Raw genomic sequence first — 72089 nt, forward strand, 5'->3', positions numbered from 1 at the left:
AAGTATTGGGTGAACGAGTAGTTTTTGGAGTACTGCAAATCTGTGTCTTTATTGATGCTTTGCTGAACACTTGAGCGCGCTCGGTAGGGGTTGCAGATGCTTTTTTGCTGGTGGGGAGGGGGTGTCATCGCTTTGATGCTGTTTATATGTGGGGGGAGCTGGGAGGGGGCTTTGGGGTTTGAATATTTAACTGTCATTCATTCTTTGGGGCATTCTGTTTTTGTGGATGTTTGCGAAGAAAAGGAATTTCAGGATGCCACTGGTTATTGTGTACATTTCTCTGACATTGAATGTACCAATTGAAGTAGACGAACTTGTAGCACTGTTACAGATTGGCATGAATGATGTTGTAGGCTTCACTGAATCATGGCTGAAAGAAGATTATAGGATGCAAGGATACACATTGACTCAAAAGGACAGGCAGATGGGCGGATGGGGATGTGGTGGCTCTATTGGTAAATATTGAAATCAGGTGACCTAGGATTGGAAGGTTTAGAATCATTGTGGGTAAAACTAAGAAACTACTAGGGTGAAAAGACCTTGATGGGAGTTATATACAGACCTCTGAACAATAGTAAAGATGTGGTCTAAAAATTAGAATGGTAGATATAAAATGTATACGAAAAGAGTAAGTGGATGCTGCCCGACCTGCCGAGTTCATCCAGCTTGTTTGTACGTGTTGATTTGACCACAGCATCTGCAGTGTACTTTGTGTTTACCAAAGTTACAATAGTCCTGGGGGGATTTCAAAATGCAGGTAGATTGGAAATATCAGTTTGGTGCTGAATCCCAAGAGGGGGAATTGTAGAGTACCTACAAGGTGGCTTTTTAGAGCAGCTTATGGTTGATCCCGCTAGAGGATCAGCTATTCGGGATTGGGTGTTGTGCAATGAAGAGGAATTAATTAGAGAGCTTAAGGTAACATAACCTTTAGGGGAAGATATCATAAAATGATAGAGTTCACCCTGAAGTGTGGGGGAGAAGCTAAAGTCAAATCTATCAGAAGATGCAGGATAGATACATCCCTTGGAAGAAGTATTCTAAAGGTAGGATGACATTGCCGTGGCTGACAAATGAAGTCAAAACCAACATAAAAGCATGTGAGGGACTGGGCTGTAATCACCATTTTCTGTTGCCTTTTCTATTCCTGGGAGTTGGTGTTTCTATACCAAGCCATGATGCAATCAGTCAGGATGCTCTCTGCTGTGCATCTATCGAAGTTTACCAAAGCTTTTGGTGGCATACTGAATCTATGCATTCTTCTAAGAAAGAAGAGGTGCTATTGTGACAGCACTTATGTGCTTTTCCTGGGACACGCCCTCTGATATGGTAACACAAATGAATTTAAAGTTACTGACCCTGTCATGATCCCGATCATTAATTCCCTATCTTGCTCCTAATTTCTTTTGATTATGCCTTGATTCTGACCGTTAATTTCCTGAATGCTTCTAATTCGCTTTGATGACGGCACATCTGGTTTCCATCAAGAACTGCAGTATAAGAACTCTGGCGTCACAACCACTAGTTGCCAGTTCATTGGTCTTCTTCCTGTGAGATAACTACGTTCCCTGACCACTTAGAACCGTTTGTTCTAGGTTTAGTTCAGGTTTCAAGGTTTACCTGTGAGACTCTGTTTCTCTGAGTCAAGGCTCCATATCAGGGTTCGGTATCAAGATCCCTCCTGTTTGCTGTTCGGCGTTTACGCCCATGTAAACATCCAAACTCAATCTCCGTGCCTGTGTCCTGCACTTGGGTTTGCTTCCTTCGCTCATTGCAACAGAACAAACTGGCCACTATGGACCCAGCAGACATGAAGACCCTGCAACAAGCTGTCGCCAGCCAGGGCTCCCTACTGGGTCTGCACGACAAACTTCTCCGGGATTGTCGTGGAGAATCTCCATTCCCTGTCTGCTAACATAACGAAGATCGGTGACCAGGTGGACCATGTATCCACTAATCTTACTCCATCCTGTCCTGGAACTCAGTCAAACCAGTCCAGACAGTCTGTAGTGGCAACCTCCTACCCGTCAGCAACACCCCCGCCAAGAGAGCCGTACATACTGAATCAGAACACTACACTGGGAATTTGGAGAAGTGCCGGGCTTTCCTTCTGCAATGGTCCTTGGTGTTCGATCAGCAGTCATCCAGGTACACCAAGGACAAGTCAAAGGTAGCTTATATCATGGGGTTGTTGCAAGGAAGTGCCTTAGTGTGGGCTATGGCTGTTTGGGATAATCAGCTGGATATCTGCTCTTCATTCCCCACCTTTATCAAAGAAATGAGAAAGATTTTTGACCACCCTGTCCATGGTAAAGATGCTGCTAAGCGCCTTCTCATTTTCTGTCAGGGCTCACGCAGTGTCACCGAGAATTCTGTGGAGTTCCGGACGTTAGCGACCGACTCGGGGTGGAATGATGAGGCGCTCCAAGAGGTATTTCGGGATGGTCTCAGGGACAGGGTGAAAGACGAGTTGGCGACAAGAGACGCCACAGACAGCCTGGATTCTTTTATCTCTCTAGCCACCAGGTTGGACAATTGTCTCCGAGAATGCCATAGGGAGAGATCTGGTCGTCCACCACCATTGGCCACAACACGGCACTCGTTTCCGCCATCCACAAGAACAAGCCTCTCTGCTCCTCCTGCTCCAAGAGTGGCTCCCAGCCCGGCCATTTCCACCACCCCGGGAGAGGAACTCATGCAACTGGGACGGACCCGCCTCTCTCCCGCTGAGCGAGTCCGGAGATTGAGAGCGGGTGAGTGTCTATATTGCAGCCTGTCCGGCCACGTCCGAGCTACCTGTCCCCTTTGGCCAAAGAAGGAAGGCTCACCAGTAGAAAGGGGGATCCTGGTGAGCCAGACAACATTCCGTTCCCAGAACCCGGATGCAGATCCCGGCTACTTTATGTTACAACAAACAATCCCTGCCTCTGTCAGCTCTAGTGGACTCCGGTGCTGAGGACAATCTTCTGGATGAAGACATAGCTTCCTGGGCTGGAATTCCTCGGGAGCCGTTGAGTAGCCCTCTGGAAGCCTGGGCGCTGGACGGTAGACCGCTGGCTTGGGTCACACACTGCACACCACCCCTGTCTCTTATTCTCTCTGGGAACCATCGGGAACACGTACAATTTAACCTAATTTCCTCTCCTCAAGCTCCTATCATTCTTGGATACCCCTGGGTTAAGCCGTCATAATCCCCACATTGATTGGTCCATTGGGAAGATAGCCAAATGGAGTCCATTCTGTCGCTGCACTTGTCTTCATTTGGCCCTTTCCCCTGTGAAAGTCACCATGTCCTCGTCTGCCTCTGAAACCCCCGACCTATCCAAGGTTCCAGCAGAGTACCACGATCTGGGAGAGGTGTTCAGCAAACAACGGGCTCTTTCCCTGCCTCCACACCTCCCTTATTATTGTGCTATTGACCTTCTCCCCGGACCCCCCTCTACCCACCAGTCAGCTGTGTAACTTGACCCAGCCAGAAAGGGAAGCAATGGAGGCTTACTTAAATAAATCTCTCATTGCGGACATGACCCCTCTTGGTCACTTCGAATACCTGGTCATGCCATTCGGCCTCACCAGTGCTCCCGCCATTTTCCAAGCCCTGATAAATGATGTCCTTCAAGATGTTATTAACTGCTTTGTGTTTGTCTATTTGGATGACATCTTAATCTTCTCCAGCAATCTTCAGGAACACACCCATCATGTCCGTCAGGTCCTGCAGAGGCTTTGGGAGAACAAACTATTCATAAAAGCTGAGAAGTGCAAGTTTCATGTTCCTTCAGTCAGTTTCTTAGGGTACATCATCGAGAGCGGGCGAGTGAGAGCGGACCCCGAAAAGATCCGGGCGGTGGCGGAGTGGCCAACACCCACGGCATTCAAGCGACTCCAGCGATTTCTGGGGTTTGTAAACTTTTATCATCATTCCATCAGGGATTACAACCGGGTGGCAACGCCCCTTACTCGACTCACCTCTCCTAAGACCCCTTTCCGCTGGGATCCCGAAGCAGATGCTGCCTTCTCGGAGCTGAAGATGCGTTTCACCTCCGCTCCCATCCTGGTGCAACCAGACCCCTCTTGTCAATTCATTGTGGAGGTCGACGCCTCTGACTCTGGGGTGGGAGCGGTCCTCTCCCAACGTTCAGGCCCTGACCAAAAACTTCATCCCTGTGCCTTCTTTTCTCGCCGGCTGTCCCCCGCCGATCAAAATTACGACGTAGGGAACCGGGAGTTACTGGCGATTGAACTTGCTTTGGAGGAGTGGAGGCACTGACTGGAGGGAGCGGAACATCCGTTTATCGTCTGGACCGATCACAAGAACCTTGCATACATCCAAACCGCCAAATGCCTGAATTCCCAACAAGCCCGTTGGGCGTTATTTTTTGGCCGGTTCAGATTTACACTCACCTGTCATCTGGGGTCCAAGAACAGGAAGCCCAATGCTCTCTCCCGTCAATACATTTCCGAGGAGGGCCTTCCCAATCTCGAGACCATCTTTCCACCATTCTGTGTAGTGGCTGTTCTCACCTGGGAGATCGAGGCCATAGTCAAAGAGGCTCAATGGACTCAACCTGACCCAGGCAACGAACCCTCCAATTGCCTCTTTGTGCCTGACTCAGTATGGTCTCAGGTTCTCCAGTGGGGGCACACGTCTCCTTTCGCCTGCCATTCTGGAATCGATCGGACTCTATCTGTTCTGGTGGCCCTCCATGGATGCTGACACCTATTCCTTTGTCTCTGCCTGTTCTGTTTGAGGCTGTGGAAAAGCCTCCCATCGATCACCTGCTGGATTGCTTCATCCTCTACCTGTTCCTAGCCACCCTTGGTCTCACATGGCACAGGTTTTCATTACGGGACTACCCCCTTCACATGGGAACACTGCCGTACTCACCGTGGTCGACCGCTTCTCCAAAGCTGTGTATTTCGTAGCCCTTCCCAAACTCCCTACAGCTCGTGAAACAGCCAACCTTCTCGTCCATCACACTTTCCGCCTTCACGGGATTCCTTCAGACATTATTTCTCCCTGGGGTCCCCAATTCATCTCTCAGGTCTGGAGATCTATTTGTCAAGCCCTTGGAGCCTCAGTAAGTCTGTCGTCTGGCTTTCATCTGCAGACGAACGGGCAAACAGAGCGAGCTAACCCAGATTTGGAAGCAGCACTGTGCTGCATAACCGCTGACAACCCGTCTACCTGGAGTACCCATCTCGCTTGGGTAGAGTATGCCCACAACTCCCTGGTCAGCACTGCCACCAGAAGGTCTCCCTTTGAATGCTCCCTCAGTTACCAACCCCTCCTGTTCTCTGTTCATGAAGATGACATTGCTGTGCCTTCAGTTCAGGCCCATTTCCGCCGGTGCCGCAAGATCTGGAAAGACACACAAGCGGCCCTGCTCCGCTCAGCCGACCGCAACCGGAGGATTGCTGTTCGCCATCATATTCCTGCACCTGATTATCGGCCTGGGCAGAAGGTTTGGATCTCTTCTGAAGACATCCCCCTCAAGAATGAGCCCAAGAAACTCGCCCCCGCTTCCTGGGACCATTCAAGATTGAGAGTATTATCAACCCCTTGGCGATCAGACTCAAGCTGCCTAAATCTATGCACATCCATCCTTCATTCCATGTTTCCCAATTGAAGCCAGTATCTGTCCGCCCTATGTGCCCTCCTGCCGAACCCCCTCCACCCGCCCAGATCATTGACGACTACCCAGCGTACACTGTTTGGCGATTACCGGATGTGTGCTGCCAAAGCAGGGGCCTCCAATATATGGTCAATTGGGAGGAATACGGCCCGGAGAAATGTTCCTGGATTCCCAGCTCTTTCATCTTGGACCCTTCCCTCATCCGTGATTTCCATCGGGACAGTCCGGACAAGCCTGGTGAGTCGCCAGGTGGTTCCCGTTGGAGGGGGTGGGTATTGTCATGGCCCCGGTTGTTAATTCCGTATCTCGCTTCTAATTTCCTTTGATTGGGCCACAGTTCTGACCGTTAATTTCCCAATTGCTTCTAATTCGCTTTGATGACAGCACACCTGGTTTACATCAAGAACTGCAGTATAAGAACCCCTGGCGTCACAACCACTAGTCGCCAGTTTTTCCTGTCTTTTTCCTGTGAAATAACTATGTTCCTTGGCTGGTTAGAACTGTTTGTTCTAACTTTAGCTCCACTTTCAAGGTTTAACTATGAGACACCGTTTTACTGAGTCAAGGCTCCATATCAAGGTTCCATATCAGGGCTCATTGTCAAGATTCCTCCTGTTTGCTGTTGGGCGTTTACGCCCGTGTAAGCATCCAAACTCAATCTCTGTGCCTGTGTCCTGCACTTGAGCTCGCTTCCTTCGCTCATTGCAACAGACTCTTTCCATCTCCGATCCCCCAATGAGGACTGGCTGAGAACGTCAAAGCCTGGCACTGGTGTTACATGAGTGTTATTTGCCACCTCGTAGCCCAGGCCTAGCGACTGCCCTGGTATTGCTGTGTTTGGTTGTGGATGGCTTCATTATCTGAGGAGCTATGAATGAATGGCACTGGTGGTGGCCCTGCTGTCCTTCTGGTTTGCTGTGCATTTGCTGGTTCGTAGTACATCTGCTGGTTTGTGATGGATCTTCTGACTTCTGCTGTGCCTGCTGGTTTGTGATGGATCTTCTGACTTCCACTGTGCCTGCTGGTTTGTGATGGATCTTCTGACTTCTGCTGTGCCTGCTGGTTTGTGATGGATCTTCACGTTTAGAGACATAGAGTTATAAAGTACTACAGCACACAGGACATTCAGCCCATCTAGTTTGTGCTGACCTGTTATTCTACTTACTCCCATTGACCCACACCTGGACCATAGCCCTCCATACCCTTCGTGTCCATGTACTTATCCAAATTGCAATGTCTACATCTAACCCACACAATCACTTCTGCTGAAAGCTCATTTCACACTATCACGAACCTCTGAGTGAAGAAATTCCCTCTTATGTTCCCCTTATAACTCAGTGGAAAAAGTCTGCTTGCATTTACCCCATCTGTATCCCTAACAATTTTGTAGATCTCTAGCAGATCTCCCCTTATTCTCCTGTGCTCCAGGGATTAAAATGCTAACCTATTCAACCTTTCTCTCTAACTCAGGTCCTCAGTCCCAGCAATATCCAAAGTAAATTTTCTCTGTACTCTTTGATATATCACTGAAGACATGTACACATTTCTACAGATGCGCTGTGGAGAGCATTCTAACTGGCTGCTTCACTGTCTGGTGTTGGGGAGGGAGGGCTACTGCACAGGATTGAAATAAGCTACAGAAAATTGTGAACTCAGTCAGCTCCATCATGGGCACGAGCCTCCGTAGCATCCAGGACATCTTCAAAAGCGATGCCTCAAAAAAGCAGCATCAGTTAAGGGCCCCCACCACCCAGAGCATGCCCTCTTCTCATGGAGACTATCAGGGAGGAGGTACAGGAGCCTGAAGACAAACCCTCAATAATTTAGGAACAGCTTCTACCCCTCCACCATCAGATTTCTGAATGGACAATGAACCCAATGAACCTCAGATTGATATTCTCTTTCATACTGATTTGCCAGGTAGATTGCAGCTGGAATAATAAGACAGAAGATGGGGCAGTTGGTATACAAGTCTAAAGCTAGAAATCAACTGGAGCAGATGGACTACACCACAGGGCCCTGAAAGAGGTGGCTGAAGGGGTCGTGGGGGCATTAGTAAGTGAGCTTTCAAGAATGACTAGATACTGAAATGGTTCCAGAGGACTGCAAAATTGGAAAAGTCACTCCACTCTTTAAGAAGTGGAGGCAAAAAAGGAAATTATAGGCTAGTTAGCTTGACTTTAGTGGTTGGAAAAACTTTGGAGTCCATAATTAAGGAAGAAGTTTCGGGGTACTGGAAAGCACATGATAAAATAGACTGAAGTCAGCATGGCTTCCTTAAGGGGAAATCCTGCCTGACAAATCTGTTAGAGGAAGTAACAGGCTGGATAGACAAAGAAGCATCAGTGGATGTTGTTTACTTGAATTTTCAGAAGACCTTTGACATGGTGTTGTGTACAGGAAAGATGCCAGCGTGCATAAAAGATTGGTGAACAGGTAAGAGGCAAAAAGTGGGCATAAAGGGGAGCTTTAGTGATTGGCTGCCAGTGACTAGTGGTGTTCTACAGGGGTCAGTGTTGGTACTGCTTCTTTTCACATTATATGTCAATGATTTGGATGACAGAAATGATGGCATTGGGGCCAAGTTTGCAGATGATACGAAGATAGACAGAGGGGCAGATAGTGTTGAGAAAGCAGAGAATCTGAAGAAGGACTTGGACAGATTGAGAAAATGGGTGAAGAAGTGGTAGATGGAATATACACTTATATAGAAGGAATAAGGGTATAGACTATTTTCTAAACAGGAAAAAAATTCGATAATCAGAGGCACTGTGGAGAAAAGTTAGAGAACACAGAAGTTCCATATCCTCATTGATATAAACTTCCTGGTGTCAGCAATCTAACAAGGAAGTCTCTTTGCTAACTCAACATGCATGCCTCAGCTTTCAAAACCCAGAGCTGAAAATTGGCTGATCCAGCTTACTACATTATCACCCAGATCATTGACACAGATGAGAAATGACAACGGACCCAGCGCTGTTCCCTGCTGCACACCACTTGTCACAGGCAACCATCTACTCCCACTGTCTGGCTTCTCCCACAAAGCCAATGTTTAATCCAGCTTACTACCTTATACTGAATGCCAAGCAACAGAACCTTCTTGACCAAGCTCCCATGCAGGACCTTGTCAAATGCACCACTGCTTTGTGGTGTTTCTGCTAGATCTATAAGACTATAAGATTCGGCCCATCAAGTGTGCTCCATCATTCCAACATGGCTAATTTATTTTCCCTCTCAACCCCATTCTCCTGTCTTTTCCCCTTCGATGCTCTGAGTAATCAAGAACTTATCAACCCCTGCTTTAAATATACTCCATGACTTGTCCTCCACAGCCATCCATAGCAATGAATTCCACAGATTCACTACCCTCTGGCTAAAGAAATTCATCCTCATCTCTGTTCTAAAGAATACAGACAAGGAATAATGAGGATGTGCTTTCTGATCCTAGATTCCCCCACTGTAACAAACAACTTGTCCACAGCTGCTCTATCTGGGCCTTTCATCATTCGATAGGTTTCAATGAGATCCTCTTCATTCTTGTGGTCCCCAGCGAGTACAGGCACAGAGCCATCAAACACTTCTCATATGTTAACCCTTTCATTCCTAGAATCATTCTCGTGAATCCCCTCTGGACCCTCCTTAATGAACATTTTTTTTCTGAGATAAGGGGCCCAAAACTGCTTCCAGCACTCCAAGTGTGGTTTGACCAATGCCTTATCAAGCTTCAGCTTTACATCCTTGATTTTATATTCCAGTCCTCTGGGAATGACAATAGACAATACACAATAGACAATAGGTGCAGGAGTAGGCCATTCGGCCCTTTTGAGCCAGCACCGCCATTCACTGTGATCATGGCTGATCATACACAATCAGTACCCCGTTCCTGCCCTCTCCCCATATCCCTTGACTCTGCTATCTATAAGAGCTCTATCTAACTCTTTCTTGAAAGCATCCGGAGAATTGGTCTCCACTGCCTTCTGAGGCAGAGCATTCCACAGATCCACAACTCTCTGGGTGAAAAAGATTTTCCTGAACTCCGTTCTGAATGGCCTATCCCTTCTTCTTAAACTGTGGCCTCTGGTTCTGGACTCCCACAACATCGGGAACATGTTTCCTGCCTCTAGCATGTCCAATCCCTTAATAATCTTATATGTTTCAATCAGAACCCCTCTTATCCTTCTAAATTCTAGCGTATACAAGCCCAGTCGCTCCAATCTTTCAACATATGACAGTCCCGCCATGCTGGGAATTAGCCTCATGAACCCACACAGCATTTCCTCAATAGCAAGAATGTCCTTCCTCAAATTTGGAGACCAAACCTGCACACAATACTCCAGGTGTGGTCTCACCAGGGCCCTGCACAACTGCAGAAGGACCTCTTTGCTTCTATACTCAACTCCCCTTGTTATGAAGGCCAACATGCCATTAGCTTTCTTCACTGCCTGCTGTACCTGCATGCTTACTTTCATTGACTGATGAACAAGGACACCTAGATCTCTTTGTACTTCCCCTTTTCCTAACTTGACACCATTCAGATAGTAATCTGCCTTCCTGTTCTTGCCACCAAAGTGGATAACCTCACATTTATCCACATTAAACTGCATCTCCCCACTCACCCAACCTGTCCTAGCCACTCTACATTCTCATAACATCCTCCTCACATTTCACACTGCCACCCAGCTTTGTGTCATCTGCAAATTTTCTAATGTTACTTTTAATCCCTTTTTCATCATTCATGTATATTGTAAATAGCTGTGGTCCCAGCACCAAGCCTTGCGGTACCCCAGTAGATACTGCCTGCCATTCTGAAAGGGACCCGTTAATCCCTACTCTTTGTTTCCTGTCTGCCAACCAATTTTCTATCCATGTCAGTACCCTACCCCCAATACCATGTGCTCAAATTTTGCCCACTAATCACCTATGTGGGACCCTATCAAAGGCTTTCTGAAAGTCCAGGTACACTACATCCACTGGCTCTCCCTTGTCCATTTTCCTAGTTACATCCTCAAAAAACTCCAGAAGATTAGTCAAGCATGATTTCCCCTTCGTAACTCTATGCTGACTCAGACCGATCCTGTTACTGCTATCCAAATGTGCCGTTATTTCATCTTTTATAATTGACTCCAGCATCTGCCCCACCACTGATGTCAGGCTAACTGGTCTATAATTCCCTGTTTTCACTCTCCCTCCTTTCTTAAAAAGTAACATTAGTTACCCTCCACTCCACAGGAACTGAACATGAATCTATAGAACACTGGAAAATGATTAGCAATGCGTCCATGATTTCTAGAGCCACCTCCTTAAATACCCTGGGATGCAGACCATCAGGCCCTGGGGATTTATCAGCCTTCAGTCCCATCAGTCTATCCAACACCATTTTCTGCCTAATGTGAATTTCCTTCAGTTCCTCTGTTACCCTAGGTCCTCTGGCCACTATTACATCTGGGAGATTGTTTGTGTCTTCCCTAGTGAAGACAGATCCAAAGTACCTAGTCAACTCATCTGCGATTTCCTTGTTCCCCATAATAAATTCACCCGTTTCTGTCTTCAAGGGCCCAACTTTGGTCTGAACTAATTTTTTCCTCTTCACATACCTAAAGAATCTTTTACTATCCTCCTTTATATTCTTGGCTAGCTTACCTTTGTACCTCATCTTTTCTCCCCGTATTGCCTTTTTAGTAATCTTCTGTTGCTCTTTAAAAGTTTCCCAATCCTCTGGCCTCCCGCTCATCTTTGCTATGTTATACTTCTCCTTTATTTTTATACTGTCCTTGACTTCCCTTGTCATCTACAGTCGCCCCTTACTCCCCTTAGAATCTTTCTTCCTCTTTGGAATGAAATGATCCTGCACCTTCTGTATTATTCCCAGAAATACCTGCCATTGTTGTTCCACTGTCATCCCTGCTAGGGTATCTTTCCAGTCAACTTTGGCTAGCTCCTCCCTCATGGCTCCATTTGTTCAACTGTAATACTGACACTTCTGATTTTCCCTTCTCCCTCTCAAATTGTAGATTAAAATTTATCATATTATGATCACTACCTCTTAATGGCTCCTTTACCTCGAGTTCCCTTATCAAATCCGGTTCATTACACAACACTAAATCCAGAATTGCCTTCTCCCTGGTAGGCTCCAGTACAAGCTGCTCCAATAATCCATCTCGGAGGCACTCCACAAACTACCTTTCTTGGGGTCCAGTACCAACCTGATTTTCCCAGTCTACCTGCACGTTGAAATCTTCCATAACAACCGTTATGAATGAATGTTAACATTGCATTTGCCTTCCTTACCACCAACTCAACCTGCAAGTTTACCTTCCTGGAATCCTGCATGAAGACTTCTAAGTCCCCTTGTATCTCTGATATCTGATTTTGTCCCCACTCAGAAATAATCTGTACCTTTGTTCCTTCTACCAAAGTGCGTGACCATGCAGTTCCCTACATAATATGTCATCTGCCATTTTTTTTTGTCCAAACTCCAAACCTGTCCAAGTCCTTCTGCAAACTCTTTGGTTCCTGAACACTATTTGCCCCTCCACCTATCTTCACATCATCCACAAATCTGGCCACAAAGCTACCAGGTTTGTCATTCAAATCATTGACATATAACTGTGAAATTAAAGGGTCTCTACATTGCTTTCTGCTAAACATCATTAGATGTCAATGGCCAACCAGGTAAGACATTTATTTACTCTCTTTGCCTCCTGCCAGTTGGCCAATCCATGCTAGTATCTTTCCTGTAAGATCATAGGCTTTTTCTCAGTCCACAAACATCGGAGGTTTGTGCCACTTACCAGTAAATACCGAGTCACACCAAATCATGGAATCCGCCTGTGGTTTAGAATTCTATGCAACCTGCATGAGTCAATTTTTGTGCAACTGTTCACATCACATTTTGCAACATCCTTCCCATTTCACAAGCTTTATTTGCTAGCGGATTTGGACTGAAGAGACCTCACTTCGCAGGTGTACACATTACCAGGAACTGTGGAGGGCTCCTGATCAGCCGCCCTGCTTGTGGTTTGCACATTGGATGGTCTAGGCAATCATTACAGTAGCTGATACACAGGGCACAAAGCACCAGGTGATGTTTGAAAAGGTATGTAAACTTTAATCGATGATTGAATTATGTTGAACCCGTATTTATGATAAAGGAAAAGTGATAGTGCCTGGATCATCCTCTCTGCTTGTGTGCACATTGGATGACCTAGAAAATCACCGTAATCTCATAGAAGCACAAAAGATACTGCAGATGCTGGAAATCCAGAGCAACACACGCACACACACCCACAAAGTGCTGGAGGAGCTCAGCAGGTCAGGTAGCATTTATGGAGGGGAATAAACAGTCAGCGTTTTGAGCCGCAACCCTTCATCAGGACTGGCAAGGAAGTGGGGAGAGACCTGGGAAAGTGGGAGGAGGGGAAGGAGATCAAGCTGACAGTTGCATGGTGAGACCAGGTGAGGTAGCAGGTGGGATAATGTGAGAGGCAGGGAAGGGATAGATGGAAAAGACAAAGGGCTGAAGAAAGAATATGAGAAAGGACAGTGGACCATGTGAGAAATGGAAAGAGGGGGTGCATCAGAGGGAGGTGATGGGCAGGTGAGGAGAAGTGAATGGGTAAGAGGGGAACCAGAATGAGGAATGGAAAAAGAAAGGAGGGGGAGGGGTGGAATTGCAGTGTAGAGAAACTGATGTTCATGCCATCAGGTTGGAGGCTATCCAGACAGTGATTTCATTCCTATTTCAGAATCACAGTCAGAATTATTATCACTGACTTAGATGATGTGGAATTTGTTATTTTCTGGCAGCAGTACAGGGCAAAGAACAGCGCAGTGTCTGTCCCAGGGCAACTTCTGTCTCCACAATCACCACCAGCCCACCTGTTCTTCCATTGCTGAATCTGACCTCTCCGCTTGAGTCAGAGAGTCAGAATCAGGTCTGTTGTCACTCACTGAAGATAATTTGAAATTTGTAGTTTTGCAGAAAAGTAACTTGCAAAGATACAAAATCCCTATCAATTACAAATCAAATAAGTAGTGCAGAAAGAAGGAATAATGAGGTTGTTTTCAAGGATTGACAGACTATTGAGAAATCTGATGGCAGAGGGAAAGAAGCTGTTCCCGAATCATTGAGTGTGAGTCCACCTCCTTGCTGATGGTGGTAAGAAGAAGAGGGCATGTCCTGGGTGGCGAGAGTCCTTAATGATGGATGCTGCCTTCTTGAGGCACAGCCTCTTGAAAGTGTGCTTGATGCTAGGGAGGTGAGTGCCCACGATGGAGCTGGCCGAGTCTAGGGCCCTGTGCAACCTCTTTCAATCCTGTGGTGGCCCCTCAGATCTCACAACATATGGGGCATCATGGTAGTGTAGCGGGTAATGCTATGTGATTATAGCTTGGGGTGTTCCGGAGTTTGGAGTTCAATTCCGGTGCTGTCCTGTAAGGATTCTCTGTATATCCTCCCCTTGGAATGTGTGAATTTTCCTCAGGTAAGACATGGGAGCATATTAAGGCCATTTGGCCCATCAAGTCTGCTCCACTATTCCATCATGGCTGATTTATTATTCCTCTCAACCCCATTCTCTTGACTTCTCCCTATAGCCTTTGATACCCTTACTAATCAAGAACCTATCAACCTCTGCTTTAAATATGCCCATTGTCTTGGCCTCCACAGCTGTCTGGGGCAATGAATTCCAAAGATTTACCACCTTTTGGCTAAAGAAATTCCTCCCATTCTCTGTTCTAGAGGGAGGTCCTTATATTCTGAGGCTGTGTTCTACAACACCCCCACTATAGCAAACACCTTCTTCATGTCTACTCTATCTAGTCCTTCCAGTATTTCCAAAATAGGTACCGGTATATAGAGCAGCCAGGGCACCTTGAGTGGCGACTCGCATGGCAGCAGAACTCTCAATTGCTGCTTAAAACTGATGGAAACAAAGCCCATTGTGGATGTACTCTTCACTGGGCTCCACGTAGGAAACATGGCTGCAGGTCAGGGGTACAAGTGTGTTTAAGGAAACAGGGTTTTAGACTCCCAGTACTGACTATCTTGCAGGCAAATGTGCAGTGTCTGGTGAATAAAATTGATATTCTCAGAGCTAGGGTGCTGAATCGGAGAGACATTAGGACTGTTTATGTCATTTGGTTTACGGAATCCTGGTTAACCCCTTCCGTACTGGATGCAGCAATGCAGATCGACAGGGTTACTATACACCGTCAGGATAGATCTGTAGAGTCTCTCAAAAGCAGAGGTGGAGGAGTATGCCTCATGATCAACTCTTCTTGGTGCACAGATATATCAGTGCTGTCCCAATTCTGCTCACCAGGCCTGGCATATCTCACAGCTGAGTGCCATCCATTTTACCTACCATGAGAGATTTCCACAATCATTTTGGTAGCGGTATATATTCCACCTCAGTCCAATGTCAATCAGGCCTTAGATAATCTGAGCAATGGGATCATCATGCATGAACTGCACATCCTAACGCCTTCACCATCATTTTGGAAGATTTTAACCAGGCCAGTCTGAAAATCAGTAAACAATTACCATCAACAGATCACTTGCAATACCAGAGGAAACAACAGACTGGATCACTCTTACAAGCCCATCAAGAATGCCTACCGTGCTTTGCCACACCCTCACTTCGGGAAGTCTGATCACCTGGCTGTACTTCTACTCCCTGAGTATAGGCAGAGACTGCAGACTGCAGCACCAGCAGTGAGGGCCAAGAAGGTTTGGACAAGGGAAGCACAGGAGCACCTACAGGACTGCTTTGAATCGGTGGATTGGACTGTATTCAGGGATTCATCTTCGAATCTAGATGAGTATGCTACAGTTGTTACCGACTTCATTAAAACCCATGTGGATTAGTGTGTGCCTACAAAGACTTGCTGTACACTCCTAAACATTTCTTAATGCATGCATGCATTTCTAAATGACAATAAATGAGGACTGAATGTCCTCAATCTAATCTAATCTAAAAGCTGTGGATGAACCAGGAGGTACATCGTCTGCTGAAGGCCAGATCTGTGGCATTCAAGTCTGGCGAGCCAGATCTATACCAGAAAACCAGTTATAACTTGCGGAGGGCTACTTCAAGGCAAAAAGACAATTTCGAATGAGATTGGAGGTGACATCTGATGTACGACAACTCTGACAGGGTTTGCAAGGCATTACTTCTACAAAGCGAAGCTCAATAGCATGAATGGCAGCAATACTTCACTACCAGATGAACTCAATGGCTTCTATGCCCGCTTTGAAAGGGAGAATATAACTGTGCCGTAAAGACCCCTGTGGCACCCAGTGATACTGTAATCTCTGTCTTGGAGGCTGATGTTAGCCTGTCTCTGAAGAGGATGAACCTTCACAAGGCGGAAGGACCCAACGGAGTACCTGGTTAAGGCTCTGAAAACTTGCGCCTAACTAACTGGTGGGAATATTCAAGGACATTTTCAATCTCTCACTACTACTGGTGAAAGTTCCCTTTCGCTTCAAAAAGGCAACAATTATACCAGTACCTTAGAAGAATAATGTGAACTGCCTTAATGACTGCAGTATTGTCCGGTAGCACTTACATCTTAGAGTGATGAAATGCTTTGAGAGGTTGGTCATGACTAGACCAAATTCCACAACCCCCACAGGAAGGACCTGGACCCACTGGAATTTGCCTATCGCCACAATAGGTCAACAGCAGACGCAATCTCAATGGCTCTTCACATGGCCTTAGACCACCTGGACAACACAAACACCTACGTCAGGATGCTGCTTATCGACTATAGCTCAGCATTTAATACCATCATTCCCACAATCCTGATTGAGAAGTTACCAAACCTGGGCCTCTGTACCTCCCTCTGCAATTGGATCCTCAACTTCCTAACCGAAAGACCACAATCTGTGTAGATTGGTGATAATGTCTCCTCCTCGCTGACAATGAACACTGGTGCACCTCAAGAGTGTGTGCTTAGCCCACTGCTCTACTCTCTATATGCCCTTGACTGTGTGGCTAGGCATAGCTCAAGTACCATCTATAAATTGGCTGATATACAACCATTGTTGGTAGAATCTCAGTTGGTGATGAGAGGACGTACAGGAACAAGATATACCAACTAGTGAAGTGGTGTTGCAGCAACAAACTTGCACTCAATGTCAGTAAGACGAAAGAGCTGATTGTGGGCTTCAGGAAGGGTAAGACGAAGGAACACAAACCAATCCTCATTGAGGGATCAGAAGTGGAAAGAGTTGATGCAGTTATAAAGAAGGCAAGACAGTGGCTATACTTCATTAGGAGTTTGAAGAGATTTGGTATTTCAACAAAAACGTTCAAAAACTACTATAGATGAATTGTGGGGAGCATTCTGACAGGCTGCATCACAGGACCAAAAGAAGCTGCAGAGGGTTGTAAATTTAGTCAGCTCCATCTTGGGTACTAGTCTGCAAAATTAGTACCCAGCTTTGAGGAATACTAACCACACTTTAAGGAGCAGTGTCTGAGAAAGGCAGCATCCATTATTAAGGACCTCCAGCACCCAGGACATGCCCTTTCCTCACTGTTACCATCAGGTAGGAGGTACAGAAGCCTGAAGGCACACACTCAGCGATTCAGGAACAGCTTCTTCCCCTCTGCCATCCGATTCCTAAATGGACATTGAACTCATGAAAACTACCTCACATTTTTAATATATATATTTTCTGTTTTTGCACGATTTCTAATCCATTCAATATACATATAGTGTAATTGATTTTTTTTCCTATATTATGTATTGCATTGAACTGCTGCTGCTAAGTTAACACATTTCATGACGCATGCCGGTGATAATAAACCTGATCCTGAATCTGTCCCTGAATCTTTGAACCTGAACTGGGCTTTGCACTTTCTTCTGAAACCGAACTTGGATAAACAGGCATAAAATGTTGGAGGAACTCAGTAGGTCAAACTGTGATCATAAATCAGTCATAATGAAATGGTGAAGCAGACTCGATGGGCTGAATGGTCTAATTCTGCTCCTATGTCTAATGGTCTAACATTCCAAGTGTGGTCTAACCAGCATTTTATGGAGCTGCAACATTACCTCATGGCTCCCAAACTCAGTTCTCTGATTAGCAAAGGTCAACACACCTTCCCAACACTCTATCAATTTACAACTTTGAGGGATTTATAAATGATCTATACATTGAACTATTTAAAGTTCCACTGCCTATTTGTAACATTTTCTGTTTTATTTCATATTATATATTTTTTTTTAATCGATCTCCATATATTTATATATATACACAATGATCCCTTCATTCTTGTACCTGATGAAGTGGCCACTGGGTTTACGTTCGTGGTCTTCTGCTGCTGCTGTAGCTCATCCGCTCCAAGGTTCAACATGTTGTGCATTTGGAAATGCTCTTCTGCACACCATTGCAGTAACTCGTGCTTAATTTGAGTTACTGTTGCCTCCCTGAATGAGGCTGGCCATTCTCCTCTGACCTCTGTCATTATCGAGGCATTTTTGCCCACGGACTCACTGCTCACTGGAAGTTCTTTAGCTTTTGTCTCCATTCTCTGTACACTCCAGAGACTGCTGTGCATGAGAATCACAGTGGATCAGCAGTTTCTGAGATTCTCAAACAACCCCATTGGGCTTCATCAATCATTACACAGTCAATATCACTCGGATCTCATTTCTTTTCCATTCTGATGCTAGGCCTGCAGAAGAGCTGAACCTGCAAGCTTTTATGCATTGAGTTGTTGCCACAAGATTGGCTGAGTAGGGCAGTACGTTGCTGTAGTGGTTAGCACAACACTTTACAGTACCAGCGACCTGGGTTCAATTCCCGCCATTGCCTGTAAGGAGTTTGTACATTCTCCCCGTGACCGCATGGGTTTCCTCCCTCAGTCCAAAGATGTCCTGGTTGGTAAGTTAATTGGTCATTATAAATTTATCCATGATTAGGCTTGGATTGAATGAGGGGATTACCGGGTGGCATGGTTCAAAGGAACGGAAGGGCCTATTCTGCACTGTATCTCAATAAATAAATGTTTGAAGTATTAAGCAGGTGTACAGGTGTACCTAATAAAATGGCCACTGAGTGTGTATTTTCTCTTCTACCTTTTGTTTCAGAAAATGGCTGCCATTAAAATAAATCTTGATGACATCAATATCTATGATCTTTTTGGAAACTCTACCATCCCTGAATACTACAATCCTGATCCAGGATCGTCACCCTGTCCACAGATAATTATCAGTAGTTCTCTAAATGTTGTCTTGGCCATTGTCTACAGCCTGGTGTGTTTCCTCGCCGTGACAGGGAACCTGGTGGTGATGATTGTCATTCTTCACAATTGGCACTCTACATCCTCCACAGACGTCTACCTGTTCCATCTGGCCACGGCTGACCTGCTCTTTGCCATCTCTCTGCCCTTCTGGGCAGTGGATGCCACATATGGGTGGGTGTTTGGAGATGCCATGTGTAAGGTTGTCAGCATTCTCCAGGAAGTGAACTTTTACAGTGGCATCCTGTTGCTGGCCTGCATCAGTGTTGACCGTTACCTCGCCATCGTCCACTCTGCCCAGTACCACAGACAGAAGCGGCCATTCCTGATCAAACTGGTCTGTGCTGTCGTGTGGGTGCTGGCTGTTCTCCTGTCTTTACCCATCCTCCACAAGGGCAAGTTAGTCTACTATGAAAGAGTCCTGTGTTATGAGTTACTGGAGGGTGAATCCATTGCAATCTGGAAAAACAGCACCAGGTTCTTGCGTCACATCATTGGGTTTCTCATCCCACTGGATGTCATGGTCTTCTGCTACAGCATCACCATCCACAGACTGTGTCAGACAAAGGGTTTCCAGAAGCAGAAAGCCATGAAGGTCATTATCGCCGTGGTCCTCGCCTTCCTTGTTTGCTGGCTGCCCCACAATATCACCGTGTTTGTTGACACTCTGATGAGAAGCAAGCTCATCGCCGAGACTTGTGACAGGCGTAAACACATCACCATTGGTCTGAATGTGACCCAGTGTTTGGGATCCCTACACAGTTGTGTGAACCCAATCTTGTATGGCTTTATTGGGATAAAATTTCGGAAGAACCTGGTCAGACTCCTGGCTAATAAAGGACTTGTGAATCCAAGTGATGAATTTCAGTTTCAGAGGTCTTTCCAGTCCTCAGTCACTGGAACAACATCAACCACTATTTAAATGCAGTGTGAGAGGTTCTGCCATCTTTCAATGTGAGGTTGGATGCATAATAAAGGACTGCTACTACTATTGATCAAACTCTATCCTATTCTGCCTGGGGAAAGTCACTTCTAGCTCCATCAAGTTATAATTAAAGATTAAAGATTAGTTGTAATTGTCACGTATACATCAGAAAATACAGATTAATCTGTCCTGTTCTGCCAAGGAAATAGGACATAGAGTATGGACCACAGCCTGTAGTGGGCTGTAATGCTCTATGTTCTATGTAGCTTCTATGACCATCAATAAAAATCTCAATGAGCAGAGGTCCCTGAACAGATCTACACAGAACACCACTGGTCACTGATGTCCGCGTCGAATACACTTCATTGATTATCATCCCTGCCTTCAATATGCAAAGCAATTCTGTATCCACACATCCTGGTTTTCCAAGATCCCATGCATCCTGACTTTCTGAACGAGCCTACCATGGGGAACCTTACCAAATGGCTTACTAAAATCCATATACACCACATCCACTGCTCCACCTTCATCAATGTGTTTTGTCATATCCTCTAATAATCCAGTCAGACTCGTGAGGCAAAACTTACCACTCACAAAACCATGCTGACTATCCCTAATCAGACTATGCTTCTCCAAATGCTCATAAACTCCATCTTTAAGACTGCTCCCCAATAATTTGCCCACCACCCTAGTAAGTCTCACTGGTTTCTAATTCCCAGTATTATCCCGACTTCCTTTCTAGAATAACATTTCCCACCCTTCAATCATCTATTACTACTCCAATGGGTAGTGAGGACACAATGATCATCACCAGGGGCATAGCAATCTCTTCCCTCACTTCCCGTAGTAATCTGGGGTGTATTCTGACTTTCTGAAAGAGTCTCCCATGGTTAATAGATAAAATCACTTGTGAAAAGTGATTTCAAATTGCTTCCAGATAATATCAGGTGAAGAGAGAATATCAAGAGAAACAAATTTTGAACATAACCGCAAGTGCCCAAGACTGTAAATAAAACCAGAAAATGCTGTGAATTCTCAACAGATCAGTTGGGATCTGTGGAGAGACGAAGCTGATGAAATGACATTGACCTGAATTTCTACCTACTTTTTCCTCCAAAGATGCCAATTTTTATTTTTGAATAAATGCTATTGCTTCTCTGGACTGACGTGTTTACAAAATAAACTGGCTTTGTTTTCCCATGTGATATGTTTGTACATTGGAGATCTTTATTAAATAAAATTGCACTTATGATGATAACTGGCTGAAATATGGGAGTCTTAGAGCATAACACTGTAAGGCATAGGATTAGGGTTAGGCCATTCCATCCATTGAGTCTGCACTGTTACTCGATTGTGGCTGATTTATTAATCCTCTCAACCCCATTCTCCTGTCTTTCCACAAACATTTGATGCCCTTACTAATCAAGAACCTCTGCCTTAAATATACCCAATGATTTCCATCTGTGCAAAAAATTCCTCTGGCTAAAGAAATTTCTTCTCATCTCTGTTCTAGGCGGATGTCTTTGCATTCTCAGGTTAGACTGCTCAGCTATAGGAAACAACCTCTCCAGATCCACTCTGTCTAGACCTTTCATAACCACATGGCCTTTGCCATAGTCACACACTCAAAGATGAAGGATAAACTTTTTTTGCTAGATATACATTTAAATGTACTAAGCGTTTGCTGTGGCGTGTTGGTCAGGGCACAATACACACTGTAACCTGCAAGGGGTGTAACACCTGTCCGTACATCCCCTCTCTCACCACCATCCCGTGCCCTCAAGAGCCTTTCCAGGTGAGGTTAGCATTCACATGTAAAACATGATATAGAGCACTACAGTGCAAGACAGGCTTTTCAGCCCATAATGTTGTGCCAACATTTTATCCTACTCCAAGATCAATCTAACCCTTCCCTCCTACATAGCTCCCATTTTTCTATCATCCATGTGTCTATCAAAGAGTCCCTTAATGTCCCTCATGTATCTGCCTCTCCTGCCACCCCGGGCACACACTCACCCCACTCTCTGTATACCTTCCTTCCTATTTGCTGTAACTGAAGGTATAGAAACATGAGGAGGCAAGGTGGTGTAACGCCGTCACAGTGCCAGCAACTCGGCTTCAATTCTGCCGCCTTCAGTAAGTAGTTGGCACGTTCTCCCCGTGACCGTGTGGGTGCCCTGCTTTTCTCCCACGTTCCAAGAACGTATGGGTCAGTAGGTTAATCGGTCATGTTGGTGTAATTTGGCAGCACGGACTTGTTGGTTTGGAAAGGCCTGTTGCCTTGCTGTATCTCAAATTAGCTAAGACAAATGGAGCAATACAACCTACCCAAATAGCCATGCTGACCACAGTGCCCATCCGGATTGTCCCAATTCCCTGAGTTCAGCTATAGCCAAGACCCACCCCTCCACCCAAGAAGCACTTAGATGTATCTGTCCAAGGGCTTCATAAGTGATACTATTGTACCTGCCTTGGACAATTCTGCAGGCAGCTTGTCCATATCCTCACCACCCTCTGTCTGAAAAAGTTGCTGGGGTGTTAACTTTGAAGCGCACTCAATGTCCACATTCTATGAACAAATAATAATTTTAACCATATAACCATATAACAATTACAGCATGGAAACAGGCTATCTCGGCCCTTCTAGTCCGTGCTGAACACTTACTCTCACCTAGTCCCATCTACCTGCACTCAGCCCATAACCCTCCATTCCTTTCCTGTCCATATACCTATCCAATTTTTTTTAAATGACAAAATTGAACCTGCCTCTATCACTTCTACTGGAAGCTTGTTCCACACAGCTACCACTCTCTGAGTAAAAAAGTTCCCTCTCATGTTACCCCTAAACTTTTGCCCCTTAACTCTCAACTCATGTCCTCTTGTTTGAATCTCCCCTACTCTCAATGGAAAAAGCCTATCCACGTCAACTCTATCTATCTCCCTCATAATTTTAAGTACCTCTATCAAGTCCCCCCTCAACCTTCTACGCTCCAAAGAATAAAGACCTAATTTGTTCAACCTTTCTCTGTAACTTAGGTGCTGAAACCCAGGTAACATTCTAGTAAATCTCCTCTGTACTCTCTCTATTTTGTTGATGTCTTTCCTATAATTCGGTGACCAGAACTGTACACAATACTCCAAATTTGGCCTCACAAATGCCTTGTACAATTTTAACATTACATCTCAACTCCTATACTCAATGCTCTGATTTATAAAGGCCAACATACCAAAAGATTTCTTCACCACCCTATTCCACCTTCAGGGAACTATGCACCATTATTCCTAGATCACTCTGTTCTATTGCATTCTTCAATGCCCTACCATTTACCATGTATGTCCTATTTTGATTAGTCTCACCAAAATGTAGCACCTCACACTTATCAGCATTAAACTCCATCTGCCATCGTTCAGCCCACTCTTCTAACTGGCCTAAATCTCTCTGCAAGCTTTGAAAACCTACTTCATTATCCACAATGCCACCTATCTTAGTATCATCTGCATACTTACTAATCCAATTTACCACCACATCATCCAGATCATTAATGTATATGACAAACAACATTGGACCCAGTACAGATCCCTGAGGCACACCACTAGTCACCGGCCTCCAATCTGACAAACAGTTATCCACCACTACTCTCTGGCATCTCCCATCCAGCCACTGTTGAATCCATTTCACTACTTCAATATTAATACCTAACGATTGAACCTTCCTAACTAACCTTCCGTGCGGAACCTTGTCAAAGCCCTTACTGAAGTCCATATAGACAACATCCACTGCTTTACCCTCGTCAACTTTCTTCGTAACCTCTTCAAAAAATTCAATAAGATTTGTCAAACATGACCTTCCACGCACCAATCCATGTTGACTGTTCTTAATCAGACCTTGTCTATCCAGATAATTATATATACCATCTCTAAGAATACTTTCCATTAATTTACCCGCCACTGACGTCAAACTGACAGGCCTATAATTGCTAGGTTTATTCTTAGAACCCTTTTTAAACAATGGAACCACATGAGCAATACACCAATCCTCCGGCACCATCCCCATTTCTAATGACATTTGAAATATTTCTGTCAGAGCCCCTGCTATTTATCCACTAACTTCCCTCAAGGTCCTAGGGAATATCCTGTCAGGATCCGGAGACTTATCCAATTTTATATTCTTTAAAAGCTCTAGTACTTCCTCTTCTTTAATCCTCATAGTTTCCATAACTACTCTACTTGCTTCCTTTACCTTACACAATTTAATATCCTTCTCCTTAGTGAATACGGAAGAAAAGAAATTGTTCAAAATCTCCCCTATCTCTTTTGGCTCCACACATAGCTGTCCACTCTGATTCTCTAAAGGACCAATTTTATCCCTCACTATCCTTTTGCTATTAATATAACTGTAGAAACCCTTTGGATTTATTTTCACCTTACTTGCCAAAGCAACCTCATATCTTCTTATAGCTTTTCTAATTTCTTTCTTAAGATTCTTTTTACATTCGTTATATTCCTCGAGCACCTCATTTTCTCCATGCTGCCTATATTTATTGTAGATCTCTCTCTTTTTCCGAACCAAGTTTCCAATATCCCTTGAAAACCATGGCTCTCTCAAACTTTTAACCTTTCCTTTCAACCTAACAGGAACATAAAGATTCTGTACCCTCAAAATTTCACCTTTAAATGACCTCCATTTCTCTATTACATCCTTCCCATAAAACAAATTGTCCCAAACCACTCCTTCTAATTCCTTTCTCATCTCCTCAAAGTTAGCTTTTCTCCAATCAAAAATCTCAACCCTGGGTCCAGTCCTACCCTTCTCCATAATTATATTGAAACTAATGGTATTGTGATTACTGGACCCGAAGTGTTCCCCAACATATACCTCCGTCACCTGACCTATCTCATTCCCTAACAGGAGATCCAACACGGCCCCTTCTCTAGTTGGTACCTCTATGTATTGCTGCAAAAAACTATCCTGCACAAATTTTACAAACTCCAAACCATCCAGCCCTTTTGCAGAATGGGCTTCCCAGTCAATCTCCCACAATCACAACCTTGTGCTTACTACAAATATCTGCTATCCCCTTACAAATTTGCTCCTCCAATTCTCGTTCCCCATTAGGTGGTCTATAATACACCCCTATAAGTGTTACTACACCTTTCCCATTCCTCAATTCCATCCAAATAGCCTCCCTAGACGAGCCCTCTAATCTATCCTGCCAAAGCACTGCTGTAATATTTTCTCGGTCAAGCAATGCAACACCTCCCCCTCTTGCCCATCTGATTCTATCACACCTGAAGCAATGAAATCCAGGAATATCTAGTTGCCAATCACACCCCTCCTGCAACCATGTTTCACTAATAGCTACAACATCATATTTCCAGGTATCAATCCATGCTCTAAGCTCATCCACCTTTCTTACAATGCTGCTAGTAGATGCATTTAAGAAACTCCCCACCTCTTCCTTTCTGATTATGCCTAACGGTGCAAATGACTTTATTATCTTTTTTTTCCTTCTCCCCTACATCTTCAGTCTGAGCGCTCCCGTTCTCTGTCACCTGCCTATCCTCCTTCACACACTGTCTACTAGCTTTCTCTATTTGTGAACTAACCTCCTCTCCCCTAGTCTCTTCAAATTGATTCCCACTCCCAACCATCCTACAAACATTTGTAGTTTAAAGTCTTCCCAGTAGCCTTAGCAAATCTCGCCGCCAGGATATTTGTCCCCCTAGGATTCAAGTGCAAACTGTCCTTTTTGTGCAGGTCACACCTGCCCCAAAAGAGGTCCCAATGATCCAGAAACTTGAATCCCTGCCCCCTGCTCCAATCCCTCAGCCACGCATTTATCCTCCACCTCATTCCATTCCTACTCTCACTGTCGCGTGGCACAGGCAGTAATCCCGAGATTCTTCTCAACTGCCTTCCTAACTCCCTATATTCTCCTTTCAGGACCTCTTCCCTTTTTCTACCTATGTCATTGGTACCTATATGTACCATGACCTCTGGCTCCTCACCCTCCCACTTCAGGATATCTTGGACACGATCAGAAACATCTCAGACCCTGGCACCAGGGAGGCAAACTACCATCCAGGTCTCCTGATTGCATCCACAGTATCGCCCAACTATAGAGTCCCCTATCACTACTGCCTTCCTCTTCCTTTCCCTACCCTTCTGAGCTACAGGGCCAGACTCTGTGCCAGAGGCACGGCCACTGTCGCTTCCCCCAGGTAGGCTGTCCCTCCCCAACAGTACTCAAACAGGAATACTTATTGTCAAGGGGTACAGCCACTGGGGTACTCTCTAGTACCTGACTCTTCCCTTTCCCCCTCCTAACCGTGACCCACTTGTCTGCCTCCCATGGCCCTGGTGTGACCACCTGCCTGTAACTCTATCAACTCCTCACTCTCCCTGACCAGACGAAGGTCATCGAGCTGGAGCTCCAGTTCCCTAACACAGTCCCTTAGGAGCTGCAGCTCGGCGCACCTGGTGCAGATGTGGACGTCCAGGAGGCTAGGAGACTCCAGGATCTCCCACATCCGACACCGAGAACAACAAGCTGCCCTCACACTCATACCTCCCCTTTCCTCAAATAACAGGCAAAATTGAAAACTAAACCCACCCTGCCTCGCCCATTGAGCCCAAGCCCAATTTTGGATATAATTGCCTTTGCATCTTTTACCTCAGTGCCACTTTACCACATTACTCACTTCCCCAGTGCTTAATGTTTCCCATACAAAAAAAAAAGCTATGTCTGATCAAAATCAGATGTCTGCAAGTCCGGACCGATTGGCTGGAGCCCCAAGTCTGTGAATTTCCGTGCGTCCGCTGGGGAAGTCGAAGGCCCTTTGTCTGCGGGACCGATTCTGAGTCGGCTGAGGGTGGAGGAGGAGGAAGGAGGTGGCCTGTCCTGGTGTTCAAGGACTCTGCATGGTGAGGGGTGGGTGGGAGAAATGGGACTTGCATTGCTGTTGTTTTATTGCTTATTGTGTTCTGTCGAGCATTTTGGGCATGTCATGTTGGCACCGGAATGTGTGGTGACACTTGGGGTTTGCCCTCAGCATAATCTTAGATTGCGTTGGTTGTTACCACAAGTGACACATTTCACAGTGTGTTTTGATGTAGATGTGATAAATAAACTTGAATCTCGAATCTTGCAGTGGGTCTGAAAATCAATGACCACACAGTCTTTTGGAGGAAGTCTTCTTTCTCAGTGTTATCCCTGTGGTTTTTGAAATTTGTTATTTTAAGAGCTCCAAGTATGACGACACACCCTCATGTGTGTTAGTTACAAGATAGGTCTCAGAGGACTTGCAATAATATTCTCCAAACAGTACTTCTTTTTCCAAGGTTGTGGCTTGTACTTAACATAAGTTCATTAGGAGTGGTTTTGGGGATAGAGAGGGAGGTTAGAGGTTAGATTAGAGTTTAGGGACAGTGATATGTGAGGAGTAAGAGGGCATGCCTCCGCTCCAGGCTCGAAGGCCATGCGAGCAGAAGGAACAAGGATCAGTCCACTGGTGTGACTGGAGTTCATCTCAAATTCGGGGGAAAGCTTGAGAAGATTGGACGTGTTTCCTTTGGAGTTGAGAAGAATCAGGGCCGAAGCTTGGAGGCCTGTCCTAAAGTTGGAGAATTGTCCATGCATGTAGGAGTGAGGAAAGGGGCTTGCTTCGCTGCTGTTGTTTTGTTGCTTGTCGTGTTCTGTGCTGTTCTGCTGAACACTTTGGGCCGGAATGTGGCCCAGCACATCCTTGGGTTTGCTGGTTATTAATGCAGATGACACATCTCACTGTAGGTTTTGATGTACACGAGTAAAATAAATACATCTGAACCTGACGAGTCTCAACTCACTAAGTTGGTCTCTGGAAAGAAATACATTTAAAAATGTTATTCTTATTTTAGTTTGCACATTCAGCATGGGACAGGCCTTTCCTGCCCAATGAGCCCACACTGGCCAGTAATCCACCTATTTAACCCTAGCCTCATCACAAGACAATTTACAATGACCAATTATCCTACCAACTGGTATATGCATGGAACATGATAGAAAACTGGAGCACCGGCTGGAAACCAACACGCACACAGGAAGAACGTACAAACCTCTTACAGACAGCTCCGGAACTGAATTCCAAACTCCAATGTCCCATGTCCCGAGCTATAATATCACACTTACCGCTATGCTGTTGCGGATGATTGGATGTATTATCTCTGGAGCTGAGAAGAATCAGTGATGATCTGAACGATCAAGGATCAATTTTATTCACCATATTGATTTGCATGTGTTAGGAATTTCCTGTGGTGTGTTGGTCAGGGTGTAACATGCAGCAAAAAAAACCACCATTCAACAGTTAAAAAGAATAAATAATTATATAAAGAACTATATGTAAATATAAAACCTAATTAATTTAGAGGTTAGAAAGGGGATATGGAATAAAATGTGCATAAATACATGAATACCAGTGTGTATTTGTAATGTAAACAGTATTTTTAAAAGAGGCTTGAAGTGTTTAAAATGCAGAGCAGTGAAGGCAGTAATTGAAAGAGGGATTGAGGAGTGCTAGCTAGAATGGTTGATCAGATTAACTGTCCCCGGAAGAACCTTTTAAGATGGTGTGAAGTTTTTGTTGTAATATTCCAAAAGTGCTTTCCAGAAGGGAGGTTTTGGAAAAGGCAGTTAGCAGGGTGGGTAGTGTCTGCAATGAGTTTTCAGCACACTTCTTTGTCCTGGACACATACAAGCCCCTCAGTGATTTTAGACTAGCCAAAGATCTTTTGTTTTGATCCAACTGTAGTTTTTTGTATATTGCGAGAGGATGCTGCACCAACGCAGACAGTAATGGCTGATGTTTTGATTTTTAAATTTAATTTGTATCTGATGGATTTGAAGATGCCTAGTATAAGATGGGGTAACAAGCAAACTGCTGGATGGGCCGAGCAGCTTCTGTGGAGGGGGGAGTGGGGAATTCTGTGGAAGGGTTGATGTTTGTGTTGAACCCTTTAGTACTATATAAGATCAAGACTGTGTGAAATGATTGCCGAAACAGGTCCATATAGAGACGCAGACTGCAGAATCTGGCCCTGATTGGTCTGCTGGAGGAAGAGAAGATATGATGGAAATTCATTTTCTGATGCCCAAAGATGTGATAAATATTCACTGTCCAGGTCCCAAGGCTGTGGTCGATATTCACTGTCCAGGGCCCAAGGATGTGCTAGATATTCACTGTCCAGGGCCCAAGGATGTGCTAGATATTCACTGTCCAGGGCCCAAGGATGTGGTCGATATTCACTGTCCAGGGCCCAAGGATGTGGTCGATATTCACTGTCCAGGGCCCAAGGATGTGCTAGATATTCACTGTCCAGGGCCCAAGGATGTGGTCGATATTCACTGTCCAGGGCCCAAGGATGTGCTAGATAATCACTGTCCAGGGCCCAAGGAGTGACAGATATTCACTGTCCAGGGCCCAAGGAGTGACAGATATTCACTGTCCAGGGCCCAAGAATCAGAATCAGATTTAGTATCATTGGCATATGTTGTGAAGTTTGTTAACATAGTGGTAGCAGTACAATGCAATACAATAATATAGAAATAAATCAATATGTAAATCAATTACAGTTTGTACATATATTCATATTAGATAGCTACATTAAATATAGTGTAAAAACTGAAATAATAAAAGCGAGTGGTGTTCGTAGGTTCAATGTCCATTTAGGAATCGGATGGCAGAGGGGTTGAAGCTGCTCCTGAATCACTGAATGTGTTCCTTCAGGTTTTAGTACCTCCTTCCTGATGGTAACAATGAGAAGAGGGTATGTTTTGGGTGGTGGGGACCTTAATGATGGATGCCGCCTTTCTGAGACACTGCTCCCTGAAGATGTCTTGGGTAATACAGAGGCTAGTACCAAGATGGAGCTGACTAATTTTACAACTTTCTGTAGCTTCTTTCAGTCCTGTGCAGTGTCTCCCGCCCCCCCCCCCCCCCAATCCAGATAGTGATACAACCTGTCATAATGCTGTTCATGGTACATCTGAAGCAGTTTTTGAATGTTTTAGGTGACAAACTAAATCTCCTTAAACTCCTAATGAAATATAGCCACTGTCTTGCTTTCTTTATAGCTGCATCGATGTGTTGGGACCAGGTTAGATCCTCAGAGATCTTGACACCCAGGAACTTGAAATTGCTCACTCTCTCCACTTCTGATCCCTCTTTGAGGATTCCCTCATCTTACCCTTCCTGAAGTCCACAATCAGATCTTTTGTCTTACTGACATCAAGTGCAAAGTCACCACGCAACTAATTATCTTGCTCCTGTACGCCCTCTCGTCTCCATCTGAGATTCTGCCAATGATGGTTGTATCAACAGCAAATTTATAGATGGCTTTTGAGGTATGCCTAGCAACATGGTTATTGATATACAGAGAGTAGAGCTGCGGGCTAAGCATACCCCTCTGAGGTGCGCCAGTGTTGATCGTCAGTGAGGAGGATTTATTCATTCCAACCTGCACAGATTGTGATCTGCCAGTTAGGAAGTTGAGGATCCAATTGCAGAAGGAGAGTGCAAAGAAACAGGTTCTGTGGCTTATTGTTCAGGAGTGTAGGAATGATGGTGTTAAACGCTGAACTATAGTCAACGAACAGCATCCTGACATCGGTATTTGTATTGTCCGGGTGATCTAAGGCTGTGTAAAGAGCCTTTGAGATTGCATCCTGCATTGATCTGTTGTGGCGATTGGCAAATTGCAGTGGGTCCAGATCCTTGCTGACGCGGAAGATGATACTGACCATGACCAACCTCTCAGAGTTACTGGATGATAGTAATTAAGGCACCTCACGCTACTCTTCTTGGGCAGTGGTATAACTATTGCCCTTTTAAAGCAGGTGGGGACTTCCAACCATAGCAGTGAGAGGTTGAAAATGTCTTTGAATACTCCTGCCTGTTGGTTGGCACAAGTCTTCAGATCCTTTCCAGGTACTTCAATGGGGCCTGTTAAGTCCATGAAGTCCCGTGGTGAGCAGCAAGTGATGAAGGGGACAGGATTGTGAAATCTGGAAGCCTTTAGTCTAGAATATGTGGATCCCAGATCAGCCTCTATTGGAGGAGCCAGCAATAGACAAGCCTTGAGGAGAACATCATACACAACTCAAGTGATCGCACCAGTACTACTATCTTAACTCTGTTCTGATGAAGGGTTTCAACACAAAGTATTGACAATTCCCTTCCTGTTGTGATAAACTGGAGAAATTGTTTTAGGGTAATTAACAACTTGACAGCATGGTAATGTTATGAACCTTTATTACAACACCGCTGAGGATTTCTAGACAGCAGATGGCGCCATGGTAGCACAGTACAGGCACGTTACGCCATGATGTGCTGAGCTTTTAACCTATTCTAAGATCAATCAACAATTCCATCCCAAGTGTCCCTTCTATCATCCATGAGCCTACAGATGAGTTTCATATCTGCCTCTATCACACCCCTGACAGGCATCCCATGTACCCATCACTCTCTGTACAAAAAAAACTACCTCTGATATCCCCTGTATTCTTTCGTCCAACCACCTTAAAATTAGGACGTGGAGGGATGGGTTAGTAATTTTGCTGATGACACAAAGGTTGGGGATGTTGTGGATAGTGTGAAGGGCTGTCAAAGGTTACAACGGGACATTGATAGGATGCAAATCTGGGCTGAGAAGTGGCAGATAGAGTTCAACCCAGATAAGTGGGAGGTGGTTCATTTTGGTAGGTCAAATATGATGGCAGAATATAGTACTAATGGTAAAACTCTTGGCAGAGTGAAGGACCAGAGGGATCTTGGAGTCCAAGTCCATAGGACACTCAAAGCTGCTGCGCAGGTTGACTCTGTGGTTAAGGAGGCAGACGGTGCATTGGCCTTCATCAATAGCGGAATTGAATTTAGGAGCCGAGAGGTAATGTTACCCTGGTCAGACCCCATTTGGAATACTGTGCTCAATTCTGGTCACCTCACTGCAGGAAGGACGTGGAAACCATAGAAAGGGTGCAGAGGAGATTTACAAGGATGTTGCCTGGATTGAGGAGCATGCCTTGTGAGCATAGGTTGAGTGAACTTGGCCTTTTCTCCTTGGAGTGACGGAGGATGAGAGGTGACCTGATAGAGGTGTATAAGATGATGAGAGGCATTAATCATGTAGATAGTCAGAGGCCTTTTCCCCAGGGCTGAAATGGCTAACATGAGAGGGTACAGATTTAAGGTGCTGGGGATTAGGTACAGAGGAGATGTCAGGGACAAGTTTTTTACGCAGTGAGTGGTGAGTGTGTGGAATGGGCTGCCAGCGGTGGTGGTGGAGACAGATACAACAGGGCCTTTTAAGAGGTTAGGTACAGGGAGCTTAGAAAAATAGAGGGTGAAAGGTAACCCTAGGTAGTTTCTAAACTAAGTACATGTTCCGAACAGCGTTGTGGGCTGAAGGGCCTGTATTGTGCTGTAGGCTTTCTATGTGTCTATGCCCCCTTGTATTAGCCTTTTCTACCCTGAGAAATAGTCTCTGGGTATCCCTGTTGCAATGATAATAAGACATATTTATGTTCCACTGCAACACAGATATATTTCCACTCCTTCATTGTTGCTATGATTAGATTGGGAAAGTTGTGGGAGTCATCTCTCCAGAAGAATTGAAATAGTTCTATTCCATGCTGAACTGTTATTCTGCCCAATCCCATTGAACAACACCCGGACCATAGCCTCCCATACCGTACTTATCCAAAATCCCCCAAATGTCAAAATTAAACCCACAACCACCACTTCCACTGACAGCTTCTTTTACACGCTCACCACCTTCTGAGTGAAGAAGATTCCTCCTCGTCTTCTTTTTAAACATTTCACCTTTCACTCTCAACCTGTGATCTCTAGTTGTCGTCTCATCCAACCTCAGTGGGAAAAGTCCCTCTATCAAATGTGCCCTCATTCTCCATGCTCCAGGGAATAAAGTCTAACCTATTCAACCTTTCCCTAAGCAACACCTTTGTTAATTTTCTTTGCATTCTTCCAGTCTTATTGACATCTTTCCTGCAGGTAGGTGAGCAGAACTGCACGCAATGCTCCAAATTAGACTTCAGGAATGTCTTATACAACTTCAACATAACATCCTAATTCCTGTACTCAAACATCACAACTCCTGTACTCAAATCAGATTATTTTTCAGATTTCCAGAATCTTCTGATTTTCACTTCTGTGTAGCTGCTTCCCTTCGAACTAAACGATACGCAGCCCAGGGTGTAACTGTGGGATCACCCACTGCTCTGCCCTGGATAGTCTGATTTTGTGCTGTAAGGAAGACAGATGGAATAAGCAGGAGAGGTGAGGCCGGGCATGAATCAAAGCTGTTTTATTCCACAGACAGTCAGTGTATGTACAGAGTAGTTGTCAAAGCAAATTTCATTACACACTTACACAAATTACACAGTTCACACAATTCTGTTCACATCTCCAACCAAAAGTAGGAATATAAACTACACAGTCTTTGCTTTCTTGGTCAAAAGTACTTGCTTTTGGCATAAATACACTTGCAGGAAACGTCTTTCAGTGAGATATAGTATGTCCCCCTGTAGTTTTAGAATGGGATAATGGATGGGAGATGTTTAACTATTTAGCCATTTAGAATGTGGATCAATTCCTAGGTCCAGATGGAATATATCCTTGGCTGTTAAAACAGCAAGCCAGAAAATGCCCCACTGGGCTCCCTCTTCACCTGCGAACCCACTGTTTCGGACACCCCAGGTCTACCTGACAGACCCTCACCCCCTTCCTTACGGGGGTCCTCCCTCACCTGAGATCTCTCCAGCTCACGCTCGGGCTCCACCCTCTCTCCCACCACTGTTGGCTGCCTCTCCGTCTGACCTTCAAGACCTTCCCTCCTCTCACCCAATTCAGTATGGGAAGGGCCAGGAGCCTCCTCTCCTGGTACAGGAGCACCAGTGAATAGGAACAGGGGCCACTCATCTGAGTCGTCCTCTTCCGAATCGGTAGCCATTTCCGGGTGAGGGACCCGTCCCTGCTCTTCAGCAGCGGGCTCTTCCCTTTCTCCGCGCCCTCGCAGAGTCCTTGTACTAGGCGTAACCTCCCACTCTGGCTCCGTATCCACCTGCACCGCTTGACCCAGGGGCAGCAGGTGATTCCGATGGAGTACCTTGATAGGCCCTTTCCCATCCTCAGGTTTCACCCGGTAAACTGGCAGGTTCGGCATCTGGCTCTCTATTACATAGGGGCTGGCCGCCCATCGGTCTGCCAACTTGTGCTTACCAGGGAGTCCCAAATTCCGTAAAAGGACCCGGTCGCCCGGCAATAATTGAACAAACGTCACCTTTCGATCATACCGCATCTTATTCCTCTGATTTTGTTTGGTAGCCGCCGCCTCGGCCAACTCGTACGCCCGCTGTAACTCCCTCTTCATGTCGGACACATACTTTAGATGGGACTTCCCGGGTAATTCACCCACTTCACCCCCAAAACACAAGTCAATGGGCAACCTCGCTTCCCGCCCGAACATCAGATAATAGGGCGAATATCCTGTAGCATCATTGCGAGTACAATTGTAACAGTGAACCAATTGTCCAATATGACGACTCCACCTGCTTTTCTGCCCAATCTCCAGCGTCCCGAGCATATCCAACAGGGTCCGGTTGAACCTCTCTGGCTATGGATCTCCCTGTGGGTGATAAGGGGTAGTCCTGGATTTCTCAACCCCAAGCATAGTCAGTAATTCATGGATAAGGCGGCTCTCAAAGTCCCGCCCCGATCGCTATGGATTCGCCTGGGAAGGCCGTAATGAACAAAATACTTCTCCCATAACACCTTCGCCACTGTCACCGCCTTCTGATCCTTAGTGGGAAATGCCTGAGCATAGCGAGTGTAATGATCGGTGATGACTAAGACATTCGCGGTGTTGCTGGTGTCAGGCTCAATCGACAGAAAATCCATACATACCAGGTCCAGAGGTCCCGCACTCTGCAAGTGCGACAGTGGAGCCGCCAACGCGGGCAGGGTCTTCCTCCGGATGCAACGACTGCAGCCCCTACAGTATTCTTCGACTTCCCCCCTCATCCGGGGCCAGTAGAACCGGTCTTTGAGTAATCCATAGGTCTTTTCCACCCCCAAGTGTCCAGAATCATCATGTAGAGCCTGGAGTACAGCCTGCCGATACTCCTCCGGCAGGACCAGTTGCCAACAGTGGGGTTGGTCCGGAGGCGCCGTTACCCGGCACAAGATTTGGTTCTTTAACTTCAACCGAGACCACTCCTTCAACAACAGGGGCACGAATGGGTGTTTCGCCTTCTCAGCCAACGCCCCATCCCCCTTCTCGACCGCTCTCCACACTGTGCCAATGCCCGGGTCATTTTGCTGAGCAGCTGCCACTTCCCCCGGACTCAGTTCCGGCAACTGTTTAGTCCGTAGTGCGGTCAGGTCACAGTAAACCAGGGGTATGGCGTCGTCAAAAACCCCCAAATGGTCCACGGCTCGTTCCAGCCTCCCTCTTCCCTCGGCCTTCACGGTGATAGCAAACTGACACATCGCCTTCACTCCAGCGGTAGGGACACTCTCCCACCCCTCGTCCCTCTCCTGTTCCCCCGGCTCCCGACGAGACAAAGCATCCGCATCGACATTCTTGCTTCCGGGCCGGTACCTCAGGCTGAAATCATATACCGACAAGGCCGCCAGCCACTGATGTCCTGTGACATCCAGCTTCGCCAAAGTCAAAATATAAGTGAGAGGATTGTTATCCGTTCTCACCTCAAACTTGGCTCCGTATAGGTAATCACCCAGCTTGTCCACCACCGCCTACTTCAGCGCCAGGAACTCCAACTTGTGAGTGGGATAGTTTCTCTCCGATGGCGACAAGCTTCGGCTGACAAAGGCTACCGGCCTCAATGCTTTGCCATGCTCCTGGTACAGAACAGCCCCGAGACCCTCTCGACTGGCATCCGTGTGCAGCACATATGGCTTCTGGGGATCGGCAAAAGCCAACACCGGGGCCTGGGTCAGTGCCCTTTTCAAAGATCGGAACGCCTCTTCACATTGATCATCCCATCTCGAGCCAAAAGGTTCCGCCGGGTTCCAGTATCCTCCAGCGTCCTGCCTCTGGTCCCCCGTCCTTTTCTTTCCCACCGGGGGATAGCCACACAACAGCTGAGTCAACGGGTGACACACTTTGGCGTATCCTTTCACAAATCGCCGGTAATACCCACAGAACCCCAAAAATGAGTGCAGAGCGCCCACTTTCTGGGGTCTCGGCCAGGTGGTCACGGCCTCTATCTTGGTTGGATCAGTAGCCACTCCCTCTCGCGAAATGATGTGGCCAACGTAACTAACCGACGACTTGCAGAACTGGCATTTGTCCAGGGAAAGCTTCAACCCTTCTTCATTAAGCCGGCCCAACACCTTCAACAGCCTCTCCTCATGTTCCTCCAAAGTCGATCCAAACACTATCAAATCGTCCAGGTACACCAGCACCTCTAACAGATTCATATCCCCCACAGTTCTCTCCATGAGCCTCTGGAAGGTGGCTGGGGCTCCCGATATGCCTTGGGGCATTCGTTCGAACTGAAAGAACCCCAGCGGGCAGATAAAAGCGGTCTTCTCTTTATCGCCCGCACTCATCGGGATCTGGTAATACCCACTTCTTAAATCCAGCACACTGAACCACTTCGCACCGCTCAGGCAGGCCAACGCATCCTCGACTCTTGGGACAGTATATTGATCAGGGACAGTTTGCCGATTCAACGTCCTGTAGTCAACACACATGCACACTCGCCCATTCTTCTTCCGTGCCACCACTATTGGGGACGCATAAGGACTTCGGGACTCAGCTATGATTCCGGCCTCCTTCAACGTGCACAAGTGCTGCCGCACGTCCTCAACATCTGCTGGAGCCAGCTGCCGGGATCTCTCTTGGAACGGGGTGTCCTCCATCACCCGGATGGTGTGGCGAGTGCTTTTGGAGCAGCCAACATCAAACTCGCCCCGAGAAAAAACAGCTTCCATCTTCAGCATCTTCTCCACTAGCCTGTGTTTCCACTCCGGCGACACAGGGGAATCCCCGAAGTTAAAGACTTCAGCGGTCAGCTCCCTTCGATGCTCCGATCCCTCCCCGTTAGGGGTCCTCACTGGTGCGCTAGACATTACCATCACCAGGAACAGATGTGCCAGTGGCATTCCCCTCTTAAAGGTGATTTCTCTTGCCGTGGTGTTCCTGACACTTATAGCTATACGCCTCGCATGTACCACCCCTGGTCTCTGCACTTCGGGCCTCACCAGCGCCCCCGCCGGAAATCGTGTCTCCCCTTCAAGATCGTCCGGGGCGTCTACTAACAGGGCTTCACCCGTCGGCACTCCTGGGAATCTGGGGGTCCCCATCACTAGCGCTACCTCCCCGGGACGGATCACCTTGGGCCTCACCTGCATACACCACACCGTCCCTCGTTTACACTCCAGGTGCAGTCCTAGGGAGGCAACCCCTTCTTCGAACACTGCTCGAAACACTGGATGCACCAAGAGGGTCTCCAGAAAGACTTCCCCTGCTTTCTCCTTACAAGCTCCCAGGAGCCGTCGCACAACGGGGGAATTAGTCCCCACCAGGAGGGCAGCACCACCGGTTTCCACCGGGTCAGGACACACCAACACCAACGTCTCAATAGCTTCGGACACTCCCACATTGCCCTCCGAGAACTCCAATCTCACTATAGGTACCCATCGTACGGGTAGTCACCCTCGCTCACACCCCAAATCTGCAGGGCTTCAAATGGGGTTATGGGCAAATGCTTTAGATATTGGTTGTAGAAAGACCGGTACAATAAGGTCTCCTGCGATCCCGTATCAAGAACGGCTTTTGCGTAAACTCCCTCTATCCGTAGACCCACACTGGCATGGGGTCCTACCAGCCCATCCGGAATAGAGGCGTGGGCACCCGGTGGTCCCCTGGCTGATCTCTGGGAACGTGTTCCTCCAGAGGCTCCAGTCCGTTCCCTCACTGAGCCTCTCCTAAGTTTCCCGACACCTCCCCCTTCTTAGTCGCAGGGGGGCTTGTCCTCCGCGGAACTCCTTGTCTCTCACAATCCCACCTAAAGTGTCCCTCCTCTCCACAGCTATAGCACACCCTCGGCCACCCACAGTCCCGCCTGAAATGCCCCTCTTTCCCATAGTTAAAGCACACGCTGCCTGCCGCCCCTCCTCTCCCAGGACGACTTCCGCTCCCAACCCACGGCACTGGTCGCCCCTGAGGGTGGGTACCTCCCCTGTCCCTTCCCTCCAGAGGGAGTTCTCTACCTCCCGGTGGGTTGTCAATCCTCCACCCAGCCACCACTTCCTGTATCGCTGAGGATCGCTCCCGTAGGCCCGCGCCCCTTTTCCGCCCCAACGCTCTCTCTTCTTCCCGCACCTCTCTAATCAGTTGCCCGAACGATGGAGGGGGGCCTTTCCTATAAGCCTGCCGAATAGTCCACGCCACCTTGTCCTCCTCCAGAGAGCCACTGAATAACTGACTCATCCTCACGCTAGCCACGTCAGGCGCCTTCACTACCCCCCGGCGCCGCAGCCCCGAGAGCATCCCCTCCATCCTAAATATGTACTCGGAGAGCTTTTCCCCTCTCCATTGTTCCAGGCATTGGAACTCTGCTAAAAGCAGCCAGGGTTCCCCTGACAACCCAAACGCTCCCTCCAAAACTTCTATACATTCCTCCACTGAGGCCCCAGGCTTCTCAGCTTTCAACTCCTGGACTGTTTTGGCTGCTAAACCCCTCAAACTTCCCACCAATCGCTGCCTCTTCTCCTCCTGTGAGCCTGGCCACTCCTCTAACATCAAGGACGTATGCTCGATCCAGGTCTCATAGTCCACCTCCCCGTCCGGAGTAGGCTTGGCTCCGGAGAACACCCCCAGCTTCAGCCGTGGCCTCTCGGCCACTCCCACCAGGGAGTTAAGTGCGGCTGCCAGCTCCGAGGCCTCCACCCTACCTGGGGGGCGGGGCCTAGTCACGACTCCCTCCTCCCTCCTCCCTTTGCTAGTGCCTGCCACCTCTCTGGGGTTTTCCTCTAGCTCTAGCTCCTCCTCCAATGTCTCCTCATCCTCATCCTCGGAGAGGGTGTGGAGCCCCCACGGCCCCTCCTCCCCCGGTACACTGACCGTCGCCGGCAGTTCCAACGTCCTGACGTCAGCACTCGTACTAACCAACACCCAGCTAGACTCCATCTCTTTACCACACCGTCTAGCTACCAATTCTACCTGCTCCATACCGTTCACCAAACTTAACCCCCGCACTACCGCGTCTCCCGAAACTCAAAAATCCACTCTGCTCACTACGCATGCGTACTGTACTGGTACACCTTCAAATTCGCACCAGCGAACAATCTTATCTCTGTCCATCTCCGCTCTGCTGCCTGTGCGATTCCACAGCCCCCGACAATCCAATCCGGGACGAGCACCCCACAAATGTAACACTTACCCAACAGGCTGGTATATGTCTAGGGGAAAAGGAGATCCAGCCACACACCAACCCACCTCCCATACACGTAGGTTCTGTGAGAATTGAGTTTATGCCTCGAGCCGCTTACCGTATCAACTTCACACCAAATACCGTTATGAAATACACTTTATAGAATTTACTAACCTTAACTAAAGAAGTATTAGGCAATACAATATATATATACAAGGAAAGAAAAAAACAAAAGGCGCCAACTTATCAAAGTTCAGTCAGTGTAGTGCACATCGTAGGAACTCAATCAACGAATCATCCGACAGCCACGTCGTCACCCCTGAGACCACCCGGTGGTCTTACGAGCCGTCTAGCGCCAGTCGCGGTGGTCCTACGAGCCGTCCAGCGCCCGTCCACCTTCCTCGTCCGTCTCTCCTCATACCCCAAGCCCGCGCAACCCCTCCCCCAAGTTCCCAGCCTCACAAAACACAGTAACATTCCCCATTGATTAACAAATGAATACAATTACCATATCAGCCATTCTAAAATGAAACAACGGCGAGAGAAACATTTAACAGACAAAGAAGCATTCCTACTCGTAACAAACCAAAGAAGCCCTTTTTAGTAACATACACAGGACATTGTACACATACATCACAAAGAGCAGAGATCCCTGTGGTTCAAAAAAAAATTGTAAATTTTGCAGGTATTTTCTTTTCCAAGAGTAAACAGGTTAGTCCATCATCATTTCCATGATTAGTCATCCCCTTGAATTTGATCTTGCAATTGCGTCCTCCAAGAAGCGGAGCCCATCTCTGCATTCTTGCTGCTGCTGTTCGTGAAACACCCTTCTGTGGATTGAGCATGGACCCTAGTGGTTGATGATCAGTAATGAGGGTAAACTCTCTCCCTTACAAGTACTGGTTGAAGTGTTTGACAGCCCAAACCAGACTCAAGATCTCTCTGTCAATCTTTTCATAACTTTTTTTCTGTAGTAGTAAGGGAATGTGATGGGGTGTTCACTTCTGGCATAAGCCATATTTTTTGTCATTTGTTAGTCTCCACATTGTAAATCTTAAGTCCTGTGTCACTCACATCATTATCAGAATTTTCATCAACAGCATGCAAATTGGTGTTCTTCTTGAAACTGAAACTTGACCCTTTAAAAAAAAATCTTTTTCTCTTCCCTGCGCAGTCTATTTATTTTGGGTGCTCAGCAGGCTAGTTTCACCTTTAAACCTGCATTGGTCTGGTGTATGTGAGCCCCTGCCACAATGGTAACACAGTTTGTTCAGCCAGGCAGGTTTCTGTTTAGATATTGCAATTTTATTCAAACTGACTTTCATTCCTGACTGCACTCAGTTGCGTCTCTGCTATTTCCATTGATACAGCTATTTCAACTGCTCTTTTAAATGTGAGTTGTACTTTAGTTGGGAGCCGCTTTGAATGCTTTCTTGTAATATTCCAAAGCTAAGCAATCTCGCAGTGCATCATTAAATCCATTACTGAACTGGCAAAGCTTAGACAAATTCTTCAGTTCAGCCTTTTGACTCCACTTATGAAACCAAAAGCATTCTGCAATCAACAATGTGTTCAGTTGTAAATATTCCTGCATTACATTTATGATATCAGCAAAGCTTATTTCGCTGGCTTGGTTGGACTTTGAAGCAAACTGCATGTTCTTCCATCAATTGCGCTCCACAAGACTGGCACTCGTTTCTGATCAGCGATTCTATTTGCTTTGAAATACTGCTCAATTCACTCAGTATACAAGATCCAGTTATCTGTGGTGCAATTGAATGCATCTGTCTTTCCAATATAGCTAGTATTTCTGCTTTTAAGAAAATCATTGTTATCACCTGTTACTCACTGTTTATAAACCCACAAATTTCATTTGTTTTCAGTCTTTTTTTAGACTTGACTGTCTTTATGTCCTCCTTTTGAAAAAAATGTGCTGCTCTTCAGCAGGTAAGTGTTGTCATCTCAGGTTTATTTCAAAACTTCCTCATCACCACCTTTATGCTTTGTACTCCAAACATAAAATGAAGTGAAAGAAAAGCATGGGAGCTGGGAATAACTCCTGTACGTTTAGCTTTAATTTAGCGAGGCGTGCACATAAGACATGGTGGTGTGATGACATATGCTATTTATGTACTTTTACAAATATTCCATGATGAATTGTGTAAGCAAACAAAGAATGCCTTCTGGAAGAATATATTTACAATATTACTCAAGTAATATCTGAGGGGCAACTTTCTCACTCAGAGGATGCTGAGTATATGAAACGAGTTTCCAGAGGAAGTGGTTGAGGCAGGTACAATAGTATCATTGAAGAAGAACTTGGACAGGTACATGGAGAGGTGGAAATTCGGGAGATATGGCAAAACACAGGAAATAGTGATTAGTTGGCTGAGCACCATGGTCTGGATGGGCTAAAGAGCCTGTATCCATTCTGTGTTGATCTGAGAATCTATGCTAAGTGCATCCTTTTGATTCTGAATATTGTGGTTTGTTGGACTCCAGATCCTCCATGTTCAGCTGGAAGGTTCTATTGTTAAAGCAGTTCTTAGAGCAATGATCCTGAAATCTGAAACCCTGCCCCCTACACCAGTTCCTCAGCCACGTGTTCATCCTATTCTTACCCTCACTGGCATGTGGCACAGGTAGCAATCCTGAGATTACCACCCTTGAGGTGCTGCTTTTTAGCTTCCTACCAAGCTCTCTATACTCACTCTTCAGGACCTCCTCACTCTTTCTTCCTACGTCATTGGTACCGATGTTTACCCTGACATCTGGCTGCTCACCCTCCCATTTCAGAATGCTGTGCACGCGATCAGAGACATCCCTGACCCCGGGACCCGGGAGGCAGCAAACCATCCGGGAGTCTCTGTCGCGACCACAGAACCTCCTGTCTGTACCTCTAACTATCGAGTCTCCTATCATTACCGCTCTCCTCTTCTTTCCCCCTCCCTTCTGCACTGCAGAACCAGACTCAGTGCCAGAGATCCGGCTGCCGCAACTTGTCCCAGGTAAGCCATCCCCCCAACAGTATCCAAATCGGTATACTTGTTGTTGAGGGGAATGGCCACAGGGGAACCCTGCTCTGCCTGACCTTTCCCCTTCCCTCGGCTGACCATAACTCAATTACCTGTGCCCTGCTCCTTTGGTGTAACTACCTCCCTGAAACTACTATCTATAAACTCCTCATTCTCCCGAATGATCCGGAGGTCATCCAGCTCCTGCTCCAGTTCCCTAACGCGGTTTGTTAGGAGCTGCAGCTGGATGCATTTCTTGCAGGTATCGTTGTCAGGGACACCAGAGGTCTCCCTGGCTTCCCACATCCTGCAAGAGGAGCATTCCAACATCCTGCCTGGCATTCTCTCTACTCTAAACGAACAAAACAAAACTTACCGGAACCTACCCTCGCCTCTGCCTGTTCACGCCGAAGCCTGTTGAGTCAAAGCCGTCCCACTCTGACTCAGTCCACTCCGATGATGGCCGCTGTATGTGGCTGTCTTTTTCTTAAACCTTTGGTGAGCTACGTCACGCGCCTGCGCAGTCTAGCCTTTACTCCCCGATCAGTTAAAAAGAATGGCTTCTCTCTGAGATGTCTTTAGTCCTTCACTCTCCGCCTCTTGCTTTGATTTTGTCAAGGAACAGAAGACAGATGGCTGAAGTCATTTATTTAAGTGTAAATGAATCGTCTACCCAAAACTCACTCTAACAGTCGTGAGAATGCCGATTTCACCAGACTGCAGCTTGCAAGTATTTAGTGCGGGCGGGACCCTCGAAAATGCGGGGTCAGTAGCATATGCTACTTTTGCTACTACGTTAATCCGGCCCTGGCTCTGCCCTGGATAATCTGATTTTGCGCTGTAAAGAAAACAGACAGAATAAGCAGGAGAGGTGAGACCGGGCATGAATCAAAGCTGTTTTATTCCACAGACAGTCAGTGTACATACAGAATAGTTGTAAAGTAAATTCCATTACACCATTACACAAATTACACAGTTCACACAATTCTATTCACATCTCCAACCAAAAGTAGTAATATAAACTACACAGTCTTTGCTTTCTTGATCAAAAGTAATTGCTTTTGGCATAAATACACTTGCAGGAAACATCTTTCAGTGAGATATAGTATGTCCCCCTGTAGTTTTAAAATGGGATAATGGATGGGAGATGTTTAACTATTTAGCCATTTAGAATGTGGATCAATTCCTGGGTCCAGATGGAATATATCCTTGGCTGTTAAAACAGCAAGCCAGAAAATGTATTTATTTTCAATTTTTATTTAGAGTTACAGCACAATAACAGGCCCTTCTGGTCCAATATGTCTTCAAGACTCAAAAGAGGTGTACAAGATGATAAGAGGCAAAAATTGAGTGGACAGTGAGAGACTTTTTACCAGGGCAGAAGTGACTAATGCAAGTGGGCATAATATTAAGGTGACTGGGGGACAGTATAGGTGGGGGGGGGGGCGGGATGCCAGAGGTAAGTTTTATACACAGGGAGTACAACACTACTAATCTTCGCAGCATCTACAAAAGGCTTACTGACCCACCCATCTACATGATCATCCAATTCATTTACATACATCACAAAGAGCAGAGATCCCTGTGGTTCAAAAAAAAATTGTAAATTTTGCAGGTATTTTCTTTTCCAAGAGTAAACAGGATAGTCCATCATCATTTCCATGATTAGACATCCCCTTGAATTTGATCTTGCAATTGCATCCTCCAAGAAGCGGAGCCCATCTCTGCATTCTTGCTGCTGCTGTTCGTGAAACACCCTTCTGTGGATTGAGCATGGACCCTAGTGGTTGATGATCAGTAATGAGGGTAAACTCTCTCCCTTACAAGTACTGGTTGAAGTGTTTGACAGCCCAAACCAGACTCAAGATCTCTCTGTCAATCTTTTCATAACTTTTTTTCTGCAGTAGTAAGGGAATGTGATGGGGTGTTCACTTCTGGCATAAGCCATATTTTTTGTCATTTGTTAGTCTTCACATTGTAAATCTCAAGTCCTGTGTCACTCACATCAGTGAGACAGTGAGAGACTTTTTACCAGGGCAGAAGTGACTAATGCAAGTGGACATAATATTAAGGTGACTGGGGGACAGTATAGGTGGGGGGATGCCAAAGGTAAGTTTTATACACAGGGAGTGGTGGTAGAGGCAGATACATCAGGGGCATTTAAAAGTCTTTTACGTAGCACATGGATGATAGAAAAATGGAGGACTATATAGAAGGGAAGGCTTACATTAATCTTGTAATCAGTTAAAAGTTCAGCTGAAGGGCCTGTTCTGTGCTATGCTAATCTATGTTCTATAATCTCCAGAAAGTTGCATGTTCAACCAGCTTGTAAACCTGGCTGAGGTGCTGAACACACATTTTAAGATGTCCCCAAAATTTACTTTTGTAATTGGTCATGTTACAACCAGTAGCATGGTACACGGGGTGCATCAATCAGCTGTGAACATAACACAGTTGCTGAAGGCATCAGGACTTACGGGGAGAGAGGGAGGCAGTGTGGCATTGGCGTAAGGGCTAACGGCGATTGCATTGAAGGTTTGCCAGCGTTCACTCCAGCTGAGAGGAATGATGACGGAGGCTACAGACGGACTGAACGTAGAACATAGAAAAGTCCACAGTGTTGTGCTGAATCAGTTTAAATTAATAATCAATTGGTCAACTAGTCTAACTGAACTAAACTAGTCTCTTCTGCCTTAATATCCATATCTTTCCATTTTCTTCACATTCACGTGCCTTTCTAAATGTCTCTTAGAAGTCCCTAATGTACCTGCCTCTATCACCACCCCAGACAGTGCATTGCAGGCTCCCACTACTCTCTTTGTAAAAAACCTGCTCCTCACATCTGCTTTGGAAATTAATTCCCTCTGGTAGCAAACATTTCAACCCTGGGAAAAAGAAATTATCTGTCCACGCCATCTATGCTTTTCATAATCATATAAACCTTTATCAGATCTCCCCCCACCCTCCGCTGCCCCAAAGAAAACAACCCAAGTTTGTCCGGTCTCTTGTTATATCAAATGCCCCCTAATCCAGGCAGCGTCCTGGCAAACCTATTCAACATCCTCTCCAAAGCTCCACATCCTTCCAATAATGTACGCAATACTCCTGATGCAGCCGAACTAGAGTGTTATAAAGCTGCAATATAACTTCCTGATTTCTGAACTCAATGTCCTTAATTCTGTGTTGCTCTGAGAATCTATGCTAAGTGCATCCTTTCATTCTGATTATTGTGGTTTGTTGGACTCCAGATCCTCCATGTTCAGCTGGAAGGTTCTATTGTTAAAGCAGTTCTTAGCGCGATCAACACACACTCAGCGGGCCAGGCAGCATCTATGTAAATGAATAAACAGTCGATATTTTGGGCTTCATCAGGATGGGAAAGGAAGGGGGAAATTGGTGTGGGGAGGGGAAGGAGTACAAGATGGCGGGTGAGGCCAGGTGGGTGGGGGAGGGGTGGAGAATGAAGTAAGAAGCTGGAAAGTGACAGGTAGAAAAGGTTAAAGGCTGCTGAAGAAGAAGAAGAAGAAGAAGAAATCTGATTGGAGAGTACTGTAGAACGTGGGGGAAAAGGAAGGGGGTGGGGCACATGGGGAGGGTGAGAAGCAGATGAGAAGAGGTAAGAAGGGGGCCAGAATGGGGAATGTAAAAGGAGAGAAGGGGAGGGGGATCAATTGCTGGAAGTTGGAGAAATCCATATTCATGCAATCAGGGTGGTGGATGCCCAGGTGGAGGAGAGTGGCCTCATTGTGGCAGCACAATTGGCCATTGACTGACGTCAGAATGGGACTGGGGATTGGAAGTAAAATAGTTGGCCACTGGGAAATCCTGGTTTCCTTCATTGACGTATGTTTCCAAGGCACGGATCGTGTCTAAATGACGGTTGAAGTTGTTCCAGAGATTGATGGCCGGACAGATCTCTGAAAATGAGATTCCTCAGTGTGCTTTATGAGTCCTTTATCAGCCAGGAGTCTGAGCAGGTTCGCCCGGAATTTCACCCCGATGAAGGCGTATAATATTGGGTTCACGCAGCTGTGCAGAAACCCCAAACACTGGGTGGCAAACAGAGCTCGGTCAATGTGGTCGCGCCCAGCACAAGAGGCCATGGTGACCCTCATCCTCACCAGAGTGTCGATAAACACAGTGATATTGTGCGGCAGCCAACAGATGAGGAAAGCGAGCACCACAGCGATAATGACCTTCAAGGCTTTCTCTTTCTGGAATCCCTTCGTTTGACACAGTCTCTGGATGGTGACGCTGTAGCAGAAGACTATGACACCCAGTGGGATGAGAAACCCAATGACATGGCGACAGATTTTGGTGGCTAGTTTCCATTTCTCATCATATTCACCATCGTGATCCTCATTACAGATGTATTTGTTGGAGCTGACCCCTACTTGGCTCTTGTAGAGGATGGGTAAAGACAGGACAACAGCCAGCACCCACACAGCAGCACAGACCAGTTTGATCAGGAATGGCCGCTTCTGCCTGTGGGACCGGGCAGAGTGGACGATGGCGAGGTAACGGTCAACACTGATGCAGGCCAGCAACAAGATGCCACTGTAAAAGTTCACCTCATGGAACATGATGACAATCTTACACATGGCATCGCCAAACACCCACCCAGACGTGGCATCCACTGCCCAGAAGGGCAGAGAGACGGCAAAGAGCAGGTCAGCCATGGCCAGATGGAGCAAGTAGATATCTGTGGACAAGGTTGCACGTCGGCTGCAAAGAATAACAATTATCACCACCAGGTTCCCCGTCACAGCGAGGAAACACGCCAGGCTGTAGACAACAGCAACTAGAGTGTTCGTGGCTGGATATATCTCAAATGTACAAGGAGTTGTGTCAGGATCAACTACAAATGGAGTTCCAGAAGTTTCATTTGCTCTATAATGAGAAGGAATTTTGAGCTTTAAAGAAGCCATTTTCTGGGAAAAAAAAAGATCAATTAAAGATAAGGCATTTTCTATCAATGCAAACATTCTTAGAATACGCACTAAATCTGCAAGCATCATTCTCACCCCCAAATGCCCAGACTGGCCAAGGTTTCGGCAACACTGCATTCCCCACAGTCCAGGAAACTCCAAGGAACATATCAGCAATGTAATTTTGAGCTCCCCTAATGATCTAAGATACATCCTGAGTCACTGATTACACAAACATTACAGAGCAGGGGTAGGAATAATCATGGTGGGGACTTAAACCCCCTCAATTACATGGCAAGAAAAGCAAAGGAAGTCACCACTTCTGTAGTTGTACCATGGAGAGCATTCTGACAGGCTGCACCACTGTCTGGTATGGAGGGGTTACTGCACAGGACCGAAAGAAGCTGCAGAGGGTTGTAAATCTAGTCAGCTCCATCTTGGGTACTAGCCTACAAAGTACCCAGGACATTTTTAGGGAGCAGTGTCTCAGAAAGGCAGCGTCCATTATTAAGGACCTCCAGCGCCCAGGGCATGCCCTTTTCTCACTGTTACCATCAGGTAGGAGGTACAGAAGCCTGAAGGCACACACTCAGCGATTCAGGAACAGCTTCTTCCCCTCTGCCATCCGATTCCTGAATGGACATTGAAGCTTTGGACACTACCTCACTTTTTTTTAATATACAGTGTTTCTGTCTTTGCACATTTTTAATAATCTATTCAATATATATTATTGATTTACTTGTTTATTTATTATTATGTTTTATTTAATTTATTATTATTATTTTCTCTCTCTGCTAGATTATGTATGGCATTGGACTGCTGCTGCTAAGTTAACAAATTTCTCTCTAGCAAGGCCTCTCTAACACTGCATTCCCCACGATAAAGGGAGCACTGAGAGGAAGGGGGAAACATTATTGTTAAGCTCCCCTATTGATCTGAGATCCATCGTCAAGTTAAGTCAAGTCAAGTCACTTTTTATTGTCATTTCGACCATTACTGCTGGTACAGGACACAGTAAAAACGAGACAACATTTTCAGGACTGTGGACCGACATGAAACAATACAAAAACTAGACTGAACTACGTAAAAACAAAACAGAAAAAAACTACACTGGACTACAGACCTACCCAGGACTGCATAAAGTGCACAAAACAGTGCAGGCAGTACAATAAATAATAAACAAGACAATAGGCACAGTAGAGGGCAGTAAGTTGGTGTCAGTCCAGGCTCTGGGTATTGAGGAGTCTGATGGCTTGGGGGAAGAAACTGTTACATAGTCTGGTCATGAGAGCCCGAATGCTTCAGTGCCTTTTCCCAGATGGCAGGAGGGAGAAGAGTTTGTATGAGGGGTGCATGGGGTCCTTCATAATGCTGTTTGCTTTGCGGATGCAGAGTGTAGTATAAATGTCTGTAATGGTGGGAAGAGAGACCCCGATGATCTCAGTTGACCTCCTCAGCCGCTGATTACACAAACCTTTCATTACAGTGCACTGGTAGGGACAATAATGGTGGGGACTTTAACTCAGTGACACAAGAAAAGCAAAGAAAGGCGCAGACAACGGAAACCTGAAATAAAGGCAGGATCTACTCAGCAGGTCAAGCAGTGTCTGTGTGGAGAACGTTCTGACAGAGCTGTCTCACACTCTTTACCTCTAGCATCAGTGGGGAAGGCAGTGAGTCAGTGGTGTCCCCTTGTGTGTTGAAACCCCTTCCCTCTCTTGTCTGGACTTGGGTGCCAGAGAGTATTATTTTCAGATGATGTTGGATAATCTTGGAATTGAAAACTTTCAGAATCAGTATCAGGTTTATTGCCACTGACATATATTGTGGAAGGTGTTGTTTTGTGGCAGCAGTACAGTGTAACACTTGAAAATAATGATACATTATGATAAACTCAGTAAAACTAAGATGTAGGCAGGAGCATGTGTACTGCCCCCCCCCCACCCCCCCCCCCACCTTCCTGAAGTCAATGGTAATCTTTGTTTTTTTGCTGACATTGAGAAATTTTGTCATGTCACAATGTTACTGAGTTCTTTATCACCTTCCTGTACTCTGACTCATTGTTGTGTGAGATATCATCGATGTTTTGGTTCAGAACTCTGAATCTGGACTAATGCCATGTCCTGATGCGGGCACTAACTCGAAACCTTGACAAGCTGCTCAACTGCTGAGTTCCTCCAGTATCTTGTATGTTACTCTGGATTTCTAGCACTTGCAGAATCTCTCGTGCTAAGATTTTAAAGATAAAGTGAATTTGCCACATGTCCATTGAAACATACAGTGAATACAGGACTGGATACAGCAAAAGCTATTGACTGGAAAATATTCCACCAATAATCCTTGTTCTCCAAAACCTGGTGTTCCCTTAGCCTGAATCAGAATCTGGTTTATTATCACTGTTTTATATAATATAAAATTTGATAGATTAGCTTTATTTGTCACATGTAAAATGGCTATAAAAAGCATTCACCCTCCTCCCCTGGAAATTTTCATAGAACATAGAATATAGAACAACACACTAAAGTACAGGCCATTCGGCCCACAATGTTGTGCAGACCCTTAAATCCTGCCTCCCATAAATATAACCTTCCACCTTAAATTCCTCCATATACCTGTCTAGTAGTCTCTTAAATTTCACTAGTGTATCTGCCTCCACCACTGACTCAGGCAGTGCATTTCACGCACCAACCACTCTCTGAATAAAAAATCCTTCCTCTAATATCCCCCTTGAACTTCCCTCCCCTTACCTTAAAGCCATGTCCTTTTGTATTGAGTAGTGGTGCCCTGGGGAAGAGGCACTGGCTGTCCGATCTATCTATTCCTCTTAATATCTTGTATACCTCTATCATGTCTCCTCTCATCCTCCTTCTCTCCAGAGAGTAAAGCCCTAGCTCCCTTAATCTCTGATCATAATCCATACTCTCTATACCAGGCAGCATCCTGGTAAATCTCCTCTGTACCCTTTCTAATGCTTCCACATCCTTCCTATAGTGAGGCGACCAGAAATGGACACAGTACTCCAAGTGTGACCTAACCAAAGTTTTATAGAGCTGCATCATTACCCTGCAACTCTTAAACTCTATCCTTTGACTTATGAAAGCTAACACTCCATAAGCTTTCTTAACTACCCTATCTACCTGTGAGGCAACTTTCAGGGATCTGTGGACATGTACCCCCCAGATCACTCTGCTCCTCCACACTACCAAGTATCCTGCCATTTACTTTGTACACTGCCTTGGAGTTTGTCCTTCCAAAGTGTACCACCTCACACTTCTCTGGGTTGAACTCCATCTGCCACTTCTCAGCCCACTTCTGCATCCTATCAATGTCTCTCTGCAATCTTCGACAATCTTCAACACTATCCACAACACCACCAACCTTTGTGTCGTCTGCAAACTTGCCAACCCACCCTTCTGCCCCCACATCCAGGTCATTAATAAAAATCACAAAAAGTAGAGGTCCCAGAACCAATCCCTGTGGGACACCACTAGTCGCAACCCTCCAATCCGAATGCACTCCCTCCACCACGACCCTCTGCTTTCTGCAGGCAAGCTAATTCTGAATCCAACTGGCTAAACTTCCCTGGATCCCATGCCTTCTGACTTTCTGAATAAGCCTACCATGTGGAACCTTGTCAAATGCCTTACTAAAATCCATGTAGATCACATCCACTGCACTACCCTCATCTATATGCCTGGTCACCTCCTCAAAGAACTCTATCAAGCTTGTTAGACATGATCTGCCCTTCACAAAGCCATGCTGACTGTCACTGATCAGACCATGATTCTCGAAATGCCCATTGATTCTATCTCTAAGAATCTTTTCCAACAGCTTTCCCACCACAGACGTAAGGCTCACTGGTCTATAATTACCCGGACTATCCCTACTACCTTTTTTGAACAAGGGGACAACATTCGCCTCCCTCCAATCCTACATCATAATTCCAAGTATGTATCCGAGCTCTCAGTTCATCACCTTTGTTCCTGATGCTTCTTGCATTGAAGTACACACACTTTAGCCCTTCTACCTTACTACCTTTACACCCTTTATTCTGTTTCTCTTTCCTCAAAGCCTCTTTATATGCTAGATCTGGCTTTACTCCATGCACTATACTTGCAGCTCTGGTATGATCTTTATCCTCCTCCACCTCACAATCTGCTCTAACACTCTGGTTCCCCTCCCCCTGCAAATCTAGTTTAAACCCCCTGGAGCAGCACTAGCAAACCTTCCCACAAAGATGGTAGTCCCTCTCCAGTTCAGGTGCAACCCGTCCCGTCTGAACAGGTCCCACCTTCCCTGGAACAAGGAATTGTCCAGAAACATGAAGCCCTCCCACCTGCATCAATTCCTTAACCATGTATTTAGCTGCATTATCTTCCTATTTCTAGCCTCACTAGCGCGTGGCATGGGTAGCAATCCTGAGATTGCAACCCTGGAGGTCCTGTCCTTCAACTTTGCACCTAACTCCCTAAATTTTCTTTGCAGGACCTCCTCCTTTTTCCTATCCACCTCATTGGTCCCTACATGGACCACGACATCTGGCTGCTCACCCTCTCTCTTGAGAATACTGAGAACTCGGTCTGAGATATCGCGGACCCTGGCACCAGGGAGGCAACAGACCATCTGGGATTCTCAATGTCTCCCACAGAACTTCTTATCTGTCCTCCTAACTATCGACTCCCCTATCACTACTGGTCTCCTCTTTTCTCTCCTTTCATGTTTTATTGTTTTACACCATTGAATCACAGTACATTTAATTCGGCTTTTTTGACACTGATCAACAAAAAAAAACTCTTTCATGTCAAAGTGAAAACAAATCTCTACAATGTGATTTAAATTAATTACAAAGATAAAACACAAAATAATTGATTGCGTAAGTATTCACCCCCTTTAATAAGACACACCAAATCATCACTGGTGTAGCCAATTGGTTTTAGAAGTCACATAATTAGCTAAATGGAGATCACGGTGTGCAGTCAGGGTATTTCAACTGATTGTACTAAAAATACACCTGTATCTGGAAGGTCCAACTGTTGGTGAGTCAGTATCCTGGCAAAAACTACACCATGAATATAAAAGAACACTCCAAGCAACTCTATGAAAAAGCACAAGTCGGGATACGGATACAAGAACATTTCCAAGTCACTGAATATCCCTTGGGGTACAATTAAGTCAATCAGCAAGAAATGGAAAAAATATGGCACAGCTGTAATTTTGCCTAGAGCAGGCCATCCTCAAAAACTGAGTGGCTGTGCAAAAAGGGGACTAGTGAGTCACTTCACAAAGACACTTATGACAACTCTGAAGAAGTTTCAAGCTTCAGTGGCTGAGATTGGAGAGACTGCACATACAACAACTGTTGCCCGGGTGCTTCACCAGTCACAGCTTTATGGGAGAGTGGCAAAGAGAAACCACTGTTGAAAAAAGCTCACATGAAATCTCAGCTAGAGTTTGTCAGAGGGTACGTGGGAGACTCTGAAGTCAGCTGGAGGAAGTTTCTATGGTCTGATGAAACCAAAATTAAGCTTTTTGGCAATCAGACTAAATGCTGTGTTTAGCATAAGCCAAACACTGCACATCATTAAAAACACACCATCCCTACCATGAAACACGGTGGTGGCTGCATCACGCTGTGGGGCTGCTTCACTGCAGCAGGCTCTGGAAGGCTTGTGAAGGTAGAGGGTAAAATGAATGCAGCAAACTACAGGGAGAGCCTGGAGGAAAACCTGATGCAGTCTGCAAGAGAACTGTGACTTGGGAGAAGACTTGTTTTCCAGCAAGACAATGACCCCAAGATAAATCCAAAGCTACATGGGAATAGCTTAAAAACAACAAAACTAATGTCCTTGAGTGGTCAAGTCAGAGTCCAGACCTCAATCCAATTGAGAAATTATGGCAGGACTTGAAAAGGGCTGTTCACTCGTGATCCCTATTCAATCTGACAGAGCTTGAGCAGTTTTGGGGAATGGGGAAAAATTGTGGTATCCCGATGTTCAAAGCTGATGGACATACCCACACAGACTCAAAGCTGTAATTGCTGCCAAAGGTGTATCTACTAAATACCAACTTGAAGAGAGTGAGTAAATACGCAATCAAGTATTTTGTGTTTAATAATTGTAATAAATTTAGACCAATTTGTAAAAATTTGTTTTCACTTTGACACGAAAAATTCTTTTCTGTTGATCAGTGTCAAAAAAGTCAAATTAAATCCGCTGTGATTCAATGTTGAAAAACAACAAAACATGAAAACTTCCAAGGTGGGTGAACACTTTTTATAGGCACTGTACATTGAAACATCGAAACATGAATGCATCATTTGTGCCAGTGACCACTGCAGTCTGACGGTCTGCTGGGACAGCCCACAAAAGTTTTCATGCTTCTAGGCCATTATATCCTGCTCACAACATACCAATCCTAACATCACGTCTTTTTATAATGTGGGAAGAAAGGAGCACTTGGAGGAATCACAGGAAGAATGCACCAACTCCTTACAGACAGTGATGGGAACTAAACCCCAGTGTTACAGTTGGTGCTATGAAGTGTTACGCTAATTCCTGTGCTACTATGCCATCCAAGGGATGCCACCGCGTTGATGCAACTTGACAAGGGCTGTTCACTCACAATCCCCAAGCAATCTAACCTCCAGACTTAATCTGCAACCAATGTGTAAGCCAATACCTCTACCTGCTCACACATCAACAACAGTAAGTAGACAGAAGTTAACCGGGTAGTGAGGATACGGCAAACTGTTACAGCATAAAATAATTCACATACCAGTTCTAAAGATGCAACTTCCTCACTGAGTTTTGTCAGACAGACTCCAAACAACAGGACCACAGCTCAGCTATGCTCAGTAAAGCTCACTTACCACCGGATCTGATGAAAAACAGTGAACATTCAATTGATAAGAGCAGGAGGCGTTTTGCAATGCATACAGCATTTATAAAGATAAACAAAGCTCACATTTACATAATCAATTCTGTTGATGTTTTGACAGACTGAGAGATAAATTCAAGAGGATGCATAGGAGGGAGACGCAGCATAGAACATGCATCAACTGAGAAGGGAGTGTGTTCGGATCTGTATGTGGAGACCTGGTCAACTGGGTACTCAGAGAGAGTCCTTTGGGGCTGAAACAGATCCGGTAACAAATGGGTGAGATCCCCTTTGTCAAGCCTCCACACTTCCTCAGTACAGACTGTCAGCGAGCTGTCCGGTGAGCGGATTATTTTAATTATGGAGAAAACTAATGCAGGGAAAACTCATTAGTTGAGGAAATTCGAGAATAATGATCCTTCACTTTCCACAATTCTTGTTGCAGACTGAAAGATTTGACCAAGTGTTCATTATAGTAAAGATTACGAGCCATGAAGGTAATGTTGCAGCTCTGTAAAGCTCTGGTTAGACCATGCTTGGAATATTGTGCTAATTTCTGGTCGCCTCATTATAGGAAGGATTTGGAAACTTTTAAGAAGGCGCGGAGGAGATTTATCAGGATGCTGCCTGCATTAGAGAGAGCATGTCTTACAATGATAGATTGAGCGAGCTTGGGCTCTTCTTCCTGGAGCAAAGGAGAATGAGAGGTGACTTGATAGAGGTGTACAAGATGATAAGAGGCATTGATAGAGAGGAGAGCTATATACCCTGAGTGGAAATGGCTAATACCATGGGGCAAAATTTTAAGGTGTTTGAAGTAAAGTATGGGGGGGATGTCAGAGGTAAGTTTTTTATATGAGTGCTGGGTGCTTGGAATGCACTGCCAGGGACTGTGTTAGAAGCAGATATGTTAGGGACATTTAAAACACTCTTAGATAGGCACATGGATGAAATATAAATGGTTGGCAGTGTAGGAGGGAAGGGTTAGATTGATCATAGAGTAGGTTATAGTGTCAGCACAACATTGTGGACCAAAGGGCCGTACTGTGCTGTACTGTTATATTTTCTATGTTCACTGTAACCATTGCAGTAACCAACCAATCCAATCAGGAGGGGATTTACACTATTCAATAAGAGCTGATTTTAAACTCATGTCTACTCCCAGTAAGCCTTCAGCTCTTGTTAATCTTGTATCTGACTATCTGTGACTTAAAGATATCTAAAGAAGAGCTCCAAAGACATTCAACCCTCTGAGCTGAAATATCTTGTCTCTTCTCTGTGTGAAATGGATGACCCCTCATGTTTAAGCAGTGACCCCTTGGTCCAGATTCTCCCACGGGAGGAAACAATCTTGTCAGGAATCCTTAGTACTTCCTATTTTCCACTTAAATCCCAGTTCCAGTTAGCAGGTACGTGTCCAAGACCTCCCTTTGGTGCTCCTCCCCCTTCCCTTTCTTCCATCTGTCAGATTCCCCCTTCTCCAGTCTTTTATCTCCTTCACCAATCTGCTTCCCAGCTCTTTACTTCACCACTCCTCCCCCCAGTTTCACCTATCACCTACCACTTTGCACTTCTTCTTCCCGTCTCACCCACCTTCTTGCTCTGACTTCTCATCCTCGGACTGAAACATCGACTATTGACTCTTTTCCACAGATGCTGCCTGGCCTGCTGAGTTCCTCCAGCATTTTGTGCGTGTTGCTCAACACGTACACACATTAATCCAGCCCATTACCACTGATCCACATCAGCCACTCCTCCCTACAGCCCTTCAGCACCTTTCATCCCCACACTGAAGAATGAGAATAAACAACTTTGGATTTTGAAACTTATGAAGCCCCCTTTTACCAGGTGTCTCCAGAGCTGTGGCTCATTGGTTCCTCACTAACAACCACTGGATTCAGTCCTGGGAAAACCACCTGTCTCAGACTCTGTATGTCTAGGGTCAGTAAGACTTGGATCCCACCAAAACTGGGAAGGTGGGATGTCTCGCCGACCCGAACCCTGCTTTGTGTGAATACTGTATAAATACTGCTCCCACGCAATTAACCTTTGGCACTGCAAACAATTATAAAGAAAGTATATTTATGAATGCCAACTTAGCCAAACTGTTATTAAAGAAGGAAAAAAGGGCTATTATAATTAAAACAGTAAAATGTGCACAAGGTCAGAGCTCAAATCTTCTAAAAGCTGGATGTATCTCTTCTACTCACAGTGCCAACTCCTATTCACTGATCGCTGGTAGAATTTCCCATTCTGGACTCCATCGAATCCCGCATTCCAGTTGGATCAAACCCTACAGCCAGTTCTCACGAGCTTCTTCTCTCTCCATCTCGTGCCAAAAAAAAAGACCTCGACCCACCCCAGTGCCCATCACAAAAATTCTCCGCCCAGCATCTTTAAAACCTTCTCCCAATTCCACCATTCTGATTGGTTGACACGACATTCCTAAGCTGAACTTCACAACCCCTTATCCTTAATGGTAACCCAAACACTACCAGCAGAACACTCTGCTTCTACAGAAAACCATTAAATGAAATACCAACGTATTTCATTACCAACAATGCCAACAAATACGTCCAACATATAATTCTCCATAAATTCCACCACCTCCAACGGGATCCCACTACCAAGCACATCTTTCCCTTCCCCCCCCCCTTCTGCTTTTCGCAGGGATCGCTCCCTATGCGACTCCCTTGTCCACTCGTCCCCCCCATCCCTTCCCACCGATCTCCCTCCTGGCACTTATCCTTGCAAGCGGAACAAGTGCTACACCTGCCCTTACACTTCCTCCCTCACCACCATTCAGGGCCCCAGACAGTCCTTCCAGGTGAGGTGACACTTCACCTGTGAGTCGGCTGGTGTGGTATACTGCGTCCGGTGCTTCCGGTGTGGCCTTTTATATATTAGTGAGACCCGATGCAGACTGGGAGACCATTTCGCTGAACACCTACGCTCAGTCCGCCAGAGAAAGCAGGATCTCCCAGTGGCCACACATTTTAATTCCACATCCCATTCCCATTCTGATATGTCTGTCCATGGCCTCCTCTACTGTCAAGATGAAGCCACACTCAGGTTGGAGGAACAACACCTTATATACCGGCTGGGTAACCTCCAACCTGATGGCATGAACATTGACTTCTCTAACTTCTGTTAATGCCCCTCCTCCCCCTTCTTACCCCATCCCTGACGTATTTAGTTGTTTGCCTGTTCTCCATCTCCTTCTGGTGCTTCCCCCCCTCCTTTCTTTCTCCCGAGGCCTCCTGTCCCATGATCCTTTTCCTTCTCCAGCTCGCTATCACTTTCACCAATCACCTTTCCAGCTCTCAGCTTCATCCCACCCCCTCCGGTCTTCTCCTATCATTTCACATTTCCCCCTCCCCCCACTACTTTCAAATCCCTTACTATCTTTCCTTTCAGTTAGTCCTGACGAAGGGTCTTGGCCCGAAACGTCGACGGTGCTTCTCCCTATAGATGCTGCCTGGCCTGCTGTGTTCCACCAGCATTTTGTGTGTGTTGTTGAATGAAATACCCTACAGCATTAGCAATAAAATCATAACCATGGCATTGCACTTAAATCACCTGGTGTGGAGAAGCTGTTGGGATGGCAGATGCAGATTAATGTGAAGAAAGGGACATTCCATTCAGAGGAGTGAGGAGAGGTGAGACAGGATAGAGGAGGTTGTTCGGTAGGGAATTCAGGAGCAGAGGGACCTGGGACATGGCTGCATGCATTGTTGGAAGTGGAGGCGGGTTGGGGAAATAATTAATAAAGCACACACAGTTCTGGGCCCTACCAGCACAGTAAAGAGCATTACAGCCAAAAAGTTACACTGAATCTTGATAACACAGTCTTTCAAAACAAAAGAGATGGTTGTTGACTTCAGGAGGGCACGGAGTGACCACTTCCCGCTGAACATCGACGGCTCCTCTGTAGAGATCGTTAAGAGCACCAAATTTCTTGGTGTTCACCTGGCGGAGAATCTCACCTGGTCCCTCAACACCAGCTCCATAGCAAAGAAAGCCCAGCAGCGTCTCTACTTTCTCTGAGGAAAGTCCATCTCCCACCCACCCCATCCTCATCACATTCTATAGGGGTTGTATTGAGAGCATCCTGAGCAGCTGCATCACTGCCTGGTTCAGAAATTGCACCATCTCGGATCGCAAGACTCTGCAGTGGATAGTGAGGTCAGCTGAGAAGATCATCGGGGTCTCTCTTCCCACCATCACGGACAGTTACACTACACACTGCATCCGCAAAGCAAACAACATTATGAAGGACCCCACACAACCCTCATACAATCTCTTCTCCCTCCTGCCATCTGGGAAAAGGCACCGAAGCATTCGGGCTCTCACGACCAGACTATGTAACAGTTTCTTCCCCCAAGCTATCAGACTCCTCAATACCCAGAGCCTGGACTGACACCTTGCCCTATTGTCCTGTTTATTATTTATTGTAATGTCTGCACTGTTTTGTGCACTTTACGCAGTCCTGGGTAGGTCTGTGGTCTAGTGTAGTTGTTGTGTGTTTTTTTTTCTCTCTGTGTTGTTTTTTACGTAGTTCAGTCTAGTTTTTGTACTGTGTCATGTAACACCATGGTCCTGAAAAACGTTGTCTCATTTTTACTGTGTACTGTACCAGTAGTTATGGTCGAAATGACAATAAAAGTGACTTGACTTGACTTTTAATTTCAATTTCAGCTGGAGTACTATATTTAATGCTGGTCACACCATTGTCAGAAGGATGTGAAAGTGTCAGAGAGGATCCAGGGCAGATTTATGAGAGTGGTCACCACTGTTGGATCCGGCTGCATGATTATTATTATTTCCTTTGCAGCTTAACTTTTATGCTTGCTTCTACTTTATTTAGCTGCATATACGCATGCAACTGTTAAGTATGTTTCCTAGTGGTCACAGTATGTATATGGGATTGTTCAGTGTGTCCCCTAGTGGTTTGATTCAGGAAGCTTCTTTGGTGTTGCATTATTTAAACAAGGCGCACCTGATTGGTTAACTCTTATCTACAAATTTGAATGGAATGTCTCTTATCTGTGATGTATAATGGCCGACCAGTTGACCCGTCATCTTTTTCTCTTCATCTTTTCCTGGATTTTGTTCTTAGCAATGAGACTTTCACCACTCTATGTTTCAGATTCTTTTATCATCTTCGTGCTTTGTAAAATAATTATGAAGCAACAAGTTTTATGCCCCTTTCTTGACTTCTGAAAGAACCTTGGATCCAAAACATCAGAATCCAACATGAAGATGAGGGGTGGCAATTATAAGGGTAGATTGGGGAGGGTGGGAGTGTTTCTTTTAGAGAAGGGAAGGCAAAGTGGAGATTTCATTGAGATATATAAGTGATGAGATCAGAATAAAGCAGAGAGTCGGAGATGACCCATCAGGCTGGAGATCACAGGTGTAAACTCAAGGGGAGGTGGATTAAGAGTGACACAATGATAAACATTTTATACAATGTGTGTCCAGAATCTGGAAAGCACTTCCAGCAGATGTGGCATAGGTGGGATACGTTCCATACAGTACCTTGAGACTCATTTTCTTGCAGGTATGTACAGGTAAAATAAAATTTAAATATAAGCAAAGATTGACAAACAACCAATGTGCAAAAGAAGACCAAGAGGGCAAATTATGATTGATAGATAGACAAATAAATATGATATTGAGAGAATGAGCTGCAGAATTCTTGAAAGTGAGTCTGTAGGTTGTGGGGTTAGTTCAGAGGTGAGCCGAGTAAAGTTATCCACACTGATGGTTGAAGGGTAATAACTGCTGAAGGACCTAGTGGTGTGATACTGAAGGCTCCCATATCTCCTGTCCAGTGGTAGTAGCAAGAGGGGAGAGTGAGCTAGCTGGTGGTCATCCTTGATGATAGTGTAGAGTGTTTTGCTGGGCTGTATCCACCACTTCCTGTAAAATGTCCATTCTGGGCACTGGGATTTCCATACCAGGATGTGATGCAACCAGTCAGGAAGCTTCCTGAGGCAGGAGGAAGTGGAATTGGTTTGTTAATGTCAGATGTACCAAGATACGGTGAAATGTCTGTCTTGCATGCTGCTTTTACAGATCAGATCATTACACAGTGCACTGAGGTAGACAGGGTAAAACAATAACAATGTAGAATACGGAGGAAGTGCAGTGCAGGTAGACATCAGCATAGATTGTGAGCTTAAGAATCCTTATTGTACTAGGGAATGATTTAGTAGTCTGTTAACAGTGGGGCAGATGCTGACCTGGTGATACATACTTTCAGGCTTCTGTATCTTTTGTCTGATGGAAGGGGGGCAAAGAGAGACTATTTGGTCAGTATGGGGGGGTAGTATTTGATTATGCTAGCTGCTTTACCGAGGCAGCAAGAAGTACATAGTTGAAGCACTTGTAAGACTACAGAGCCTGGAGCGAAGGATAGAAGCAGGAAGTTGTATAGGCAGAGTGCCAGCACGGACACAATGGGCCAAGTGGCCTCCACATTGAACCACTATCTCCAGACAAAGCCTCACCTGTGCCCCCATGTAACAGAGAGACAGCCTCTTAGCAGTAATACATGTATATTTCTGGAGGAAGTGAGCAGATCAGACAGTTCTGGACCGAGACCCTTCATCAGGACTGGAAAGGAAGGGGGGGTGGAGGGGAGAAGTATTCATTATCAAGGATCCCTCTCCCCCAACCATCCAGGCCATGTTCTTTTCTCAGTACTATTGCTGGGCAGGAGATATAAGAGTCTTATGCTCCGCACCACCAGGTATTACACTGGACAACAATTTTTTCTCAAAAGTGTTGCTTCCTGAGAAATATTTTTGTTTGTGACACTTGACCACTTGAAGATAAACACAAATATAAAAGAGAGGCACTGCCTAGTGGAGCAGTCATCATGGTAACGGTCATCATCAGAGTAGTCTGAGGTAGAGTAGTAAGGCTTTGGCAAGAACGGGCAGAGGGAAAGTAAGTAGGTAAGTTCATTCCTTATTTCTCACTTAACTCTTGAGGGAATAGGGGGTATCTCTACAGAGCCAGTGTTCTGTTCTGGGTGTCAGATGTGGGATTTCCAGGAGACTCCCAGCCTCCCCGATGGCCACATCTGCACCAGGGGCATTGAGATGCAGCTCCTTAGAGACTGTGTTGGGGAATTGGAGCCACAGCTCGATGATCTGCGGCTTGTTAGGGAAAGTGAAGCAGTGATGGACAGGAGCTACAGCGGACAGATAAATGGGAAACTGTCAGGAAGGGGGTACATCAGAGAGTGGAGGGCACCCCATGGCCATCCCTCTCAACAATAAGTACTCCATTTTGAGTACTGTTGGGGTTGGGGGGGAGCAACAGTGGTCACACCTCTGGCACTGAGTCTGGCCCTGTAGCTCGGTAGGGTAGGGAACTGAAGAGGATGGCAGCAGTAATAGGGCACTCTATAGTCAGGGGAACAGATAGGCAATTCTGTGGACACTAAAAGGAAACACAGAGAGTAGTTTGCCTCCCAGGTGCCAGCACCCTTAGGAGACAGTGGTCATAATATGATTGAATTCATACTGCAATTTGAGAGGGAGAAACTAAGTCACATGAATCAGTATCACAATGGAATAAAGAGAATTACAGAGGCTCGAGAGAAGAGCTTTCCCAGGTAGATTGGAGGAGGATATTGACGGGGATGGTGGCAGAACAGAGGTGGCTGAAGGTTCTGGGAATATTCACAAGGCGCAGTATAGATACTTCCCACAGAGGAAGAAGTTATGAAATGGCAGGGGGAAGGCAACTGTGGCTGGCAAAGGAAGTTAAAGACTGCATAAAAACCAAAGAAAGGGCATATAAGGTAGCAAAAGTGAGTGGGAAGTTGGATGATTGGGAAGCTTTTAATATCCAGCAAAAGGCAACTAAAAAAAGCTATAAGAAGGGAAAAAATAAAATATGAGGGTGGAGTAGCCAATAATATAAAGCAGGATACCAATTTTTTTTTCAGTTATATAAAGAGTAAAAGGGAAGTGAGAGCAAACATGAGGAAATCCGCAGATGCTGGAAATTCAAACAACACACACAAAATGCTGGTGGAGCACAGCAGGCCAGGCAGCATCTATAAGGAGAAGCGCTGTCGATGTTTTGGGCCGAGACCCTTTGTCAGGACTAACCGAAAGGAAAGATAGTAAGAGATTTGAAAGTAGTGGGGGGAGGAGGAGGGGGAAGTGAGAGTTGACATTGGACAATTGGAAAATGATACTGGTGAGGTAGTAATAAGGAACAAAGAAAGGGCAGGGAAATTTAATGTGTACTTAGCATCTGTCTTCACTGTGGAAGATACTAGCAGTGAGCCAGAGGTCCGTGAGTGTCAAGGAGCAGGAGTGAGTGCCATTGCTATTACAACGGAAAACGTACTAGGCAGTCTGAAAGGTCTGAAGGTGGATAAGTCATCTGGGCCAGAGGGACTACATCCCAGAGTCCTGAGAGAGGTGGCTGAAGAGATAACGGATGCATTGATCATGATTTCTCACTTAATTCTGGCATGGTCCCAGAGGACTGGAAGATTGCAAATGTCACTCCACTCTTTAAGAAGGGAAGAAGGCAAAAGAAAAGACCAATTAGCTTAACCTCAGTGACTGGGGAAGTGTTGGAGTGCCTTATTAAGGATGAGATTTCTGGGTACTTGGAGACTAATGATAAAATAAGTGAAAGTCAACATAGTTTCTTGCTAGACAAATCTGTTAAGAGTTGTCTGAAGAAGTAACAAGCAGGGTGGATGTCATTTACTTGGATGTTCAGAAGGCATTTGTTAAGGTACCACACATGAGGCTGCTGAACAAGATAAAATCCTGTGGCGTTACAGGAAGGATACTGGCATGGATAGAGGAATGGCTGACAGGCAGGAGGCAGCAAGTGGGATAAAAAAGGGGCCTTTTCTGTTTGGCTGACAGTGACTAGTGGTGTTCCTCGGGGGTCAGTATTGGAACCGTTACTTTTTACATTGCTTGTCAATGATTTGGATAATGAAATTGATGGCTTTGCGGCAAAGTTTGCAGATAATATGAACATAGGTGGAGTGGTAGATAGTGCTGAGGAAGCAATGCGATTGCACCAGGTCTTAGACAAAATGGAAGAATGGACAAAAAAGTGGCAGATGGAATACAGTGTTGGGAAAAGTATGATGATGTGTTTTGGTAAAAGGAATAATAGTGTGGACTATTATCTAAATGGGGAGAAGGTTCAAACATTGGAGGTGCAGAGGGACTGTGCTGTCCTCGTGTAAGACTCCCAGAAGTTTAACTTACAGGCTGAGTCTGTGGTAAAGAAAGCAGATGTAATACTTTTATAAGACACTAGTCAGGCTGCACATGGAGTTATGTCAACAGTTTTGGGCCCCATATCTCAGAAAGGATGTGTTGTCATTGGAGAGAGTCCAGGGGAGGTTCACGAAGATGATTCAGGGAATGAAGGGGTTAACAGATGAGGAGTGTTTGGCGGATTTAGGCCTGTACTCACTGGAATTTAGAAGAATGCGGAGGCATCTCATTGAAACCTATCGAATGTTGAAAAGACTAGATAAGGTTGGTGTGGAGAGGATGTTTCCTATGGTGGGACCATACAAAATTGAGGGGCCACCCTTTAGAACAGATGTAAGGAGGATTTTTTTTTTATCCAGACAGTAGTAAATCTGTGGAAAGCTCTGCCACAGACTGCGGTGGAGGCCAAGTCTATGGCTATACTTAAGGCGGAAATTGATCATTTCCCGATTGGTCAGGCCATCAAAGGGTATGGCAAGAAGGCAGGTGTATGGGGTTGAGTGGGATCCAAGATCAGCCATGATAGAATAGAGGAGTAGATCTGATGGATTGAATGACCTAATTATGCTCCCATGTTTTATGGTCTTATGCTCTTATCACTTCAGATTACTTGCATCACATAGGAACTTGGATTGGCAAGAAATTAACTTTTACTGAATATAATGCATTTAACTGCATAATGGCACCGAGGCTTTGTAATGTTCAACTAAGCTAAAAATGTTTTGTTGATGATCTTTGTTTGTACTCAGTGTCTGAGGCTTCTCGCTTAAGTGTCCAACAATAATCAGCCAGCATTGATGGATTCCAGTTGCCCTGATACAGTTCCTCCATGACCACAATGTCCTGATGAAACCTCTCACTGTGCTCATCTCTAGTAGCACCAAGATTTGCAGGGAAAAAGTCTAAATGGGAATGCAGAAAATGAAACTTTAGTGAAAGATTCATGGTTTTGTGTGCTTGAAGCATGTTGTCAACCAGCTGCATGTAGTTTGGTGCTCTACAGTTGCCAAGAAAATGTTCAGACGACATCCTTGAATGCCTTCCATGTGATTTTCTCTGGACGCCCTAGAAGTTCTTCAAATTGCCTGCCATTGATGACCTGTTTGACTTGTGCACCAACAAAAAATCCTTGGCACCTTGGCATCAGTTCTTCTGACTTGAATTATGATTGAAATAACAAATATAGGTGATTACAAAAAAAGGTGCGTGATAAGGAAATGTCATGGCGATTTTCATGATTAGCAGACCCAAATCCATAAAATACACCCAAAAATATTCAGGAAGTAAAATCTTTGTTGTCCAGTGTTATTCTTCAACCACCAGGCTCCTGAGCCAGTATGTATCATTGATCCAACTGACCACTGAATGTAACCTGTGGATTCAATTTCAAGGGCTCTACAACTCATGTTCTTAGTATTAATAATTTATGTATCTACTGATTAATTAATTAATTTTTTTTGTATTTGCACAGTTTGTCTTCTTTAGAACATTGTTTTTTTGTCAGTCTTTGTGTGTGGCTTTTTATTGATTCCAATATCTTTCTTTGTTTACCATGAATGCCTGCAAAAAATGAATCTCAGGGTAGTACCTATGTGGTGACATAGATGTACTTTGATAATAAAGTTTACCTTGAACTTTTAGCCTTGAATGACCAAATCTGTGCTGCTTCCTGCACCCCTGCTGAACTTGCCAATTTTGCCACCTTTGCCACCACCCTCCACCTTTCTCTCAAAATTCATCTGGACCATTTCTGATACTTCTCTCCATTTTCTAGACCTTTTGTCTCCAACTCAATAACCACCAATATTGTTTTACCTTGTTCTGCCTCAATGCACCGCGTACTGAATTGATCTGTATTATCTGATTGCAAGGTAATTTCTTCACTGTACCTTGGTACATAAGACAATAATAAACCAATTCCAATGTCAAGACTCACAGAATTAATGCCAGTTATTTACAAACATGGACCAACATCAAGGAAAAGGTATTAAATCTCCGATCAACCTCTGACTCAATGTCATAAACAGTCAGTGTCCTGTCATTCCTCAGGATACCGTCAACATCGATGATGGATTTAGAACTGAAACCATCATCCATGTAGGGTTCTGGTTTAGATGTGACACTGAGGCAATCATCTCGACGAGGGGCAAAATTTAGTCAAACCTCACTCAGGGTGATGGAGTCATAGACTCATAGAACCAAGCCCTTCGGCTCAATTGGTCCATGCCAACCAAGATGTCAAAGTCAACGTTGAGTTTCTGTTCATGTATGCACTTGTGCAATGAAAAACTTACTTGCAGTAGCATCACAGCTACATAGCATCAGGTAGAAAAATTCACAAGAAAAATGTAAATTACATACAAAACATACACAGTTTTTATAAGAAATAACACCCCTAGAACAAAGAAGAAAGTTCATTTTAATGTAAAGTATTCAAAGTGGTCTTAGTATTGAGAAATAGTAGTGAGTAGGCTTATACTGGTAGGCTCAAGATCCTGGCTGAAGGGAAGAAGCTATTCCTGGACCTGGTGATGTGGGACTTCAGGCTCCTGCCCAATGGTAGCTATCAGAAGATGGCTTGGATGCTGGGATCTTTCATGAAGGATGTTGCCTTCTTGAGGCAGCAGCTCCTGTAGATACTACTGATAGTGGAGAGGGATGTGCTGTGATGTGTTGGGCTGATTCCCCTACTCTCTGTAGCTACTTTTGCTCCCATGCGTTTGAATTTCCCATTTAAGCTGGTACCATTGGGTATGTTTGAAGTAGAAGTTGATAAGTTAAATTGAATTAAATTGAATTTATTTAAATCTTACATCCATCCCACAATGTGAGGAAGTAAAAATCCTTGTGTTATGACTCCATCACAATGTACAGACATGTGAATTTATAAGTCTAATGGTTTGTAGAAAGAAGCTTTAATGCTGTGGAACTGTTTGGCATACGGAAGCAGCTGAAACAGTTTATGGTTGGGGGTGTCTGGTGTCCCCGATGATCTTCCAGGTCTTCTTTCTGCATCTGCTGCTGTAAATGTCCTCAACGGAGGGAAGTTCACATCCACAGATGTGCTGGGCTGTCTGTACCACTCTCTGCAGTGCCCAGCAATCAGTTCCTGCACCAGGCGGTGATACAGCCAGTCAGGATGCTCTCAATGGTGCCCTTCTAGAAGGTAATGAGGATTTGGGGGCTCATGCTGAACTTTTTCAGTCGCCTGAGGTGGAAGAGATGCTGTTGTGCTGATATTGCCACACCACTGGTGTGTACAGTCCAGGTGAGATCATCAGTGATGTGTATACCGAGGAACTTGAAACTACTCACCCTCTCAACTGCTGTCCCATTGATGTTGATCGTGCCGCGCCCGTCTCCATTCCTCCTGTAATCCACAATCAGCTCTTTTGTTGTTTTGGATATTGATGGAGAGGTTGTTATCCTGGCACCACTGTGTCAGGGTGTCAGCCTCTCCTCTGTGGGCTGTCTCATTACCACTAGAATAAAGGCTGATCAAAGTCACGTCATCTGCAAATTTAATCAGCAGGTCGGAGCTGTGCGTGGCAGCACAGTTGTGAGTGTAGAGGGAGTAGAAGAGGGGACTCAGGGCACATACCTGGGGGACAATTGTGTTGAGGATCAGAGGGGCAGAGATGAGGGACCCCATCCTTGCTACCTGTTGGCAATCTGATAGGAAATCTAGGATCCAGCTGCTTAAGGCGGGGTGCAGGCCAAGGTCTCTGAGCTTCCTGTCAAGTCTGGTGGGAATTATGGTGTTGAATACTGAACTGTAGTCCAGGAACAGCATTCTCACATAAACATCCCTCTTCTCCAGGTGAGTGAGGATGTGGCTTTGGCGCCATTGGTACACCGGTTCAGTTCTTGATGTCAGGGCATCAAAGGTTAGGGCGAGAATGGGGTTGAGAGGGAGAATAAGTCAGCCATGATGGAATAGCAGAGCAGAATGGCCTAAATCTGATACTTTATCTTATGGTGTTATGGTCTTGTATTTTCAGTGAATTATCAGTAATTGTTGATTCTGAATCTGTATTTTCCAGAAACTTCTCTGCAGCCTTTGAATCTGGTTAATTCAGATTATTTTTACTACTATTATCACTGAAATGTCTTTTTTTCATCTGGTCTGAGCTAGTTTTTAATATAGGGAGACCACAACTTCTTTTGTTCTTTATCTTTTTCCTTTGTTTATTCTTCATGTAGAGTCATAGAACACTACAGCACAGAAACAGGCCCTTTGGTCCATCTAGTCCATGCCAAACTACTCTTCTGTCTAGTCCTGTTAACCTGCACCTGGACAATAGTCCTACACACCCTTCCCAACCATGTACTTAACCAAACTTCTCTTAAGTGAGCTGGCAGCTCATTCCACACTCTCACCAGCCTTTGAGTGAAGAAGTTCCCCTTCATGATCCTCTTAAACCTTTCACCTTTCACCCTTAACCCATGATCTCTAGTTGTAGTCTCACTCAATCTCAGTGGAAAAAGCCTGTTTGCATTTACCCCATTTACAGTATACCTCTTATAATTTTGTATACCTGAGTTCAAACACAGGAAGTTATATTGCAGTTTTATAAAACTCTAGTTAGGCCACATCTGGAGTAATGCATAGAATTCTGGTTGCTCCATTATAAGAGGGATGTTGAGGCTTTGGAGAGGGTGCAGAAGAGGTTTACTGCTTAGGCTAGAGGGTATGTAGTATAATACTAGCTTGGGAAAACAAGTTTTTTTCTCTGGAGTGGCCGAGGCTGTGGAGTAATCTGATCAAGGTTTATAAGATTATGAGAAGCATAGATAGAGTAAACAGATGGTGTTTTTCTCTCCCCCCCCCCCCCCCAGGGTCAGAATGTCTAATACCAGAGGGCATGCATTGAGGGGATAATTTCAAAAGAGGTGTGGGGCGATGGAATGTGCTGCCTGGGGTGGAGATAGAGGCAGATTTGTTAGGGATTTTTAAAGAGAAATGTAGATAGGCACATGAATGTGATGAAAATGGAACTATATGGACATTGTGCAGGCAGAGGGATTAGTTTAGTTGTCTATTGATTACTAATTGTGGTCTGAAGGGCCTGTTTCTATGCTGTACTAGTCTAGAGTCTATGTAGACAGTCAGTATGTATTCCCAAGGATATGTATTTCCTGGAAAGGCAGGATGTCGAGAGTTGGGTGCAGTTGGATTGCTCTAGTTGCCAACCTGATTTGGAGAGGTTGAGAATGACTTATTCGGCAGCAAAATCTAGGCCCAAAGCAAATCGCTGGGTGGAGTGTTCTATGCCTGGAGTGATTTGCTATTGTGGAGGCCGGGTCTTAATGCGAGGTACAATCTGCTGTTTGGACTATTTAAATGCCAGCCCAGAGAGACTGGGGGCTCCTCTCTCTGCGATGCTGAGTCCGTGAAACTGCCCTGGCTGCTGTGCTTCATGTCTGTGAACTTCACGGTGATTTTCCTCGCTAATATGATGAACTGAGTACAGAGGCTTTGGGCCTACCCCAGGCTGCTCCGGGGAGTTGGATTGAAGGATTCAATTTGGTTCTGAATGCTGTTGTTGTTGTTCGCAGTTATTGTTTACATGATTTGTGCTTTTGTTTCTCTTTCTCTGCTCATTGGGGGGAGTTGGTCTTTATTTTTTTAATTGGGTTCTTTTGGGTTTCATGCTTTGCGGCTGCCTATAAGCAGACAAATCTCAAGGTTGTATAATTTATACATTTCTTTGATAATAAATATACTTTGAATCTTTGACTCTTTTGAAATGTCTAATACCAGAGGACATGCTTTTAAAGTGAAAGAGGGTAAGTTTATGTTCTAATAAATAGCTGTGACCACCATGTTTTATGCCTATTATTGGCTTTCAAAGAACCTCTGGATTGCAAATTCTCCAGATTCGACAACAGGTGAAAGAAAGTAAAGACTAGTGCAATTTGGCATTGAAACATACAGTGAAATGAATCATTTAGTCCACAACCAACACAGTCCGAGGTTTGTACTGGGGGCAGCCCACAAGTGTCACCACACTTCTGGCACCAACATAGTATGCCCACGAATCACTAACCCTAATACATATGCCTTTGAAATGTGGGAGGAAACCAGAGCACCTGGAGGAAACACATATGGTCATGAGGAGAATATGCAAACGCTTTACAGACAGTGGCAGGAATTGAATCCCAATCACCTATCACTGGTGCCATATGCTACCTTGCCGCCCAACAGGTGACATGATAGAGGTTTATAAAACAACAATAGGCAAAGATAGGGTAGATAGCCAGAGCCTGTTTCCCAGTGTAAGGGGTCTAAAACAAGAGGCTATAGGTTTAAGGTGAGCATGAAGAAGTTTAAATAAGATCGGATGTGGTGTCTATTTTTTACACACGGTCTCCGGAATGAGCTGCTCGAGGAGGTGGTGGAGGCAGGAACAGTCACAACATGGACGAGGCATCTGGACAGGTATCTGAAGGAGCTGGGTATTGAAGGATATACTTTTAATGACCCAGCAGAGTAAAGTCAAAGCAATCCTGTCCCTGAGTCTGGCTCTGTGACTCACAGGGAAGGGGGATGAAAGGGTGAGCTGTGGGGATAGGGGATTCATTAGTCAGGGAAGCAGAAAGAAGGTTCTGTGGATGAGAACAAGATTTCTGGATGGTAAGTTGTCTCCCGGGTGATCAAGTCCTCAGCATTCTTAAGTTGGAGGGTGAACAGCCAGAGGTCATGGTCCATGTAGGTACCAATGAATAGGAAGGGTGAGTGACAAGGTTCTGCAAAGTGAGTTCATGGAGGTAGGTGCTAAGTTAAAGGCAGGACCTCCAGGGTTGTCATCTCAGGGAATGCGGTCCACACCACGTGCCAGTGAGGCCAGAAAGAGGAAGATTATGCAGTTGGACACATGTCTAAGGAGTTGGTGTAGGACAGAGTGCATCAGACTTTTGGATCATTGGTTTCTTTTCCAGGGAAGGTGGAACCTGTACAGGAGAGATAGTTTGCACCTGAACTGGGGTGGGGGGTTGAACTAATACCTTAGCGGGAAGGTTTGCTAGTGCTGCATAGGGAGGGGGTTTAAACTAGAGTTGCAGGGGGATGGGAACCAGAGTGCTAGAGCAGATAGTGTAGTGGAAAGACAGATGAGCTCAAGTCATCAGAGCACATGGAATTATGGTATTGTAGCCATTAGTGAGACTTGGTTGCAGGAGGGGCAGGACTGGCAGCTCACTGTTCTAGGGTTCCACTGTTTTAGATGCAACAGAGCAGGTGAGATCTAAAGAGGAGAGGTGGCATTACTAGTCAGGGAAAATGTCACATCAGTGGCCAGCCAGAGCAAACTTGCATTACGGGTGAAACTGAGGAATAAGAACTGTATAACCACATTAATGGGGCTATATTATAGACCACCCAACAGTCTGGGATTTAGAGGAATGAATTTGTAGAGAGATCACGGACTGTTGCAGGAAACATAAGGTTGTTATAGTAGGTGATTTTAACTTTCCACATATTGACTGGGCCTTCCATACTGTAAAAAGGCTGGATGGGAGAGAGTTTGTCAAATATGTTCAGGAAAGTTTCCTTAATCAGTACATAGAGTCCCAACCAACTTGATCTCCTGTTGGGGAATGAGACAGGGCAGCTGACAGAAGTTTGTGCAGGGGAACACTTTACATCCAATGACCACAATGTCATTAGATTCAAAGTAGATATGCAAAATTATAGGTCTTGTCCTCAGGTTCAGATTCTAAAATGGAGAAAGGCCAATTTTGATGGTATCAGATAGGATCTGATAAGTGGGAGAGACTGTTTTCTGACAAAGGTGCACTTGGCTAAGTGGGAGGCCTTCAAATGTGAAATTCTGAGAGTCCAAAGCTTGTATGTGCCTTTCAGAATAAAAGGGAAAGATAACAGGTTTAGGGAACCTTAGTTTTCAAGAGATATTGAGACCATGGTTAAGAAAAAGAAGGAGGTGCATTGCAGGTGTAGGCAGGTAGGAGTAAATTAGGAGCTTATGGAATATAAGAAATGCAAGAGAACATTTAAGGACGATAAGAAGGAATGAAGTTGCCCGAGCAGACAAAGTGAAGGAAAATCCTAAGGGATTGTACAGATACATTAAGAGCAAAAGGATTGCAAGGGACAAGATTGGTCCTATGGGAGGCAAGTGCAGAAATTGCTGGAGCCCTAGCAGAGATATTTAAATTATTTTTAGTGACAGGAGAGGTACTGGAGCACTGGAAGATAGCTAATGTTGTTCCACTGTTTGAGAAAGATGTTAAAAATGAACCAACAAATTATAAGCCAATGAGTCTGACATCAGTAATGGGAAAATAACTGGAAGGCATTCTATGGGACTGGATATGTGTGTATTTGGGTGACTGATTAGAATTAGTCAGCATGGCTTTCTGCATGGTAAGTTGTGTCTAACCAATCTTTCAGAGGTTTTCAAGGACGAAATGTGAAGGCAAGGCAGTGGATGTTGTTGACATGGACTTTAGCAAGGTATTTGACAAGGTCCCAAAAGGGAAGTTGGTCAAGAAGATTCAATTGTTTGACATTCAGGATGAGGTGTAAATTGGATTAGACATTGGTTTTGTGGGAAAAGCCAGAGAGTGGTAGTCAAGGGTTGCCCCTTTGACTGGATGCCTGTAACTAGTGCAGTGCCACAGAGATCAGTGCGGGGTCTGTTGTTGTTTGTCATCTATATTAAAGGTCTGGATAATAATATGGCTCACTGGATCAGCAGATTTG

General features: G+C 45.4%; 2 protein-coding genes across 2 annotated transcripts; one reads left to right on the forward strand and one right to left on the reverse strand.

Moving 5' to 3' along the window:
* Positions 1-12607: 12607 nt before the first annotated feature.
* LOC140727362 (C-X-C chemokine receptor type 2-like) lies at positions 12608-21072 on the forward strand. The gene is made up of 2 exons (XM_073044638.1): positions 12608-12729; positions 18738-21072. The coding sequence occupies exons 1-2, from the start codon at positions 12718-12720 to the stop codon at positions 19809-19811; spliced, it is 1086 nt and encodes a 361-aa protein (XP_072900739.1). The 5' UTR covers positions 12608-12717; the 3' UTR covers positions 19812-21072.
* A 22094-nt stretch (positions 21073-43166) lies between these two features.
* LOC140728105 (C-X-C chemokine receptor type 1-like) lies at positions 43167-54081 on the reverse strand. The gene is made up of 2 exons (XM_073046303.1): positions 53985-54081; positions 43167-47213 (listed from the first exon to the last, which is right to left on the reverse strand). The coding sequence occupies exon 2, from the start codon at positions 47208-47210 to the stop codon at positions 46152-46154; it is 1059 nt and encodes a 352-aa protein (XP_072902404.1). The 5' UTR covers positions 47211-47213; positions 53985-54081; the 3' UTR covers positions 43167-46151.
* Between the last annotated feature and the right edge of the window lie 18008 nt (positions 54082-72089).

This window comes from Hemitrygon akajei, chromosome 5 (genome assembly GCF_048418815.1).
Source record: "Hemitrygon akajei chromosome 5, sHemAka1.3, whole genome shotgun sequence".
In the NCBI taxonomy this organism is placed as follows: domain Eukaryota; kingdom Metazoa; phylum Chordata; class Chondrichthyes; order Myliobatiformes; family Dasyatidae; genus Hemitrygon; species Hemitrygon akajei.

Coding starts and splice junctions, on each gene's coding strand:
- LOC140728105 (XM_073046303.1), bottom strand. CDS start 47,210: ATGGCTTCTTTAAAGCTCAAAATTCCTTCTCATTATAGAGCAAATGAA.